General features: G+C 40.8%; 1 protein-coding gene across 1 annotated transcript; it reads left to right on the plus strand.

Moving 5' to 3' along the window:
* The first annotated feature begins 28,459 nt into the window (after positions 1–28,459).
* LOC139393692 (NACHT, LRR and PYD domains-containing protein 12-like) lies at positions 28,460–48,055 on the plus strand. Its single transcript, XM_071142036.1, has 14 exons — positions 28,460–28,669; positions 29,113–29,229; positions 29,605–29,689; positions 29,819–30,041; positions 30,416–32,213; positions 32,500–32,673; positions 36,729–36,902; positions 39,387–39,560; positions 40,370–40,543; positions 43,955–44,128; positions 45,091–45,264; positions 45,475–45,648; positions 45,867–45,913; positions 47,517–48,055. The coding sequence occupies exons 2-14, from the start codon at positions 29,162–29,164 to the stop codon at positions 48,053–48,055; spliced, it is 3,978 nt and encodes a 1,325-aa protein (XP_070998137.1). The 5' UTR covers positions 28,460–28,669; positions 29,113–29,161.
* Positions 48,056–72,089: the final 24,034 nt, after the last annotated feature.

Here is a 72,089-nt window from a genome sequence, read left to right on the forward strand (position 1 = left end):
AGAGCTGGGAGAGATGCAGGTAGAGCTGGGAGAGATGCAGGTAGAGCTGGGAGAGATGCAGATAGAGTTGGGAGAGATGCAGGTAGAGCTGGGAGAGATGCAGGTAGAGCTGGGAGAGATGCAGGTAGAGCTGGGAGAGATGCTGGGAGAGATACAGGTAGAGCTGGGAGAGATGCAGGTAGAGCTGAGAGAGATGCAGGGAGAGATGCAGATAGATATGGGAGAGATACAGTTAGAGCTGGGAGAGATGCAGGTAGAGCTGGGAGAGATGCTGGTAGAGCTGAGAGAGATGCAGGGAGAGATGCAGATATATATGGGAGAGATACAGGTAGAGCTGGGAGAGATGCAGGTAGAGCTGGGAGAGATGCAGGTAGAGCTGGGAGAGATGCAGGTAGAGCTGGGAGAGATACAGGTAGAGCTGGGAGAGATGCAGGTAGAGCTGGGAGAGATGCAGGTAGAGATGGGAGAGATGCAGGTAGAGCTGGGAAAGATGCCGGTAGAGCTGGGAGAGATGCAGGTAGAGATGGGAGAGATGCAGGTAGAGATGCAGGTAGAGATGGGAGAGATGCAGGTAGAGATGCAGGTAGAGCTGGGAGAGATGCAGGTAGAGATGGGAGAGATGCAGGTAGAGATGCAGGTAGAGCTGGGAGAGATGCTGGTAGAGCTGGTAGAGATGCAGGTAGAGCTGGGAGAGATGCAGGTAGAGCTGGGAGAGATGCAAGTAGAGCTGGGAGAGATACAGGTAGAGCTGGGAGAGATGCAGGTAGAGATGGGAGAGATGCTGGTAGAGATGGGAGAGATGCAGGTAGAGCTGGGAGAGATGCAGGTAGAGCTGGGAGAGATGCAGATAGAGTTGGGAGAGATGCAGGTAGAGCTGGGAGAGATGCAGGTAGAGCTGGGAGAGATGCAGGTAGAGCTGGGAGAGATGCAGGTAGAGCTGGGGGAGATGCAGATAGAGCTGGGAGAGATGCAGATAGAGCTGGGAGAGATACAGGTAGCGCTGGGAGAGATGCAGTTAGAGCTGGGAGAGATGCAGGTAGAGCTGGGAGAGATGCTGGGAGAGATACAGGTAGAGCTGGGAGAGATGCAGGTAGAGCTGAGAGAGATGCAGGGAGAGATGCAGATAGAGATGGGAGAGATACAGGTAGAGCTGGGAGAGATGCAGGTAGAGCTGGGAGAGATGCAGGTAGAGCTGGGAGAGATGCAGGTAGAGCTGGGAGAGATACAGGTAGAGCTGGGAGAGATGCAGGTAGAGCTGGGAGAGATGCAGGTAGAGATGGGAGAGATGCAGGTAGAGCTGGGAGAGATGCATTTAAAAATGGAAGAGATGCAGGTAGAGCTGGGAGAGATGCAGGTAGAGCTGGAAGAGATGCAGGTAGAGATGCAGGTAGAGCTGGGAGAGATGCAGGTAGAGCTGGGAGAGATGCTGGTAGAGCTGGGAGAGATGCTGGTAGAGCTGGGAGAGATGCAGGTAGAGATGCTGGTAGAGCTGGGAGAGATGTTGGTAGAGCTGGGAGAGATGCTGGTAGAGCTGGGAGAGATGCTGGTAGAGCTGGGAGAGATTCCGTTAAAGTTAAGAAGACAACAGCTAAATTAATGTCTCAGAACAAACAGGATGTATTGTATAATGTTTAGCAGTGCTTGTGTAGGGTGTCTCAGAACAAACAGGATGTATTGTATGAGGTTTAGCAGTGCTTGTGTAGGGTGAAACAGATGGGGGGGGGGTGTCTCAGAACAAACAGGATGTATTGTAGGAGGTTCCTCTGGGTACCAGCTCATGTGGAATTGTCAATCAGTAAATTGTCAATCAGTAAAGCAGAAGCCAAGGGGTTAATAAGAACAGTGGTTAAAAATAAGTGGCAAGAGATGAAGAGGGAAGACACCTGTATAAGAGTTGTGGAACAGGGAGAATAAGGGAAGACACCTGTATAAGATCCAGGAGAAGGTGGGGGCAGGGAGGTCCTCAGGTCGAGAGAGAAGGGAGGTCCTCAGGCCGAGAGAGAAGGGAGGTCCTCAGGCCGAGAGAGAAGGGAGGGAAGTGTAGTCACACAAGGCTGAGACTGGGACACACAAGGCTGAGACTGGGACACACAAGGCTGAGACTGGGGGAGGTGTGATCAGTGTCAGGAGGAGATGGAGACAGTGGAACATGTTCTATTTCAGTGCCAGAAATATGTGGGAGAAAGGGAGCGATTGTTATTAGATTTGAGGAGTAGTGGGTTAGAAGAGATTAAGTGAACTGCTGGGGACATTATGTAATTAATTTCCTTTGAGACCTTCACTGTCTCTGGTCCACACTCCAGACCAGTTGGTGGTGGTAATGCACCTTAAAGTTTGTTGCCAACCAATAAAGAAGAAGAAGAAGAGATGATTTACAAGTTATATACTTTTTTATTTTACGCCCTTTTTTCATTGTATCCAATTGTTTTTAGTAGCTACTACAACTACAACTCCCGAATGGGCTCGGGAGAGACGAAGGTTGAAAGTCATGCGTCCTCCGATACACAACCCAACCAAACCGTACTGGTTCTTAATTAACACAGCGCGCATCCAACCCGGAAGCCAGCCGCACCAATGTGTCGCGGCCGGTTACGACAGAGCATGGGCGATAGAGACTAAAGGACTATGCTGTGTCCCTCACCAACTGTCCACCTGGCCCATAGAGACTAAATTACTATACACTCTACACCGCATCAGCGGGGATGTTGTTTACGCACCTTTTGTTTATAAAACAGAGGTTACTCGACTTTGTAATTGGTTAATTATCGTTTACCCATTTATTATGCATGTTCCCAGCGTAAAGGCTTCAAACACACCGACAGGGTTTTTTCATCATCTGGATATTTGTGCAACAGAAGTTCAACATTCACCTTCTGCTCCCATTTCTGTCAAGCCGTCCACCCCATACAGTTTGATGCATATGTTCGATAAATCCAATTTATGCACCACACAACGCAATGCTGCAAGGCAAATGTAATTCTAGTGTACCAAAATGCATTAACACTATCGGTGTTCGAAGCGTAAATCTAAATTCCATCGTGGAAACCGGGCCCAGGTTGGTCAGCATGATAAAGAATCATATCTCAGGGTTACTCTGTCTATTGAATGTCTGACTACGACCTAACTTTATAATAGTTAAATGTAGCCAAGACTTACCAGAGTCTGTCCGTCTGTCCTTCAAATCAACACATTTATCCCGCTTCTAATGTTGCCGAGAAATGTGCGCTACGGTTTCAACAGTCATTTTGTAATGGTGCAGACTACACAGTTACTTTCACTTTATATAACAGTAACCAGAGAAATGTGCGCTACGGTTTCAACAGTCATTTTGTAATGGTGCAGACTACACAGTTACTTTCACTTTAAAATGAGGAAATAACAAACCAAATAACACATGTACTTTCTGTTTCAGCTCGTCCTGATCCTAGATCAGCTCATCCTACTCTATATGAATTCTGTCGTCCTCTCCATGTAATCTGATTCATTATGATCTAAAAGTCTAAACTGATCCTAGATCAGCTCATCCTACTCTATATGAATTCTGTCACATGTGACTCCTCAAGATGAGGCTCATGATTTATAAGTTATATTCTTTAAGAATCAATTAGTATCATTCATTGAACTGCTTTGCCATGAACAGATCTGTGAGGTCTTAACCTAAAGGTTCTATATAGACCTTATGGTCATTTTAATGGGGTTGAACATCCATCCCATCAGATTGTGTAAAGGATTTTATAAGTTCAGAAAAATAGTGACTTGGAAGCATCTCTCTGACCTCACTCTGCCGAAACACACTCAAGTAAAGACCACATAGATACAGTTATATGTCTGTCTCTACCAAGCATCTCTCTGACCTCACCCTGCTGAAACACACTCAAGTAAAGACCACATAGATACAGTTACATGCTTGTGTTTTTTTAATCAACTTTTACAGCCTATGTCTGGACTGGTATTCATATGAATCAGTAGAATATACAGACTAGTTAAACATCTCCCAATAAATGGACCCCACACAGAACGTTACATATACAGACTAGTTAACCACCTCCTAGTAGATGGACCCACACAGAACTTTATATATACAGACTAGTTAACCACCTCCCAGTAGATGGACCCCACTCAGAACTTTATATATACAGACTAGTTAACCACCTCCCAGTAGATGGACCCACTCAGAACAATATATATACAGACTAGTTAACCACCTCCCAGTAGATGGACCCACACAGAACTTTATATATACAGACTAGTTAACCACCTCCCAGTAGATGGACCCACACAGAACTTTATAAATACAGACTAGTTAACCACCTCCCAGTAGATGGACCCACACAGAACGTTATATATACAGACTAGTTAACCACCTCCCAGTAGATGGACCCACTCAGAACATTATATATACAGACTAGTTAACCACCTCCCAGTAGATGGACCCACACAGAACTTTATATATACAGACTAGTTAAACATCTCCTAATAGATGGGCCCCACTCAGAACTTTATATATACAGATTAAGTTATTTCCAGATCTACTTCCATATATACTTCCATATATACTTATAGATATACTTACAGATCTACTTAGTTCCTGAATTAAGTTTTGAGATTATGCTGCAGGATTTAGAGGTAATTTGTGTTTTAGTACATTACCCTGCGTGACTGCTTATTGCATTGCTCCACACCACCACAAGGGGGAGGTAGAGCACTGACTATGCTCTTGGGTTCCAAGGTGCTAATTTGTCTAATGTAGCTGACAGGTAATGAATGGGCTGATGTAGCTGACAGTGAATGAATGGGCTGATGTAGCTGACAGTGAATGAATGGACTGATGTAGCTGACAGGGAATGAATGGGCTGATGTAGCTGACAGTGAATGAATGGGCTGATGTAGCTGACAGTGAATGAATGGACTGATGTAGCTGACAGGGAATGAATGGACTGATGTAGCTGACAGGGAATGAATGGGCTGATGTAGCTGACAGTGAATGAATGGGCTGATGTAGCTGACAGTGAATGAATGGGCTGATGTAGCTGACAGTGAATGAATGGGCTGATGTAGCTGACATTGAATGAATGGGCTGATGTAGCTGACAGTGAATGAATGGGCTGATGTAGCTGACAGTGAATCAATGGGCTGATGTAGCTGACAGTGAATGAATGGGCTGATGTAGCTGACAGTGAATGAATGGGCTGATGTAGCTCAGTGAATGAATGGGCTGATGTAGCTGACAATGAATGAATGGGCTGATGTAGCTGACAGTGAATGAATGGGCTGACATAGCTGACAGTGAATGAATGGGCTGATGTAGCTGACAGTGAATGAAAGGGCTGATGTAGCTGACAGTGAATGAATGGGCTGATGTAGCTCAGTGAATGAATGGGCTGATGTAGCTGACAGTGAATGAATGGGCTGAAGTAGCTGACAGTGAATGAATGGGCTGAAGTAGCTGACAGTGAATGAATGGGCTGATGTAGTTGACAGTGAATGAATGGGCTGATGTAGCTGACAGTGAATTAATGGGCTGATGTAGCTGACAGTGAATGAATGGGCTGATGTAGCTGACAGTGAATGAATGGGCTGATGTAGCTGACAGTGAATGAATGGGCTGATGTAGCTGACAGTGAATAATGGGCTGATGTAGCTGACAGTGAATGAATGGGCTGATGTAGTTGACAGTGAATGAATGGGCTGATGTAGCTGACAGTGAATGAATGGGCTGATGTAGCTGACAGTGAATGAATGGGCTGATGTAGCTGACAGTGAATGAATGGGCTGATGTAGCTGACAGTGAATGAATGGGCTGATGTAGCTGACAGTGAATGAATGGGCTGATGTAGCTGACAGTGAATGAATGGGCTGATGTAGCTGACAGTGAATGAATGGGTTGATGTAGCTGACAGCGAATAAATGGGCTGATGTAGCTGACAGTGAATGAATGGGCTGATGTAGCTGACAGTGAATGAATGGGCTGATGTAGCTGACAGTGAATAAATGGGCTAATGTAGCTGACAGTGAATAAATGGGCTGATGTAGCTGACAGTGAATGAATGGGCTGATGTAGCTGACAGTGAATGAATGGGTTGATGTAGCTGACAGCGAATAAATGGGCTGCATAAACCAAACAGAAACTGATAATTGTGCACAACTTCAAAACTGTATTTCAATGAACTGAATGATGAGGATGAAGAAGGTGATTGAATTTAGAACAAGGTAAGAATTGCTATTCCTCTGTCCTGCACTTGTTTGTTCAGGAGAACTGTACCTGTGGGAAATGACAAACTGTTGTTCCACTGAGGTTGTGATTCTAAGAGAAACTAAAATGACCTGGTTGTCATGTATTATAGTCTCTAAAAGGAAACATATTACCACCGTCTCTTATTGTCCTTTCATAATGCATCCTGATTTACAAAGTTATTATTATTATTACATATTCTCACAGAACAGATTTGCACTAATGACAAATGCCCCTTAGATATGAATTCGGAGGGCAGAATGTTATATATTAAAGCATTAGACTAAATCACTAAAGGCGTCAGTCATACAGAAGTTGTTTGCAGCCCAGTCCCTACATCTAGACCACAAACTAGGGAAAGAGGTTGACCAGATGCTTTTCAACTTCATCTGGGAAAATCACACACATTATATAAGGACATCTGTCGTTATGAAAATTTAGTTGATTTTACTATAAATAATACTAATAATAATTTAAAAATAAATTGGGAAAAAAAATTCTTAAAGAATCCAACTTCAATTTGGAATTTCATCCCTCATTATATCTTCTCCCGTTTTGGTGACTTCAATTTTGTGTTACTTTGTAACTATAACACCGATAAGATTCCTACAACAGTATTCTTAACGTGCTCGTTAATATATTAAAAAAGGTATTTCATTTGGAACAATAAGGATATTTTGTATAGAAACAAGTCTTTATTTTTGAAGAACTGGTTTAATAATCATATCCTGCTGGTGAGTCAACTTTTTAATGCAGAAGGATTGTTACTCAATTATGAGGAATTTTTGATCTTGTTACAATATCCCTGTAACACCTAGAGAGTTCTCCATTGTCTCTGATGCTATTCCATCTGGAACTCTCCTGATATTTAGAGGTGTAGTCAGACCTCACCTTGTTGACCTACCCTCCTAGAGAGTTCTCCATAGTCTCTGATGCTGTTCCATCTGGAACTCATGTTATTTAGATGTGTAACCAGACCTCACCTTGTTGACCTACCCTCCTAGAGAGTTCTCCATAGTCTCTGATGCTGTTCCATCTGGAACTCATGTTATTTAGAGGTGTAACCAGACCTCACCTTGTTGACCTGCCCTCCTAGAGAGTTCTCCATAGTCTCTGATGCTGTTCCATCTGGAACTCATGTTATTTAGAGGTGTAACCAGACCTCACCTTCTTGACCTATCTTCGCTTAATCCAGTTGACTCTCCAATAGGGAAACTGTTTCTCTCCTTGCTCCCTCAGAACAACAGATCTATAACTGCTTTATTTCAAAGGGAGATTGTATACATTCCTTATGTCACAACTTACTGGAATACATTTGACAATAATATCTGTTGGAAAAAAGTTTGGTTATTACCATTTAAATACTTTCTGGTTAATTTGATTGCTTTTCTGATTTTCGTGACCAACATGAGCTTTGCATAATGCTATGCTAGGCTATGGATAAACTTACACAAATGCTTGTCTTGCTTTGGCTGTAAAGCATAATTTCAAAATCTGAGATGACAGGGTGATTAACAAAAGGCTAAGCTGTGTTTCAATATATTTCACTTGTGATTTCATGAATATGAATATTTTCTAGTAAGATTTTTTGTCCGTTGCGTTATGCTAATTAGTGTAAGTTGATGACAATTCTCCCGGATCCGGGAGGGGTAGTTCTATTAACAACCCCACCACTAGGAGGTGTCCACATGGTCTGATAAACACTCCTAACAACCCCAACACTAGGAGGTGTCCACATGGTCTGATAAACACTCCTAACAACCAGACCACTAGGAGGTGTCCACATGGTCTGATAAACACTCCTAACAACCAGACCACTAGGAGGTGTCCACATGGTCTAATAAACACTCCTAACAACCAGACCACTAGTAGGTGTCCACATGGTCTGATAAACACTCCTAACAACCCCAACACTAGGAGGTGTCCACATGGTCTGATAAACACTCCTAACAACCCCACCACTAGGAGGTGTCCACATGGTCTGATAAACACTCCTAACAACCCCACCACTAGGAAGTGTCCACATGGTCTGATAAACACTCCTAACAACCAGACCACTAGGAGGTGTCCACATGGTCTGATTAACACTCCTAACAACCCCACCAGTAGGAGGTGTCCACATGGTCTGATAAACACTCCGAACAACCCCACCACTAGGAGGTGTCCACATGGTCTGATAAACACTCCTAACAACCAGACCACTAGGAGATGTCCACATGGTCTGATAAACACTCCTAACAACCAGACCACTAGGAGGTGTCCACATGATATGATAAACACTCCTAACAACCCCACCACTAGGAGGTGTCCACATGGTCTGATTAACACTCCTAACAACCAGACCACTAGGAGGTGTCCACATAGTCTGTGGTATGGTCAGGTAGACTAGTGGTTAGAGTGGTGGTCAGTAACTGGTATGGTCAGATAGACTAGTGGTTAGAGTGGTGGGTCAGTAACTGGTATGGTCAGATAGACTAGTGGTTAGAGTGGTGGGTCAGTAACTGGTATGGTCAGAGAGACTAGTGGTTAGAGTGGTGGGTCAGTAACTGGTATGGTCAGATAGACTAGTGGTTAGAGTGGTGGGTCAGTAACTGGTATGGTCAGATAGACTAGTGGTTAGAGTGTTGGGTCAGTAACTGGTATGGTCAGATAGACTAGTGGTTAGAGTTGTGGTGGTCAGATAGACTAGTGGTTAGAGTGTTGGGTCAGTAACTGGTATGGTCAGATAGACTAGTGGTTAGCGTGTTGGGTCAGATAGACTAGTGGTTAGAGTTATGGTGGTCAGATAGACTAGTGGTTAGAGTGGTGGGTCAGTAACTGGTATGGTCAGGTAGACTAGTGGTTAGAGTGGTGAGTCAGTAACTGGTATGGTCAGATAGACTAGTGGTTAGAGTGGTGGGTCAGTAACTGGTATGGTCAGATAGACTAGTGGTTAGAGTGGTGGGTCAGTAACTGGTATGGTCAGATAGACTAGTGGTTAGAGTGGTGGTCAGTAACTGGTATGGTCAGATAGACCAATGGTTAGAGTGTTGGGTCAGTAACTGGTATGGTCAGATAGACTAGTGGTTAGAGTGGTGGGTCAGTAACTGGTATGGTCAGATAGACTAGTGGTTAGAGTGGTGGGTCAGTAACTGGTATGGTCAGATAGACTAGTGGTTAGAGTGGTGGGTCAGTAACTGGTATGGTCAGATAGACTAGTGGTTAGAGTGGTGGGTCAGTAACTGGTATGGTATGGTCAGATAGACTAGTGGTTAGAGTTGTGGTCAGTAACTGGTATGGTCAGATAGACTAGTGGTTAGAGTGGTGGGTCAGTAACTGGTATGGTCAGATAGACTAGTGGTTAGAGTGGTGGGTCAGTAACTGGTATGGTCAGATAGACTAGTGGTTAGAGTGGTGGGTCAGTAACTGGTATGGTCAGATAGACTAGTGGTTAGAGTGGTGGTCAGTAACTGGTATGGTCAGATAGACTAGTGGTTAGAGTGGTGGGTCAGTAACTGGTATGGTCAGATAGACTAGTGGTTAGAGTGGTGGGTCAGTAACTGGTATGGTCAGATAGACTAGTGGTTAGAGTGGTGGGTCAGTAACTGGTATGGTATGGTCAGATAGACTAGTGGTTAGAGTTGTGGTCAGTAACTGGTATGGTCAGATAGACTAGTGGTTAGAGTGGTGGGTCAGTAACTGGTATGGTCAGATAGACTAGTGGTTAGAGTGGTGGGTCAGTAACTGGTATGGTCAGATAGACTAGTGGTTAGAGTGGTGGGTCAGTAACTGGTATGGTCAGAGAGACTAGTGGTTAGAGTGGTGGGTCAGTAATTGGTATGGTATGGTCAGATAGACTTGTGGTTAGAGTGGTGGGTCAGTAACTGGTATGGTCAGATAGACTAGTGGTTAGAGTGGTGGTCAGTAACTGGTATGGTCAGATAGACTAGTGGTTAGAGTGGTGGGTCAGTAACTGGTATGGTCAGATAGACTAGTGGTTAGAGTGTTGGGTCAGTAACTGGTATGGTCAGATAGACTAGTGGTTAGAGTGGTGGGTCAGTAACTGGTATGGTCAGATAGACTAGTGGTTAGAGTGGTGGGTCAGTAACTGGTATGGTCAGATAGACTAGTGGTTAGAGTGGTGGGTCAGTAACTGGTATGGTCAGACAGACTAGTGGTTAGAGTGGTGGGTCAGTAACTGGTATGGTCAGATAGACTAGTGGTTAGAGTGGTGGTCAGTAACTGGTGTGGTCAGATAGACTAGTGGTTAGAGTGTTGGGTCAGTAACTGGTATGGTCAGGTAACCTAGTGGTTATAGTGGTGGGTCAGTAACTGGTATGGTCAGATAGACTAGTGGTTAGAGTGGTGGGTCAGTAAATAGTATGGTCAGATAGACTAGTGGTTAGAGTGGTGGGTCAGTAACTGGTATGGTCAGATAGACTAGTGGTTAGAGTTGTGGTGGTCAGTTAGACTAGTGGTTAGAGTGGTGGGTCAGTAACTGGTATGGTCAGATAGACTAGTGGTTAGAGTGGTGGGTCAGTAACTGGTATGGTCAGATAGAGTGGTGGGTCAGTAACTGGTATGGTCAGATAGACTAGTGGTTAGAGTGGTGGGTCAGTAACTGGTATGGTCAGATAGACTAGTGGTTAGAGTGGTGGGTCAGTAACTGGTATGGTCAGATAGACTAGTGGTTAGAGTGGTGGGTCAGTAACTGGTATGGTCAGATAGACTAGTGGTTAGAGTGGTGGGTCAGTAACTGGTATGGTCAGATAGACTAGTGGTTAGAGTGGTGGTGGTCAGTAACTGGTATGGTCAGATAGACTAGTGGTTAGAGTGGTGGGTCAGTAACTGGTATGTTCAGATAGACTAGTGGTTAGAGTGTTGGGTCAGTAGCTGGTATGGTCAGGTAACCTAGTGGTTAGAGTGGTGGGTCAGTAACTGGTATGGTCAGACAGACTAGTGGTTAGAGTGGTGGGTCAGTAACTGGTATGGTCAGACAGACTAGTGGTTAGAGTGGTGGGTCAGTAACTGGTATGGTCAGATAGACTAGTGGTTAGAGTGGTGGGTCAGTAACTGGTATGGTCAGATAGACTAGTGGTTAGAGTGGTGGGTCAGTAACTGGTATGGTCAGGTAGACTAGTGGTTAGAGTTGTGGGTCAGTAACTGGTATGGTCAGATAGACTAGTGGTTAGAGTGGTGGGTCAGTAACTGGTATGGTCAGGTAGACTAGTGGTTAGAGTGGTGGGTCAGTAACTGGTATGGTCAGATAGACTAGTGGTTAGAGTGTTGGGTCAGTAACTGGTATGGTCAGGTAACCTAGTGGTTAGAGTGGTGGGTCAGTAACTGGTATGGTCAGATAGACTAGTGGTTAGAGTGGTGGTGGTCAGTAACTGGTATGGTCAGATAGACTGGTGGTTAGAGTGGTGGGTCAGTAACTGGTATGGTCAGATAGACTAGTGGTTAGAGTGGTGGGTCAGTAACTGGTATGGTCAGATAGACTAGTGGTTAGAGTGGTGGGTCAGTAACTGGTATGGTATGGTCAGATAGACTAGTGGTTAGAGTGGTGGGTCAGTAACTGGTATGGTATGGTCAGATAGACTAGTGGTTAGAGTGGTGGGTCAGTAACTGGTATGGTCAGATAGACTAGTGGTTAGAGTGTTGGGTTAGTAACTGGTATGGTCAGATAGACTAGTGGTTAGAGTGGTGGGTCAGTAACTGGTATGGTCAGATAGACTAGTGGTTAGAGTGTTGGGTCAGTAACTGGTATGGTCAGATAGACTAGTGGTTACAGTGGTGGTCAGTAACTGGTATGGTCAGATAGACTAGTGGTTAGAGTGGTGGGTCAGTAACTGGTATGGTCAGATAGACTAGTGGTTAGAGTGGTGGGTCAGTAACTGGTATGGTCAGATAGACTAGTGGTTAGAGTGGTGGGTCAGTAACTGGTATGGTCAGATAGACTAGTGGTTAGAGTGGTGGTCAGTAACTGGTATGGTCAGATAGACTAGTGGTTAGAGTGGTGGTCAGTAACTGGTATGGTCAGATAGACTAGTGGTTAGAGTGGTGGGTCAGTAACTGGTATGGTCAGATAGACTAGTGGTTAGAGTGGTGGTCAGTAACTGGTATGGTCAGATAGACTAGTGGTTAGAGTGGTGGTCAGTAACTGGTATGGTCAGATAGACTAGTGGTTAGAGTGTTGGGTCAGTAACTGGTAAAGTCAGATAGACTAGTGGTTAGAGTGTTGGGTCAGTAACTGGTATGGTCAGATAGACTAGTGGTTAGAGTGTTGGGTCAGTAACTGGTATGGTCAGATAGACTAGTGGTTAGAGTGTTGGGTCAGTAACTGGTATAGTCAGATAGACTAGTGGTTAGAGTTGTGGTGGTCAGATAGACTAGTGGTTAGAGTGTTGGGTCAGTAACTGGTATGGTCAGATAGACTAGTGGTTAGCGTGTTGGGTCAGTAACTGGTATGGTCAGGTAGACTAGTGGTTAGAGTGGTGGGTCAGTAACTGGTATGGTCAGATAGACTAGTGGTTATAGTGTTGGGTCAGTAACTGGTATGGTCAGATAGACTAGTGGTTAGAGTGGTGGTCAGTAACTGGTATGGTCAGGTAGACTAGTGGTTAGAGTGTTGGGTCAGTAACTGGTATGGTCAGGTAGACTAGTGGTTATAGTGGTGGGTCAGTAACTGGTATGGTCAGATAGACTAGTGGTTAGAATGGTGGGTCAGTAACTGGTATCGCTGGTTTGAAAACCTGACCCGTCAAGGTGAAAATCTGTCGATGTGCCCTTGAGCAAGACACTTACATCTAATTTGCTCCACCTATCATACTACTATGACTGACCCTGTACAACAACACCTATCACACTACTACGACCGTGTACAACAACACCTATCATACTACTACGACCCTGTACAACAACACCTATCATACTACTATTACTGACCCTGTACAACAACACCTATCACACTACTACGACCCTGTACAACAACACCTATCACACTACTACGACCCTGTACAACAACACCTATCACACTACTACGACCCTGTACAACAACAACTATCATACTACTACGACCCTGTAAAACAACAACTATCATACTACTATGACTGACCCTGTACAACAACACCTATCATACTACTATGACTGACCCTGTAAACCAACACCTATCATACTACTATGACGGACCCTGTAAAACAACACCTATCATACTACTATGACGGACCCTGTAAAACAACACCTATCATACTACTATGACTGACCCTGTAAAACAACACCTATCATACTACTACGACCCTGTAAAACAACACCTATCATACTACTATGACTGACCCTGTAAAACAACACCTATCATACTACTATGACGGACCCTGTAAAACAACACCTATCATACTACTATGACGGACTCTGTAAAACAACACCTATCATACTACTATGACGGACCCTGTAAAACAACACCTATCATACTACTATGACGGACCCTGTAAAACAACACCTATCATACTACTATGACGGACCCTGTAAAACAACACCTATCATACTACTATGACGGACCCTGTAAAACAACACCTATCATACTACTATGACGGACCCTGTAAAACAACACCTATCATACTACTATGACTGACCCTGTAAAACAACACCTATCATACTACTACGACCCTGTACAACAACACCTATCATACTACTACGACTCTGTACAACAACACCTATCATACTACTATGACCCTGTACAACAACACCTATCACACTACTACGACCCTGTACAACAACACATATCATACTACTACGACCCTGTACAACAACACCTATCATACTACTACGACCCTGTACAACAACACCTATCATACTACTACGACCCTGTACAACAACACCTATCATACTACTACGACCCTGTACAACAACACCTATCATACTACTACGACTCTGTACAACAACACCTATCATACTACTATGACCCTGTACAACAACACCTATCACACAACTATGACCCTGTACAACAACACCTGTCTTACTACTACGACCCTGTACAACAACACCTATCATAGTACTATGTCTGTCCCTGTAAATCAACACCTATCATACTACTATGACTGACCCTGTAAATCAACACCTATCATACTACTATGACTGACCCTGTACAACAACACCTATCACACTACTACGACCCTGTACAACAACACCTATCATAGTACTATGTCTGTCCCTGTAAATCAACACCTATCATACTACTATGACTGACCCTGTAAATCAACACCTATCATACTACTATGACTGACCCTGTAAAACAACACCTATCATACCACTAGGACTGACCCTGTAAAACAACACCTATCATACATACTACTATGACTGACCCTGTAAAACAACACCTATCACACTACAACGACCCTGTACAACAACACCTATCATACTACTACGACCCTGTACAACAACACCTATCATACTACTATGACCCTGTACAACAACAACTATCATACTACTACGACCCTGTACAACAACACCTATCATACTACTATGACCCTGTACAACAACAACTATCATACTACTACGACCCTGTACAACAACACCTATCATACTTCTACGACCCTGTACAACAACACCTATCATACTACTACGACCCTGTAAAACAACACCTATCACACTACTACGACCCTGTACAACAACACCTATCATACTACTACGACCCTGTACAACAACACCTATCATACTACTAAGACCCTGTACAACAGCACCTATCATACTACTACGACCCTGTACAACAGCACCTATACCATACTACTACGACCCTGTAAAACAACACCTATCGTAGTACTATGTCTGACCATGTAAAACAACACCTATCATACTACTATGACGGACCCTGTAAAACAACACCTATCATACTACTATGACGGACCCTGTAAAACAACACCTATCATACTACTATGACGGACCCTGTAAAACAACACCTATCATACTACTATGACTGACCCTGTAAAACAACACCTATCATACTACTATGACTGACCCTGTACAACAACACCTATCATACTACTATGACTGACCCTGTAAAACAACACCTATCATACTACTATGACCCTGTACAACAACACCTATCATACTACTATGACTGACCATGTAAAACAACACCTATCATACTACTATGACTGACCCTGTAAAACAACACCTATCATACTACTATGACGGACCCTGTAAAACAACACCTATCATACTACTATGACTGACCCTGTAAAACAACACCTATCATACTACTACGACCCTGTACAACAACACCTATCATACTACTACGACTCTGTACAACAACACCTATCATACTACTATGACCCTGTACAACAACACCTATCACACTACTACGACCCTGTACAACAACACCTATCATACTACTACGACCCTGTACAACAACACCTATCATACTACTACGACCCTGTACAACAACACCTATCATACTACTACGACCCTGTACAACAACACCTATCATACTACTACGACCCTGTACAACAACACCTATCATACTACTACGACTCTGTACAACAACACCTATCATACTACTATGACCCTGTACAACAACACCTATCACACAACTATGACCCTGTACAACAACACCTGTCTTACTACTACGACCCTGTACAACAACACCTATCATAGTACTATGTCTGTCCCTGTAAATCAACACCTATCATACTACTATGACTGACCCTGTAAATCAACACCTATCATACTACTATGACTGACCCTGTACAACAACACCTATCACACTACTACGACCCTGTACAACAACACCTATCATAGTACTATGTCTGTCCCTGTAAATCAACACCTATCATACTACTATGACTGACCCTGTAAATCAACACCTATCATACTACTATGACTGACCCTGTAAAACAACACCTATCATACCACTAGGACTGACCCTGTAAAACAACACCTATCATACATACTACTATGACTGACCCTGTAAAACAACACCTATCACACTACAACGACCCTGTACAACAACACCTATCATACTACTACGACCCTGTACAACAACACCTATCATACTACTATGACCCTGTACAACAACAACTATCATACTACTACGACCCTGTACAACAACACCTATCATACTACTATGACCCTGTACAACAACAACTATCATACTACTACGACCCTGTACAACAACACCTATCATACTTCTACGACCCTGTACAACAACACCTATCATACTACTACGACCCTGTAAAACAACACCTATCACACTACTACGACCCTGTACAACAACACCTATCATACTACTACGACCCTGTACAACAACACCTATCATACTACTAAGACCCTGTACAACAGCACCTATCATACTACTACGACCCTGTACAACAGCACCTACCATACTACTACGACCCTGTAAAACAACACCTATCGTAGTACTATGTCTGACCATGTAAACCAACACCTATCATACTACTATGACGGACCCTGTAAAACAACACCTATCATACTACTATGACGGACCCTGTAAAACAACACCTATCATACTACTATGACGGACCCTGTAAAACAACACCTATCATACTACTATGACTGACCCTGTAAAACAACACCTATCATACTACTATGACTGACCCTGTACAACAACACCTATCATACTACTATGACTGACCCTGTAAAACAACACCTATCATACTACTATGACCCTGTACAACAACACCTATCATACTACTATGACTGACCATGTAAAACAACACCTATCATACTACTATGACTGACCCTGTAAAACAACACCTATCATACTACTATGACTGACCCTGTAAAACAACACCTATCATACCACTATGACTGACCCTGTAAAACAACACCTATCATACTACTATGACTGACCCTGTACAACAACACATTTCACTGAACCAATCTGATGTCTGTGACAATCAAACACTTTAAAAGCTAACCAACATAAAGAACATGACAGCATAGATTTGATTTATTACAACAGTTAATTTAACAATGCTGTTTATAAATCTAGTTGACATTCATCCCAGGACACCTTGACTTGCATTACACTCTCACTGCAGAACAACATTCTCATGAAATCACATGACTTCTAGTTAGAGAAGAGGATTCCTGTTAACACGGCCTGCTACAAGCAGGAAACTAGTTATGGACCAACCAGAAATGTGACATGTCTGTTTGACAGTTACCCTGAAAGATGCACGTGTGAACTATCTTGTCATCTCTTTGGCTAACCACATTGGAACATTCTAGTCTTGAAGGACATGAACTGGCAGAACAGGTTTCAGCAAAGTATGGAATCATTGTTTTCAGGAAGGTGTAACCATGCCGATGGGAGGGACAGGAGGCAGACTAAGTGCAAGGGAAGCCACCTGAACTACTGTCCTACAAAGACAACCAGCCACCTGAACTACTGTCCGACAGAGACAAACAGCCACCTGAACTACTGTCCTACAGAGACAAACAGCCACCTGAACTACTGTCCTACAAAGACAACCAGCCACCTGAACTACTGTCCTACAGAGACAAACAGCCACCTGAACTACTGTCCTACAAAGACAAACAGCATCTACACAAACAGCCACCTGAACTACTGTCCTACAAAGACAAACAACATCTACACAAACAGCCACCTGAACTACTGTCCTACAGAGACAAAGAAGCCACCTGAACTACTGTCCTACAGAGACAGACAGCCACCTGAACAACTCTCCTACAAATACCAACAGCCACCTGAACTACTGACCTACAGAGACAAACAGCCACCTGAACTATTGTCCTCCAGAGACAAACAGCCACCTGAACTACTGTCCTACAGAGACAAACAGCATCTACACAAACAGCCACCTGAACTACTGTCCTACAAAGACAAACAGAATCTACACAACCAGCCACCTGAACTACTGTCCTACAGAGACAAACAGCCACCTGAACTACTGTCCTACAAAGACAAACAGCATCTACACAAACAACCACCTGAACTACTGTCCTACAGAGACAAACAGCCACCTGAACTACTGTCCTACAAAGACAAACAGAATCTACACAAACAGCCACCTGAACTACTGTCCTACAGAGACAAACAGCCACCTGAACTACTGTCCTACAAAGACAAACAGCATCTACACAAACAACCACCTGAACTACTGTCCTACAGAGACAAACAGCCACCTGAACTACTGTCCTACAAAGACAAACAGAATCTACACAAACAACCACCTGAACTACTGTCCTACAGAGACAAACAGCCACCTGAACTACTGTCCTACAAAGACAAACAGCATCTACACAAACAGCCACCTGAACTACTGTCCTACAAATCCAAACAGCCACCTGAACTACTGTCCTACAGAGACAAACAGCATCTACACAAACAGCCACCTGAACTACTGTCCTACAAAGACAAACAGCATCTACACAAACAGCCACCTGAACTACTGTCCTACAAAGACAAACAGCATCTACACAAACAGCCACCTGAACTACTGTCCTACAAAGACAAACAGCATCTACACAAACAGCCACCTGAACTACTGTCCTACAAAGACAAACAGCCACCTGAACTACTGTCCTACAGAGACAAACAGCCACCTGAACTACTGTCCTACAGAGACAAACAACCACCTGAACTACTGTCCTACAAAGACAAACAGCATCTACACAAACAACCACCTGAACTACTGTCCTACAGAGACAAACAGCCACCTGAACTACTGTCCTACAAAGACAAACAGCCACCTGAACTACTGTCCTACAGAGACAAACAGCATCTACACAAACAGCCACCTGAACTACTGTCCTACAAAGACAAACAGCATCTATACAAACAGCCACCTGAACTACTGTCCTACAAAGACAAACAGCATCTACACAAACAGCCACCTGAACTACTGTCCTACAAAGACAAACAGCATCTACACAAACAGTGAATCTGAGAAAAATGGCTTTAAAGTTTGTTTCCTAGTCCATGCATATCAGCCATGATAACCCTAACCCTAACCCTAACCCTAACCCTGATCTGACCTATGACCCCTAAGTACTGATACTACACTCTGCCTTGGTCTGACCTTAAACAGCTGTCTGGGTAATGAAACAGCAAATTGCAGCATCTAGAAATCTAAATGTGTTGATCCAGATTTATTGTTGTTTTTCTGTTGGACGGAAACACTTTGAGTTCTAACTACATTCCAACTGTATTTAATGGTGTTATGTAGTTGTGTTGTCATGTTGTATTGTAGTAACCCTAAACTGTATTTAATGGTGTTATGTAGTTGTGTTGTCATGTTGTATTGTAGTAACCCTCAACTGTAGTTAATGGTGTTATGTAGTTGTGTTGTCATGTTGTATTGTAGTAACCCTAAACTGTATTTAATGGTGTTATGTAGTTGTGTTGTCATGTTGTATTGTAGTAACCCTCAACTGTAGTTAATGGTGTTATGTAGTTGTGTTGTCATGTTGTATTGTAGTAACCCTAAACTGTATTTAATGGTGTTATGTAGTTGTGTTGTCATGTTGTATTGTAGTAACCCTCAACTGTAGTTAATGGTGTTATGTAGTTGTGTTGTCATGTTGTATTGTAGTAACCCTCAACTGTATTTAATGGTGTTATGTAGTTGTGTTGTCATGTTGTATTGTAGTAACCCTCAACTGTATTTAATGGTGTTATGTAGTTGTGTTGTCATGTTGTATTGTAGTAACCCTCAACTGTATTTAATGGTGTTATGTAGTTGTGTTGTCATGTTGTATTGTAGTAACCCTCAACTGTATTTAATGGTGTTATGTAGTTGTGTTGTCATGTTGTATTGTAGTAACCCTCAACTGTATTTAATGGTGTTATGTAGTTGTGTTGTCATGTTGTCATGTTGTATTGTAGTAACCCTCAACTGTGTTTAATGGTGTTATGTAGTTGTGTTGTCATGTTGTATTGTAGTAACCCTCAACTGTATTTAATGGTGTTATGTAGTTGTGTTGTCATGTTGTATTGTAGTAACCCTCAACTGTAGTTAATGGTGTTATGTAGTTGTGTTGTCATGTTGTATTGTAGTAACCCTCAACTGTATTTAATGGTGTTATGTAGTTGTGTTGTCATGTTGTATTGTAGTAACCCTCAACTGTATTTAATGGTGTTATGTAGTTGTGTTGTCATGTTGTATTGTAGTAACCCTCAACTGTATTTAATGGTGTTATGTAGTTGTGTTGTCATGTTGTATTGTAGTAACCCTCAACTGTAGTTAATGGTGTTGTGTAGTTGTGTTGTCATGTTGTGAATGTTGTATTATAGTATGCCTAACCCTCAACATTTTCTGGTGATAGAGAGAGACACAGACAATACACAGAGACAGCAACATAATAATATGATGGAGAGAGACACCAGACAAGACACAGACACAGCAACAGAATAGGATATGATGGAGAGAGACACCAGACAAGACACAGAGACAGCAACAGACGACACAGAGAAAGTGATGGAGAGAGACAGAAGAATAGAGTTCCAGACAGTTGTAGAATGTATGCCAAGACACATTGTAAGAGCTATAAAGAGAGAGGGAGGGAGAGAGAACAGGCAGAACCTGATATGTAAATGAGCAGAGCAAATGAAAGTAACTTTTGACGACCTGATGATCATTCCAGACTCTGTTTCTATTGAGAGATAAAAGGTAAGACGACGATTGTTATGTGTGTTCATATAGTTGATGATATTGTTATGTGTATTCATATAGTTGATGATATTGTTATGTGTATTCATATAGTTGATGATATTGATATGTGTATTCATATAGTTGATGATATTGTTATGTGTATTCATATAGTTGATGATATTGTTATGTGTATTCATATAGTTGATGATATTGTTATGTGAATTCATATAGTTGATGATATTGTTATGTGTATTCATATAGTTGATGATATTGATATGTGTATTCATATAGTTGATGATATTGTTATGTGTATTCATATAGTTGATGATATTGTTGTATTCATATAGTTGATGATATTGTTATGTGTATTCATATAGTTGATGATATTGTTATGTGTATTCATATAGTTGATGATATTGTTATGTGTATTCATATAGTTGAGTATATTGTTGGTGGACAGTGTTATAATAGGCCCACTCTCCTTAAAATGTTTGATATAAATTAGATGCGTGGGGTGAATTTGTTCTGTGCCCATCTGTGTGCCCCAGGGTGATCGCTCCTACACTATCTAGAATCTAAAAGGGTTCTTTGGCTGTCCCCATAGGATAACACTTTGTAGAACCCTTTTTGGTACTAGGTAGAACCCTTTTGGGTTCCATGAAGAACCCTTTCAACAGAGGGTTCTACATAGAAGCCAGGAGAATTCTACCTGGAACCCAAAAGCGTTCTCCTATGGGGACAGCCAGAGGACCTGTTTGGAACCCTTTAGTCTAAGAGTGTACTGTATCATAGGTCTATAGACCAGGGTGATCTCCTACTGTATCATAGGTCTATAGACCAGGGTGATCTCCTACTGTATCATAGGTCTATAGACCAGGGTGATCTCCTACTGTATCATAGGTCTATAGACCAGGGTGATCTCCTACTGTATCATAGGCCTATAGACCAGGGTGATCTCCTACTGTATCATAGGTCTATAGACCAGGGTGATCTCCTACTGTATCATAGGTCTATAGACCAGGGTGATCTCCTACTGTATCATAGGTCTATAGACCAGGGTGATCTCCTACTGTATCATAGGTCTATAGACCAGGGTGATCTCCTACTGTATCATAGGTCTATAGACCAGGGTGATATCCTACTGTATCATAGGTCTATAGACCAGGATGATCTCCTACTGTATCATAGGTCTATAGACCAGGGTGATCTCCTACTGTATCATAGGTCTATAGACCAGGGTGATCTCCTACTGTATCATAGGTCTATATAGACCAGGGTGATCTCCTACTGTATCATAGGTCTATAGACCAGGGTGATCTCCTACTGTATCATAGGTCTATAGACCAGGGTGATCTCCTACTGTATCATAGGTCTATAGACCAGGGTGATCTCCTACTGTATCATAGGTCTATAGACCAGGGTGATCTCCTACTGTATCATAGGTCTATAGACCAGGGTGATCTCCTACTGTATCATAGGTCTATAGACCAGGGTGATCTCCTACTGTATCATAGGTCTATATAGACCAGGGTGATCTCCTACTGTATCATAGGTCTATAGACCAGGGTGATCTCCTACTGTATCATAGGTCTATAGACCAGGGTGATCTCCTACTGTATCATAGGTCTATAGACCAGGGTGATCTCCTACTGTATCATAGGTCTATAGACCAGGGTGATCTCCTACTGTATCATAGGTCTATAGACCAGGGTGATCTCCTACTGTATCATAGGTCTATAGACCAGGGTGATCTCCTACTGTATCATAGGTCTATATAGACCAGGGTGATCTCCTACTGTATCATAGGTCTATAGACCAGGGTGATCTCCTACTGTATCATAGGTCTATAGACCAGGGTGATCTCCTACTGTATCATAGGTCTATAGACTTGTTTTCTCAAAACAGACTTAAAACACAACAAGCAACAAACAAACATGTTCTCTTTCTAATCTACTGTTCACACTTTTTACTCAGGGAGGTATTTTGTGTGAAACAGAGACTAATAAATATTGTGGAGAGACTAACAACAACTTACACTTCCTCAAACAGGTTGTGTGTATTCATCAGTGCCCACCGTAACAAAACAACAGATACCGTTTAGGTCACATTGTACAGCATTTAGAGAACTGTTTATGTTTTATGCAACATTTTAATACTGTTGGCTGTGGAGAAAACGAATGAATACAACCCATGTTGTTGCCTACAACTCGGCATGTTGATACCTGCCTGATGCTGAAACCTGATTGTAGCCTGGGGGGTAAACTATGATGCAGGCTTGATATACTGGTTTTCTAAAAATAGCCAACTTCAGTTAGCTTCACATTCCAGGCCTCACCCTTAAGAATATACAGAACACAACAGAAAATATCTCAATGACTTGACATGTTCTGGTTGTGAATTCAGGCTACAAGGTGAGAATCCTGCCAGGGATTATTGTAAAGTGTGTAGAGACATTAAATGTCTGGTGTAATGTTAGTATAGTGAATGACAGTATAACACTCCTAACAGTAGAGACATTAAATGTATGGTGTAATGTTAGTATAGTGAATGACAGTATAACACTCCTAACAGTAGATACATTAAATGTCTGGTGTAATGTTAGTATAGTGAATGACAGTATAACACTCCTAACAGTAGATACATTAAATGTATGGTGTAATGTTAGTATAGTGAATGACAGTATAACACTCCTAACAGTAGATACATTAAATGTATGGTGTAATGTTAGTATAGTGAAGTATAACACTCCTAACAGTAGAGACATTAAATGTCTGGTGTAATGTTAGTATAGTGAATGACAGTATAACACTCCTAACAGTAGATACATTAAATGTATGGTGTAATGTTAGTATAGTGAAGTATAACACTCCTAACAGTAGAGACATTAAATGTATGGTGTAATGTTAGTATATTGAATGACAGTATAACACTCCTAACAGTAGAGACATTAAATGTCTGGTGTAATGTTAGTATAGTGAATGACAGTATAACACTCCTAACAGTAGAGACATTAAATGTCTGGTGTAATGTTAGTATAGTGAAGTATAACACTCCTAACAGTAGATACATTAAATGTATGGTGTAATGTTAGTATAGAGAATGACAGTAAAACACTCCTAACAGTAGAGACATTAAATGTCTGGTGTAATGTTAGTATAGTGAATGACAGTATAACACCCCTAACAGTAGAGACATTAAATGTCTGGTGTAATGTTAGTATAGTGAAGTATAACACTCCTAACAGTAGATACATTAAATGTATGGTGTAATGTTAGTATAGTGAATGACAGTATAACACTCCTAACAGTAGATACATTAAATGTATGGTGTAATGTTAGTATAGTGAATGACAGTATAACACTCCTAACAGTAGATACATTAAATGTATGGTGTAATGTTAGTATAGTGAATGACAGTATAACACTCCTAACAGTCTACTTCTACTGAGACAGGTTGGTGTCAGTTTAATCACACAACATGGAGCTGACTGGACGTGGTCAAGTCAAATTCAATATATCAACATTCATATATTATAGTTCTACAATTAACATTTCAGATGATAATGTAATTGTATCATAGTTCCTCTATAGTTCCTCTGTAGTGTAGTGATCCTCTACATTTCATATGATAATGTAATTGTATCATAGTTCCTCTGTAGTGTAGTGATCCTCTACATTTCATATGATAATGTAATTGTATCATAGTTCCTCTATAGTCTAGTGATCCTCTACATTTCATATGGTAATGTATTGTATCATAGTTCCTCTATAGTGTAGTGATCCTCTACATTTCATATGATAATGTAATTGTATCATAGTTCATCTATAGTGTAGTGATCCTCTACATTTCATATGATAATGTAATTGTATCATAGTTCCTCTATAGTGTAGTGATCCTCTACATTTCATATAAGTTTACGTACAACAATATATTGAACTAGGTAGAGTGAGCATAGAGCTAAAGGCTATAACCACGGGGAAGAAACTGTTCAGATTGGGGTCTATAACATCCAATCACAGAGGTTTACAGCAGCTGACAGTTGCAACTTCATTGCTAATAACTCAAACTTCCTTTTTCAGATAAAGACATAATCTCTGTACAGATGTAGGATCTGAATTTGATCACCCTGTTGCAGGAAAACTCAAACTTGCAGTGTATTTGATGTTTTAAAAGGCTTCTGAAGTTTGTCATTTCCACTTTACACTTTAAAATGTTAATTATAATCCACATAATTTTTCTGCTGCAGTAAACTGTCTCAAATTAAGATCCTACATCTGTAGCAAAACACCCGTCTTTCATGTGTATGACTCAGGATATATATATCTTCCATGTATTCCATGTATTCTCCTTTGACCATTTGACATCTTGTATGTACTGTTGTTTAGGCTGGTTGAATGAGTTGTCTATGAAAGCTACTTCATCTGTAAGAAAACAGGCGTCTGCACCAGTGACTGTAAGTTATGTGATTTCCTCATATGAAATTAAAAGGATGTTTGTAGCCCACGCAGTTACAAAATGGCTGTTGAAACTGTGACACATATTTCTCTGTACATTAGAAGTCAGATAAATGTGTTGAGACGTAGGAAAGATGGGCAAACTCTCGTTGGTCTTGGCTTTCTACACACTATTATAAGGTTAGTTGATGTTAGACATTCAATAGTCAGAGTAGATTTGAGCTATGATCACTTATCATGCTGACAAACCTGATGGTCTCTGTGACCTGATCTGAACAGGTTTAGACTGGTCATCTATGATATGTAAGTTATATACAGTACATTCTCTGTCCTGCTACTGGTAGGACTATAACATTATGTGAACTGATCTGAACAGGTTTAGGTTGGTCATCTATGATATGTAGGCTACAGCTGAGGTATAGACCTTGATCTGCATATCACTAACAAACCACTACTATACATTATAACCTAGTCTACTTTACATAATATAACATCTACATATCACTAACAACCCACTATTATACATTATAACCTAGTCTACTTTACATAATATAACATCTACATATCACTAACAAACCACTACTATACATTATAACCTAGTCTACTTTACATAATATAACATCTCCATATCACTAACAACCCACTACTATACATTATAACCTAGTCTACTTTACATAATATAACATCTACATATCACTAACAACCCACTACTATACATTATAACCTAGTCTACTTTACATAATATAACATGTCTTACTTGTTGCAAAAAAACTTTCTGAATGGATCAATCATGTCTGTTTTAGCCCTTCTGTCTACATTCTCAGATACGTTTAGAAAACAACAGATTGAAAGACAATAAATAGCCTCTTTTAAAGAATAAAATTAATTAATTAATTAATTAATAGAAATAAGTGTGAGACATGGCCTTGTGTTGCTGTACTGTCTATAACTACCTTAACAAACTGTGACTTATTATTATTATTGACAGTTACCATGGAGATGAAATGTCACAACTACATGTTCATGTGATGCATTAAATCACCTGACTGTTTCTATGTCTGTTAGTAAATGTTTTATTTCTCAAAGAGATAATGAATACATGAGAACAATTGACAATCAATAATAAGTTGTCACTGTGTTAATCACAACCAACATGTTGGATCTCTGTTTAGTTGTCACTGTGTTAACCACAACCAACATGCTGGATCTCTGTGTAGTTGTCACTGTGTTAATCACAACCAACATGTTGGATCTCTGTTTAGTTGTCACTGTGTTAACCACAACCAACATGCTGGATCTCTGTTTAGTTGTCACTGTGTTAACCACAACCAACATGTTGGATCTCTGTTTAGTTGTCACTGTGTTAACCACAACCAACATGTTGGATCTCTGTTTAGTTGTCACTGTGTTAATCACAACCAACATGTTGGATCTCTGTTTAGTTGTCACTGTGTTAACCACAACCAACATGCTGGATCTCTGTTTAGTTGTCACTGTGTTAACCACAACCAACATGATGGATCTCTGTTTAGTTGTCACTGTGTTAACCACAACCAACATGTTGGATCTCTGTTTAGTTGTCACTGTGTTAACCACAACCAACATGTTGGATCTCTGTTTAGTTGTCACTGTGTTAACCACAACCAACATGTTGGATCTCTGTTTAGTTGTCACTGTGTTAACCACAACCAACATGTTGGATCTCTGTTTAGTTGTCACTGTGTTAACCACAACCAACATGCTGGATCTCTGTTTAGTTGTCACTGTGTTAACCACAACCAACATGCTGGATCTCTGTTTAGGGGTCAGTGCTCTAAAATGAGTCTCTCCGGGAAGAGAGAGGAGGGGGTCCCTGCTTCTAAAATTCATCTCTCTGAGGGACATGACACCAAAGCTAAGAGGTAAGATGATAATTTTATGAATAATTTATCAAGTTTATTTCCAAAATAAATAGCTATCTTAAGATGAATGCACAAACTGTAAATCGTTCTGGATAAGAGCATCTGCTAAATCAGGGGTTCTCAATCCGGGGTCTGTGGAGGTACTGCAGGGGTTCTCAATCCGGGGTCTGTGGAGGTACTGCAGGGGTTCTCAATCCGGGGTCTGTGGAGGTACTGCAGAGGTTCTCAATCCGGGTCTGTGGAGGGACTGCAGGGGTTCTCAATCCGGGGTCTGTGGAGGTACTGCAGGGTTCTCAATCCGGGGTCTGTGGAGGTACTGCAGGGTTCTCAATCCGGGTTCTGTGGAGGTACTGCAGGGGTTCTCAATCCGGGTTCTGTGGAGGTACTGCAGGGTTCTCAATCCGGGGTCTGTGGAGGTACTGCAGGGGTTCTCAATCCGGGGTCTGTGGAGGTACTGCAGGGGTTCTCAATCCGGGGTCTGTGGAGGTACTGCAGGGGTTCTCAATCCGGGGTCTGTGGAGGTATTGCAGGGGTTCTCAATCCGGGGTCTGTGGAGGTACTGCAGGGGTTCCACGGCACCCTGACTGTACTCGTTGCAATGTTAGACATTTGATAGAATTTTCACATGACACGACCACTTTGCCTACTCTCTAACCCTAACCCTACTCTTAATTATAATATAATGTAATGCATTTTTATTAATTTTTTTACCAATTTTGATGGTTGTACAAGCAGAATATTGATAATATTACCATCATGTTGCCTACAACATTGCATACAATGTTCATTTTCATCGAACACATATTACGCCCTAGACGCCTTCAATTGCCCAATTTATAGCCATGCACAATTTAGGATTATTTTTTAACAACATGATGTTGTGCTCCAAAGGGAGAACTTGAAATAACATGATGTAGATAATTAAATATGGAATGTTTATTAAAATCTGGAATTGTTATAAAAAAACAGAATGTTTGTTTTACATAATGATAAAAAATGAATATTACCAATGTAACCCACTGTAAAGACTGGGTTTAGTTGATTGTGTTGCACTGCTCATGTCCGCCTTCTGGAACTGTCCGCGTCCCCGTACAGAACTGTCCGCGTCCCCGTACAGAACTGTCCGCGTCCCCGTACAGAACTGTCCGCGTCCCCGTACAGAACTGTCCGCGTCCCCGTACAGAACAGTCTGCGTCCACGTTCGGTGTGGCGCCAAGGATATTGTCCGGTTACGCGCAGAGTGGACTGAGGTGATCTTGGGGAATAACGACGGAGTTTGTTACAGTGTTGAGACACCGAAGATCAGTGTTCAATTTGCTTTTTTCTTTACGGTCGGGGACAGTGTGAGTGTAGCCAGATCCTTTTCACTCTCTATCCTTGTTTCATTTTGTGATTCACCGGATTCGTCATCATCATGGAGACGAGGGACAGACGAACGACCTGCTAACTAACCAAGCTACTCGGTACAGCTCGGTAAGCTAGCTAGCTACTCTACCAGCAGCATCCTAGTTATCCTAGCTAGTCGGTACAGCTCGGTAATCTAGCTAGCTACTCTACCAGCAGCATCCTAGTTATCCTAGCTAGTCGGTACAGCTCGGTAATCTAGCTAGCTACTCTACCAGCAGCATCCTAGTTATCCTAGCTATTCGGTACAGCTCGGTAATCTCCCGGTTAGTAAATTTATCGCAACATGCCCCCGGAGAAGGCAGAGTAACGACACCAGCCTTTTAGCGGGGCTGACAGACTGACTACAACGCTCGCGACGCTAAATTAATATCGTTATTAATAATGACACACTGCTCGCGCGCTGCAACGAGCGTCTAGAAGTCAGTTCTATTTGTGAAACTCTTCTTCTGTTTCCCCATCTGAGCTCAGAGTAGATGAGAGATGTAATGTTTGTCTCTGTTGTGTTGAAGTCCAATCAAGCAGGAGAGACCAGCCACCCCTGTTCCCAGCTGTGTGTCCATGAAGAGTGACCGGTCTATGGATAAACCTATATACTTTAGAGAGGGAGACTTTTCTACTGAACAAAGGTAAGAAGAACTCATGGGTCTTGGTCAGTGAGTTAAACAACACTGTCTCTAGTCATTTCTCCTCTCCCATTTTCCCATTTATTGTTGTTGTTTTCATAATCCATAGGCTAATCATTTTGTCCATTTGCATAGTCCTAAAACAATATTAAACAAACACAACATTCCCCCCGTGTGTGTGTGTGTGTGTGTGTGTGTGTCAGTGTGTGTCAGTGTGTGTCAGTGTGTGTGTGTGTGTGTGTGTTTGTGTGTGTGTGTGTGTGTGTGTGTGTGTGTGTGTGTGTGTGTGTGTGTGTGTGTGTGTGTGTGTGTGTGTGTGTGTGTGTGTGTGTGTGTACTCCCTGGATGAGGAGATGTAATCTCATGTTTTGTCCACAGAAACCAACAGGAGAGATCAGAGTCAGAGATTCTCAGTGGTCAGTCTTCCCAGAGTCATCAAACGGACCTGGCCTCCATATTCAGTGTATGTGGTCCTGTTATGTACATTTGTTTTTGTTTACCTCAAGTAAAGTTGATCTGTCAATCATTCATTAATGTGTTAATGAGAAAGCATTTATTATCTTGCTTAACTTATTTACTTGATTTATTTCAGTTGCTTGAAGAGAAAATTATGACATTTGTGAAGAACGAGCTGAAGATGTTCAAGAGGATTCTTAGTCCAGAACTCCCAGAAGGCTTTGAGAGTCAGAAGCAGGAAGTGGTGGATGCTGAAGATGAGAAGCAGGAGAGCACTGCCAGAGAGGGGGCTCTGAAGATCACACTGCACATCCTGAGGAAAATGAACCAGAAGGAGCTTGCTGACACACTGGAGAAATGTAAGATCTGTCTGCCTCATGATGAATGATGTTTTATAACATTTAAAAGCTGTAGCTAAAGTACAGCTAAAGTAGCTGTGTAACTCAATGATATTGTAGCAGCCTTAACACAACACCTAGTGACCTAATCAAGTAGCAGCAGGGATGTGTTGTGGTGATTCATTTAGAGAGAGAGACAACATTAATAATACCATCAATAATACCAATAATAATATAATCAGTCACACCAGTCTGTAATGCATTATGAAAACATTTACACATTTATACAGTCAGTTAAAAGAGTACATTATTATAATGTAAAACTTTATAACAGTCCTACAATATTCTAGACATTAAAACAGACGTAATATTAATACCCTCTGTGTTATTTCTTCATTCAGATGAGCTCGCTGTGATTTGCCAACGTGAACTCAAATCTAATCTAAAGAAGAAGTTTCAATGTGTATTTGAGGGGATCGCTAAACAAGGAAACCCAACACTTCTCAATAAGATCTACACAGAGCTCTACATCACAGAGGGTGGAACAGGAGAGGTCAACAATGAACATGAGCTGAGACAGATTGAGACAACAACCAGGAAACAAGCAAGACCAGAGACTGCAATCAAATGTAACGACATCTTCAAACCCTTAACTGGACAAGACAAACCTATCAGAACTGTGCTGACAAAGGGAGTCGCTGGCATTGGAAAAACAGTCTCTGTGCAGAAGTTCATTCTGGACTGGGCTGAAGGAAAAGCAAATCAGGATGTCCAATTTGTATTTTCATTCCCTTTTCGGGAGCTGAATTTGATGAAAGAGGACAAACACACTTTTATTGAACTTCTCAATCACTTCTCAATGGAAACCAAACAATCAGGAATCTCCATCTACAACAAGTACAAAGTTCTGTTCATCTTTGATGGTCTGGATGAGTGCCGACTGCCCCTAGACTTCCAGAAGAACAAGATCTGTTGTGACGTCACAGAGTCAACCTCAGTGGATGTTCTGCTGACAAATCTCATCAAGGGAAATCTCCTTCCCTCTGCTCTCCTCTGGATAACTACCCGACCTGCAGCAGCCAATAAGATCCCTTCAGGGTGTGTTGACCAGGTGACAGAGGTACGAGGGTTCAATGACCCACAGAAGGAGGAATACTTCAGGAAGAGATTCAGTGATGAGGACCTGGCCAGCAGAATCATCTCACACATAAAGACATCAAGGAGCCTCCACATCATGTGCCACATTCCAGTCTTCTGTTGGATTTCTGCAACAGTCCTTGAACACATGCTGAAACATAAGAGAGAAGAGATGCCCAAGACTCTGACTGAGATGTACACACACCTTGTGGAGTTTCATACCAAACAGAAGAATGAAAAGTATCTTGGGAAAGAAGAGACAGATCCACACTGGAATAAAGAGAGCATTCTGTCACTGGGAAAACTGGCTTTTCAACAGCTTGTGAAGGGCAATCTGATTTTCTATGAAGGAGACCTGAAGGAGGCTGGCATTGATGTTAATGAAGCCTCAGTGTACTCAGGATTGTGCACACAGCTCTTTAAAGAGGAATGTGTGCTGTACCAGGACAAGGTGTACTGCTTCGTACATCTGAGCATTCAGGAGTTTCTGGCTGCTGTATATGTGTTCCTCTCATTCATCAACAACAATGAGAATGTAATGGCCAAACCTCAATCAACGTCCAGGAACCTTTCTGTGAGGATCAGACAAAGGCGTAAAGTTGCTTTCTACAAGAGTGCTGTGGATAAAGCCTTACAAAGTGAGACAGGAAACCTGGACCTTTTCCTCCGCTTCCTTCTGGGCCTCTCACTGGAGTCCAATCAGAAGCACTTACGAGGTCTACTGACAAAGACAAGAAGCAGCTCACAGAGCCATGAAGAAACAGTCAAGTACATCAAGGAGAAGATCAGGGAGAATCCCTCTCCAGAGAGGAGCATCAATCTGTTCCACTGTCTGAATGAACTGAATGACTATTCTCTAGTGGAGGAGATCCAAAGATACCTGAGCTCAGGAAGTCTCTCAAAACCCAACCTGTCACCTGCACAGTGGTCAGCTCTGGTCTTTGTGTTGCTGACTTCAGAAAAGGAGCTGGATGTGTTTGACCTGAAGAAATACTCCAGATCAGAGGAAGGTCTTCTGAGGCTGCTGCCAGTGGTCAAAGCCTCCAGAGCTGCTCTGTGAGTAAATAAAATGACATTTAAGAACTAATCATCAGGACGAAATATTCAGTTTGGAGAAAAATATGTATTATAATATGTATATAATATTATATTGAAAAACATATTGAATAAATTAATTGATGTTCACATTAGTATAACATTATGACCATACAATTCTAGGAGACGGAAGATTAATCTATATGTTGTTTGAGAGAATAAACCAAATACATCTGCCATTGTCCTTCTACACTACTGGTGTTAAATGAACAGTGTGTTTGTTAAGTCATGATGATCTCTTTGTCAGGCTGTCAGGCTGCGGAGTCACAGAGGAAGGCTGTGCTTCTCTGGTCTCAGCTCTGAAGTCAAACCCCTCACACCTGAGAGAGCTGGATCTGAGTAACAATGACCTGAAGGATTCAGGAGTGAAGCTGCTCTCTGCTGGACTGGGGAATCCCCACTGTAAACTGGAGACTCTGAGGTCAGTATTATCAGATATGAAAGCACTTTATGTATGTAGTTCTCCCATTTGAAAAGTCGTAATTATTTGGTTATATTCACTTATAGTGTATTAAAGTAGTCATAAGTTTAGTATTTGGTCCCATATTCCATGCCTGCAGTGATTACATGAAGCTTGTGATTCTACTAACTTGTTGAATTCATTTGCAGTTTGTCTTGGTTGTGTTTTAGATGTTTTCCTAATAGAAACTGAATGGTGAATAATGTCCTGTCATTTTGGAGTCACTTCACTTGTATTGTCAGTAAGAATAGAAGATGTTTCTGAACACTTCTACATTCATGTGGATGCTACCATGATTATGAATAATCAGGAATGAATAGAGGATGATGATGAATGAGAAAGTTACAGAAGAACAAAGATCAGACCCCCTCTGTTATTGTTAATGATGAGAGGTTAGTATGTTTTGTTGTAGTCTCTGTTATTGGTAATGGTGAGAGGTTAGCATGTTTTGTTGTAGTCTCTGTTATTGGTAATGGTGAGAGGTTAGCATGTTTTGTTGTAGTCTCTGTTATTGGTAATGGTGAGAGGTTAGCATGTTTTGTTGTAGTCTCTGTTATTGGTAATGGTGAGAGTTAGCATGTTTTGTTGCAGCCTCTGTTATTGGTAATGGTGAGAGGTTAGCATGTTTTGTTGCAGCCTCTGTTATTGGTAATGGTGAGAGGTTAGCATGTTTTGTTGTAGTCTCTGTTATTGGTAATGATGAGAGGTTAGCATGTTTTGTTGTAGTCTCTGTTATTGGTAATGGTGAGAGGTTAGCATGTTTTGTTGTAGTCTCTGTTATTGGTAATGGTGAGAGGTTAGCATGTTTTGTTGTAGTCTCTGTTATTGGTAATGGTGAGAGGTTAGCATGTTTTGTTGTAGTCTCTGTTATTGGTAATGGTGAGAGGTTAGCATGTTTTGTTGTAGTCTCTGTTATTGGTAATGATGAGAGGTTAGCATGTTTTGTTGTAGTCTCTGGTATTGGTAATGGTGAGAGGTTAGTATGTTTGGTTGTATCCTCTGTTATTGGTATTGGTGAGAGGTTAGCATGTTTTGTTGTAGTCTCTGTTATTGGTAATGGTGAGAGGTTAGCATGTTTTGTTGTAGTCTCTGTTATTGGTAATGGTGAGAGGTTAGCATGTTTTGTTGTAGTCTCTGTTATTGGTAATGGTGAGAGGTTAGCATGTTTTGTTGTAGTCTCTGTTATTGGTAATGGTGAGAGGTTAACATGTTTTGTTGTAGCCTCTGTTATTGGTAATGGTGAGATGTTAACATGTTTTGTTGTAGTCTCTGTTATTGGTAATGGTGAGAGGTTAACATGTTTTGTTGTAGCCTCTGTTATTGGTAATGGTGAGAGGTTAACATGTTTTGTTGTAGTCTCTGTTATTGGTAATGGTGAGAGGTTAACATGTTTTGTTGTAGCCTCTGTTATTGGTAATGGTGAGAGGTTAGCATGTTTTGTTGTAGTCTCTGTTATTGGTAATGGTGAGAGGTTAGCATGTTTTGTTGTAGTCTCTGTTATTGGTAATGGTGAGAGGTTAGCATGTTTTGTTGTAGTCTCTGTTATTGGTAATGGTGAGAGGTTAGCATGTTTTGTTGTAGTCTCTGTTATTGGTAATGGTGAGAGGTTAACATGTTTTGTTGTAGTCTCTGTTATTGGTAATGGTGAGAGGTTAACATGTTTTGTTGTAGCCTCTGTTATTGGTAATGGTGAGAGGTTAACATGTTTTGTTGTAGTCTCTGTTATTGGTAATGGTGAGAGGTTAACATGTTTTGTTGTAGCCTGTTATTGGTAATGGTGAGAGGTTAGCATGTTTTGTTGTAGTCTCTGTTATTGGTAATGGTGAGAGGTTAGCATGTTTTGTTGTAGTCTCTGTTATTGGTAATGGTGAGAGGTTAGCATGTTTTGTTGTAGCCTCTGTTAATGGTAATGGTGAGAGGTTAGTATGTTTTGTTGTAGTCTCTGTTATTGGTAATGGTGAGAGGTTAGCATGTTTTGTTGTAGTCTCTGTTATTGGTAATGGTGAGAGGTTAGCATGTTTTGTTGTATCCTCTGTTATTGGTAATGGTGAGAGGTTAGCATGTTTTGTTGTAGCCTCTGTTATTGGTAATGGTGAGAGGTTAGCATGTTTTGTTGTATCCTCTGTTATTGGTAATGGTGAGAGGTTAGTATGTTTTGTTGTAGTCTTTGTTATTGGTAATGGTGAGAGGTTAGTATGTTTTGTTGTAGCCTCTGTTATTGGTAATGGTGAGAGGTTAGCATGTTTTGTTGTAGCCTCTGTTATTTGTAATGGTGAGAGGTTAGCATGTTTTGTTGTAGCCTCTGTAATTGGTAATGGTGAGAGGTTAGCATGTTTTGTTGTAGCCTCTGTTATTGGTAATGGTGAGAGGTTAACATGTTTTGTTGTAGCCTCTGTTATTGGTAATGGTGAGAGGTTAGCATGTTTTGTTGTATCCTCTGTTATTGGTAATGGTGAGAGGTTAGCATGTTTTGTTGTAGCCTCTGTTATTGGTAATGGTGAGAGGTTAGCATGTTTTGTTGTAGCCTCTGTTATTGGTAATGGTGAGAGGTTAACCTGTTTTGTTGTATCCTCTGTTATTGGTAATGGTGAGAGGTTAACCTGTTTTGTTGTATCCTCTGTTATTGGTAATGGTGAGAGGTTAGCATGTTTTGTTGTAGCCTCTGTAATTGGTAATGGTGAGAGGTTAGCATGTTTTGTTGTAGCCTCTGTAATTGGTAATGGTGAGAGGTTAGCATGTTTTGTTGTAGCCTCTGTTATTGGTAATGGTGAGAGGTTAACCTGTTTTGTTGTATCCTCTGTTATTGGTAATGGTGAGAGTTTAGCATGTTTTGTTGGAGCGTCTGTTATTGGTAATGGTGAGAGGTTAGCATGTTTTGTTGTAGCCTCTGTTATTGGTAATGGTGAGAGGTTAGCATGTTTTGTTGTAGATACTTCACTGTCTAAATAGATATGGTGTGGACTGTATACTCAATACAATCTAAATCTGATACCTCACTGTCTAAATAGATATGGTGTGGACTGTATACTCAATACAATCTAAATCTGATACCTCACTGTCTAAATAGATATGATGTGGACTGTATACTCAATACAATCTAAATCTGATACCTCACTGTCTAAATAGATATGATGTGGACTGTATACTCAATACAATCTAAATCTGATACCTCACTGTCTAAATAGATATGGTGTGGACTGTATACTCAATACAATCTAAATCTGATATCTCACTGTCTAAATAGATATGGTGTGGACTGTATACTCAATACAATCTAAATCTGATACCTCACTGTCTAAATAGATATGGTGTGGACTGTATACTCAATACAATCTAAATCTGATACCTCACTGTCTAAATAGATATGGTGTGGACTGTATACTCAATACAATCTAAATCTGATACCTCACTGTCTAAATAGATATGGTGTGGACTGTATACCCAATACAATCTAAATCTGATTCCTCACTGTCTAAATAGATATGGTGTGGACTGTATACTCAATACAATCTAAATCTGATTCCTCTCTGTCTAAATAGATATGGTGTGGACTGTATACTCAATACAATCTAAATCTGATACCTCACTGTCTAAATAGATATGGTGTGGACTGTATACTCAATACAATCTAAATCTGATACCTCACTGTCTAAATAGATATGGTGTGGACTGTATACTCAATACAATCTAAATCTGATTCCTCACTGTCTAAATAGATATGGTGTGGACTGTATACTCAATACAATCTAAATCTGATACCTCACTGTCTGTCTTCTGACTGATACTGCATTTTAAACTGGTCTGGTCAGTCTACTATAATATTTGTACAATACATGTTTCTATCTGCAGGCAATACTTTGATCATTTGTCATTTTTTATGATTATACACTATTTTACAAATAGATATGGAAGGTTTCAGGACACTGATATATCTGAATATGTACAAAAATATGCTGCCACTATTTTCACCACCAAAGAATATCAGTGTGATTTTAATATGATTTGACTCTTTGCAGGCTGTCAGGCTGTCTAGTCACAGAGGAAGGCTGTGCTTCTCTGGTCTCAGCTCTGAGGTCAAACCCCTCACACCTGAGAGAGCTGGACCTGAGTAACAATGACCTGAAGGATTCAGGAGTGAAGCTACTCTCTGATGGACTGGGGAATCCCCACTGTAAACTGGAGACTCTGAGGTCAGTACTCCTGTAGTTGGTCAACAAGTGATAACTATTCACCAGATCCACATGTGTTTACCAGACACACATAGTCCTCACCATATGTGTTCGGACAGTAAAGCTTACAGTTTTAAATGTGGTGCTCCAGCATTTTGGATTTGAGATACAATGTTTCATATTAGGAGACAGTACAAAATGTCACCTTTTATTTGAGGTTAAAGGTGAGGGGTTAGTATGTTTTGTTGTAATCTCTGTTATTGGTAATGGTGAGAGGTTAGTATGTTTTGTTGTAGCCTCTGTTATTGGTAATGTTGAGAGGTTAGCATGTTTTGTTGTAGCCTCTGTTATTGGTAATGGTGAGAGGTTAGCATGTTTTGTTGTAGCCTCTGTTATTGGTAAGGGTGAGAGGTTAGCATGTTTTGTTGTAGCCTCTGTTATTGGTAATGTTGAGAGGTTAGCATGTTTTGTTGTAGTCTCTGTTATTGGTAATGGTGAGAGGTTAGCATGTTCTGTTGTAGTCTCTGTTATTGGTAATGGTGAGAGGTTAGCATGTTTTGTTGTAGCCTCTGTTATTGGTAATGGTGAGAGGTTAGCATGTTTTGTTGTAGACTCTGTTATTGGTAATGGTGAGAGGTTAGCATGTTTTGTTGTAGCCTCTGTTATTGGTAATGGTGAGAGGTTAGCATGTTTTGTTGTAGTCTCTGTTATTGGTAATGGTGAGAGGTTAGCATGTTTTGTTGTAGCCTCTGTTATTGGTAATGTTGAGAGGTTAGCATGTTTTGTTGTAGTCTCTGTTATTGGTAATGGTGAGAGGTTAGCATGTTTTGTTGTAGCCTCTGTTATTGGTAATGGTGAGAGGTTAGCATGTTTTTTTGTAGCCTCTGTTATTGGTAATGGTGAGAGGTTAGCATGCTTTGTTGTAGCCTCTGTAACTTTCTCACTCATTATTATTCATGATTCTTTCATGATTTTTCTTAATCATGGCATCATCAGGATTAATTTATTATTGTTTAGAAACATGTTATCTACTCTCTTAGACAGAAAAGTACTCCACTCATCATCCACCATTTTATTATTGGGCAAAACACAACCAAAACAAACTGCAAATGCAACCAACGAGTTTACGACAAAAATATAAATTTTTGACTATTTTAATTCACAATGATTGAATTGTTCAGAATACTTAAGACTTCTTCAAATGGGGAGACTGGAAACATAAATTATTTTCATTTTTAATAGTGAAACACATGTCTTAAAATATCCTCAAATTAAAGGTGACATTATAAACTGTCACCTCATATGAAACATTTGACCTCAAATCCAAAATGTTGGAGAATAGAGCCACATTTAAAATGTTAGCTTCACTGTCTAAATAGATATGGTGTGGACTGTATACTCAATACAATCTAAATCTGATACCTCACTGTCTAAATAGATATGGTGTGGACTGTATACTCAATACAATCTAAATCTGATACCTCACTGTCTAAATAGATATGGTGTGGACTGTATACTCAATACAATCTAAATCTGATACCTCACTGTCTAAATAGATATGGTGTGGACTGTATACTCAATACAATCTAAATCTGATTCCTCACTGTCTAAATAGATGTGGTGTGGACTGTATACTCAATACAATCTACATCTGATACCTCACTGTCTAAATAGATATGGTGTGGACTGTATACTCAATACAATCTAAATCTGATACCTCACTGTCTAAATAGATATGGTGTGGACTGTATACTCAATACAATCTAAATCTGATACCTCACTGTCAAAATAGAAATGGTGTGGACTGTATACTCAATACAATCTAAATCTGATACCTCACTGTCTAAATAGATATGGTGTGGACTGTATACTCAATACAATCTAAATCTGATACCTCACTGTCTAAATAGATATGGTGTGGACTGTATACTCAATACAATCTAAATCTGATTCCTCACTGTCTAAATAGATATGGTGTGGACTGTATACTCAATACAATCTAAATCTGATTCCTCACTGTCTAAATAGATATGGTGTGGACTGTTTACTCAATACAATCTAAATCTGATACCTCACTGTCTAAATAGATATGGTGTGGACTGTATACTCAATACAATCTAAATCTGATACCTCACTGTCTAAATAGATATGGTGTGGACTGTATACTCAATACAATCTAAATCTGATACCTCACTGTCTAAATAGATATGGTGTGGACTGTATACTCAATACAATCTAAATCTGATTCCTCACTGTCTGTCTTCTGACTGATACTGATTTTTAAACTGGTCTGGTCAGTCTACTCAAATATTTGTACTATAGATGTTTCTATCTGCAGGCAATACTTTGATAATTTGTCATTTCAAATAATGATACATTAGTTTATGAATAGATATGGCAGGTTTCAGGACACTGATATATCTGAATATGTACAAAAATATGCTGCCACTATTTTCACCACCAAAGAATATCAGTGTGATTTTAAAATGATTTGACTCTTTGCAGGCTGTCAGGCTGTCTAGTCACAGAGGAAGGCTGTGCTTCTCTGGTCTCAGCTCTGAGGTCAAACCCCTCACACCTGAGAGAGCTGGACCTGAGTAACAATGACCTGAAGGATTCAGGAGTGAAGCTGCTCTCTACTGGACTGGGGAATCACCACTGTAAACTGGAGACTCTGAGGTCAGTATTCCTGTAGTTGGTCAACAAGTGATAACTGTTCACCAGATCCACATGTGTTTACCAGACACACATAGTCCACACCATATATGTTTGGACAGTAAAGATTACAGTTTTACATTTTTCATTTAAAATGTCAGCTTCACTATCTAAATAGATGTGGTGTGGACTGTATACTCAATACAATCTAAATCTGATACCTCACTGTCTAAATAGATATGGTGTGGACTGTATACTCAATACAATCTAAATCTGATACCTCACTGTCTAAATAGATATGGTGTGGACTGTATACTCAATACAATCTAAATCTGATTCCTCACTGTCTAAATAGATATGGTGTGGACTGTATACTCAATACAATCTAAATCTGATACCTCACTGTCTAAATAGATATGGTGTGTACTGTATACTCAATACAATCTAAATCTGATACCTCACTGTCTAAATAGATATGGTGTGGACTGTATACTCAATACAATCTAAATCTGATTCCTCACTGTCTAAATAGATATGGTGTGGACTGTATACTCAATACAATCTAAATCTGATACCTCACTGTCTGTCTTCTGACTGATACTGCTTTTTAAACTGGTCTGGTCAGTCTACTATAATATTTGTACTATACATGTTTCTATCTGCAGGCAATACTTTGATCATTTGTCATTTTTTATGATGATACACTATTTTACAAATAGATATGGAAGGTTTCAGGACACTGATATATCTGAATATGTTGAAAAAATATACTGCCACTATTTTCACCACCAAAGAATATCAGTGTGGTTTTAAATTGATTTGACTCTTTGCAGGCTGTCAGGCTGTCTAGTCACAGAGGAAGGCTGTGCTTCTCTGGTCTCAGCTCTGAAGTCAAACCCCTCACACCTGAGAGAGCTGGACCTGAGCTGCAATCACCCAGGAGACTCAGGAGTCAGACTGCTCTCTGCTGGACTGGGGAATCCACACTGCAAACTGGAGACTCTGAGGTCAGTATTATCAGATATGAAAACACTTTATGTATGTAGTTCTCCCATTTGAAAAGTCGTAATTATTTGGTTATATTCACTTATAGTGTATTAAAGTAGTCATACGTTTAGTATTTGGTCCCATATTCCATGCCTGCAGTGATTACATCAAGCTTGTGATTCTACTAACTTGTTGAATTAATTAGCAGTTTGTCTTGGTTGTGTTTTGGATGTTTTTCCTAATAGAAACTGAATGGTGAATAATATCCTGTCATTTTGGAGTCACTTCACTTGTATTGTCAGTAAGAATAGAAGATGTTTCTGAACACTTCTACATTCATGTGGATGCTACTATGATGATGAATAATCAGGAATGAATCGATGATAATGATGAATGAGAAAGTTACAGAGGCACAAAGATCAGACCCCCTCTGTTATTGGTAATGGTGAGAGGTTAGCATGTTTTGTTGTAGTCTCTGTTATTGGTAATGGTGAGAGGTTAGCATGTTTTGTTGTAGCCTCTGTTATTGGTAATGGTGAGAGGTTAGCATGTTTTGTTGTAGTCTCTGTTATTGGTAATGGTGAGAGGTTAGCATGTTTTGTTGTAGCCTCTGTTATTGGTAATGGTGAGAGGTTAGCATGTTTTGTTGTAGTCTCTGTTATTGGTAATGATGAGAGGTTAGCATGTTTTGTTGTAGCCTCTGTTATTGGTAATGGTGAGAGGTTAGCATGTTTTGTTGTAGTCTCTGTTATTGGTAATGGTGAGAGGTTAGCATGTTTTGTTGTAGCCTCTGTTATTGGTAATGGTGAGAGGTTAGCATGTTTTGTTGTAGTCTCTGTTATTGGTAATGGTGAGAGGTTAGGATGTTTTGTTGTAGCCTCTGTTATTGGTAATGGTGAGAGGTTAGCATGTTTTGTTGTAGCCTCTGTTATTGGTAATGGTGAGAGGTTAGCATGTTTTGTTGTAGCCTCTGTTATTGGTAATGGTGAGAGGTTAGCATGTTTTGTAGTAGCCTCTGTTATTGGTAATGGTGAGAGGTTAGCATGTTTTGTTGTAGTCTCTGTTATTGGTAATGGTGAGAGGTTAGCATGTTTTGTTGTAGTCTCTGTTATTGGTAATGATGAGAGGTTAGTATGTTTTGTTGTAGCCTCTGTTACTGGTAATGGTGAGTGGTTAGCATGTTTTGTTGTAGCCTCTGTTACTGGTAATGGTGAGAGGTTAGCATGTTTTGTTGTAGTCTCTGTTATTGGTAATGGTGAGAGGTTAGTATGTTTTGTTGTAGCCTCTGTTATTGGTAATGGTGAGTGGTTAGTATGTTTTGTTGTAGTCTGTTATTGGTAATGGTGAGAGGTTAGTATGTTTTGTTGTAATCTCTGTTATTGGTAATGGTGAGAGGTTAATATGTTTTGTTGTAGTCTGTTATTGGTAATGGTGAGAGGTTAGTATGTTTTGTTGTAATCTCTGTTATTGGTAATGGTGAGAGGTTAATATGTTTTGTTGTAGTCTGTTATTGGTAATGGTGAGAGGTTAGCATGTTTTGTTGTAGCCTCTGTTATTGGTAATGGTGAGGGGTTAGTATGTTTTGTTGTAGCCTCTGTTATTGGTAATGGTGAGAGGTTAGTATGTTTTGTTGTAGTCTCTGTTATTGGTAATGGTGAGAGGTTAGCATGTTTTGTTGTAGCCTCTGTTATTGGTAATGGTGAGAGGTTAGCATGTTTTGTTGTATCCTCTGTTATTGGTAATGGTGAGAGGTTAGCATGTTTTGTTGTATCCTCTGTTATTGGTAATGGTGAGAGGTTAGCATGTTTTGTTGTAGTCTCTGTTATTGGTAATGGTGAGAGGTTAGCATGTTTTGTTGTATCCTCTGTTATTGGTAATGGTGAGAGGTTAGCATGTTTTGTTGTAGCCTCTGTTACTGGTAATGGTGAGAGGTTAGCATGTTTTGTTGTAGCCTCTGTTATTGGTAATGGTGAGAGGTTAGCATGTTTTGTTGTAGCCTCTGTTATTGGTAATGGTGAGAGGTTAGCATGTTTTGTTGTAGTCTCTGTTATTGGTAATGGTGAAAGGTTAGCATGCTTTGTTGTAGCCTCTGTAACTCTCTCACTCATTATTATTCATGATTCTTTCATGATTTTTCTTAATCATGGCATCATCAGGATTAATTTATTATTGTTTAGAAACATGTTATCTACTCTCTTAGACAGAAAAGTACTCCACTCATCATCCACCATTTTATTATTGGGCAAAACACAACCAAAACAAACTGCAAATGCAACCAACGAGTTTACGACAAAATACTGCATTTTGGACTATTTTAATACAATATGAGTGAATTGTTCAGAATACTTAAGACTTCTTCTAATGGGGAGACTGGAAACATAAATTGTTTTCATTTTTAATAGTGAAACACAAATGTATTAAAATATCCTCAAATAAAAGGTGACATTATAAACTGTCACCTCATATGAAACATTTGATCTGAAATCCAAAATGCTGGAGTATAGAGACACATTTAAAATGTTAGCTTCACTGTCAAAATAGATATGGTGTGGACTGTATACTCAATACAATCTAAATCTGATACCTCACTGTCTAAATAGATATGGTGTGTACTGTATACTCAATACAATCTAAATCTGATACCTCACTGTCTAAATAGATATGGTGTGGACTGTATACTCAATACAATCTAAATCTGATTCCTCACTGTCTAAATAGATATGGTGTGGACTGTATACTCAATACAATCTAAATCTGATACCTCACTGTCTAAATAGATATGGTGTGGACTGTATACTCAATACAATCTAAATCTGATTCTTCACTGTCTAAATAGATATGGTGTGGACTGTATACTCAATACAATCTAAATCTGATACCTCACTGTCTAAATAGATATGGTGTGGACTGTATACTCAATACAATCTAAATCTGATTCCTCACTGTCTAAATAGATATGGTGTGGACTGTATACTCAATACAATCTAAATCTGATTCTTCACTGTCTAAATAGATATGGTGTGGACTGTATACTCAATACAATCTAAATCTGATACCTCACTGTCTAAATAGATATGGTGTGGACTGTATACTCAATACAATCTAAATCTGATACCTCACTGTCTAAATAGATATGGTGTGGACTGTTTACTCAATACAATCTAAATCTGATACCTCACTGTCTGTCTTCTGACTGATACTGATTTTTAAACTGGTCTGGTCAGTCTACTATAATATTTGTACTATAGATGTTTCTATCTGCAGGCAATACTTTGATAATTTGTAATTTCAAATAATGATACATTAGTTTATGAATAGATATGGCAGGTTTCAGGACACTGATATATCTGAATATGTACAAAAATATGCTGCCACTATTTTCACCACCAAAGAATATCAGTGTGATTTTAAAATTATTTGACTCTTTGCAGGCTGTCAGGCTGTCTAGTCACAGAGGAAGGCTATGCTTCTCTGGTCTCAGCTCTGAGGTCAAACCCCTCACACCTGAGAGAGCTGGACCTGAGTAACAATGACCTGAAGGATTCAGGAGTGAAGCTGCTCTCTGCTGGACTGAAGAATCCCCACTGTAAACTGGAGACTCTGAGGTCAGTATTCCTGTAGTTGGTCAACAAGTGATAACTGTTCACCAGATCCACATGTGTTTACCAGACACACATAGTCCACACCATATGTGTTTGGACAGTAAAGATTACAGTTTTACATTTTTCATTTAAAATGTTAGCTTCACTGTCTAAATAGATGTGGTGTGGACTGTATACTCAATACAATCTAAATCTGATACCTCACTGTCTAAATAGATATGGTGTGGACTGTTTACTCAATACAATCTAAATCTGATTCCTCACTGTCTAAATAGATATGGTGTGGACTGTATACTCAATACAATCTAAATCTGATTCCTCACTGTCTAAATAGATATGATGTGGACTGTATACTCAATACAATCTAAATCTGATACCTCACTGTCTGTCTTCTGACTGATACTGCTTTTAAACTGGTCTGGTCAGTCTACTATAATATTTGTACAATACATGTTTCTATCTGCAGGCAATACTTTGATCATTTGTCATTTTTTATGATTATACACTATTTTACGAATAGATATGGAAGGTTTCAGGACACTGATATATCTGAATATGTTGAAAAAATATACTGCCACTATTTTCACCACCAAAGAATATCAGTGTGATTTTAATATGATGTGACTCTTTGCAGGCTGTCAGGCTGTCTAGTCACAGAGGAAGGCTGTGCTTCTCTGGTCTCAGCTCTGAAGTCAAACCCCTCACACCTGAGAGAGCTGGACCTGAGCTACAATCACCCAGGAGACTCAGGAGTCAGACTGCTCTCTGCTGGACTGGAGGATCCGCACTGCAGACTGGAGAAACTCAAGTATGTAGAGGGTTTATGTCAATGTTCATATCAGACATTTTTGACTTATCAGGCTGGTTAAGACAAACATTCTATTGAAATGCATCTGCCATTGTCCTTCTACAATACTCATTAAATTAACAGTGTGTTTGTAAAGTCATGATGATATCTTTGTCAGGCTGTCAGACTGTGGAGTCACAGAGGAAGGCTGTACTTCTCTGGTCTCAGCTCTGGAGTCAAACCCCTCACACCTGAGAGAGATGGATCTGAGTAACAATGACCTGAAGGATTCAGGAGTGAAGCTGCTCTCTGCTGGACTGGGGAATCCCCACTGTAAACTGAAGACTCTGAGGTCAGTATTCCTGTAGTTGGTCAACAAGTGATAACTGTTCACCAGATCCACATGTGTTTACCAGACACACATAGTCCTCACCATATGTGTTCGGACAGTAAAGCTTACAGTTTTAAATGTGGTGCTCCAGCATTTTGGATTTGAGATACAATGTTTCATAGAAGACCAAAGAATATCAGTGTGATTTTAATATGATTTGACTCTTTGCAGGCTGTCACGCTGTCTAGTCACAGAGGAAGGCTGTGCTTCTCTGGCCTCAGCTCTGAGGTCAAACCCCTCACACCTGAGAGAGCTGGACCTGAGCTACAATCACCCAGGAGACTCAGGAGTCAGACTGCTCTCTGCTGGACTGGAGGATCCACACTGCAGACTGGAGAAACTCAAGTATGTAGAGGGTTTATGTCAATGTTCATATCAGACATGTTTGACTTATCGGGCTAGTTAAGACAAACATTCTTACCACCACTTGGACAAGGTTATATGCTGTCTGTGTGTGTGTGTGTTTCTGTGTCCAGTGTGTGTGTGTGTGTGTGTGTGTGTGTGTGTGTGAGAGTTCAGGTGTATCACTCAATGACTGTCTGTTCTTCTGCTTACCGCTACAGTGTGGAACATGGTGGAGAGTACACAATGAAACCTGGGCTTAGAAAATGTGAGTGTTGACTGCTGTGAAGAATATGACTAAGAATAAATCTTAATTCAAGTTAAGTCAAAGTCAAAGACCACCATCATTACTTACTTGGTCATATTAAATATCAGCTGTGGTTCTACAGAAGCAGAAATCAGGGACACCAAAGTTTACAAAGAGTTGCTTTGACAATGTGTGTGTGTGTGTGTGTGTGTGTGTGTGTGTGTGTGTAATTAATGTGACTAAGCGTGTTTTATATTACCATACAATATATCATGATAATTTCACAAGTCTCAAGTTACCTTAACTTCTCCTTTTGATACCTAGAAACATCTACATTAAATTAATCAGTGAAAAGTGAGTTAATTTCTGAACCACCCATCCCGGATCCGTGATAATTGTCAACAGAAACGCTGACTAGCCTAGCCTAGCGCCACAGGTATATAATATAGTTGAGTGCAATATTGCAAAACACAGTTTAGCCTTTTGTTAATCCATCTGTCGTCTCAGATTTTGAAATTATACGGCGAAAGCAATACAAGCGTTTGTGTAAGTTTATCGATCGCTCGACAAAACAATAAGTAATAACAATTAACAACCAATAAGTACACTTAGCATCAGGTAACTTGGTCACGAAAATCAGAAAAGCAATCAAATTAATCGTTTACCTTTGATGATCTTCGGGATGTTTTCACTCACGAGACTCCCAGTTAGACAATAAATGTTCCTTTTGTTCCATAAAGATATTTTTATATCCAAATACCTCCGTTAGTTTGGTGCGTTATGCCCAGGAATCCACCGGAAAGAACTGTCGCGACAACGCCGACAAAAATTCAAAATTATATCCATAATGTCCACAGAAACATGTCAAACGTTTTTCAAATATCTATTCGATAATATATCATCCGGGACAGTTGGCTAGGACCGGGAGTAACAATGGCTGCCTTTCTCTTTTGCGCACAAGTCACTCTGAGATCCCCCACCTATCCACTTACGCAATGTGGTCGTTCACGCTCATTCTTCAAAATAAAAGCCTGAAACTATTTATTTACCTTTATTTAACGAGGCAAGTCAGTTAAGAACAAATTCTTATTTTCAATGACGGCCTAGGAACAGTGGGTTAACTGCCTGTTCAGGGGAAGAACGACAGATTTGTACCTCGTCAGCTCGGGGTTTTGAACTTGCAACCTTCCGGTTACTAGTCCAATGCTCTAACCAATAGGCTAAACTATGTCTAAAGGCTGTTGACACCTTAGAAAGCCATAGAAAAATAAGTATGGTTGATATCCCTTTATATAGGGAACAGAGAGGTTTCAAGAACAGGGGCACTTCCTGATTGGATTTTCCTCAGGTTTTAGTCTGCAATATCAGTTCTGTTTAACTCACAGACGAAAAATGTACAGTTTTGGAAACTTCAGAGTGTTTTCTATCCTAATCTGACAATTACATGCATATTCTAGTTTCGGGGGCTGAGAAATAGGCAGTTTCAAACGGGTACGTGTTTTTAGCCAAAAACGAAAGTATCGCCCCCTACTCGCAAAAGGTGAAAAAAAAAACTTCTTAAGAAGGTAACATTCTAATGTGAATGATGATGATTTCTAATATTGTGTCTGGTTTCATCCATCAGATGTCTGTGATCTCACACTGGACCCAAACACAGTAAACAGACTCCTCTCTCTGTCTGAGGAGAACAGAAAGGTAACATGTAGGAGAGAGGAGCAGCCGTATCCTGATCACCCAGAGAGATTTAAGGACTGTGGACAGGTGCTGTGTAGAGAGGGACTGACTGGGCGCTGTTACTGGGAGGTAGAGTGGAGTGGGGGAGGGGCTGTTATAGGAGTGACATATAAAGGAATCAGCAGGAGAGGAGGGGTTGAGGACTGTTGGCTTGGATACAATGACAAGTCGTGGAGTCTGGACTGCATTGAAAACAGTTACTCTGCCTGTCACAATAATAATCACACTACCATAGACGTCCCCTCCTCCAGCTCCCACAGAGTAGGAGTGTATCTGGACTGGCCAACCGGCACTCTGTCCTTCTATAGAGCCTCCTCTGACACACTGACCCACCTGATCACATTCACCTCCACATTCACTGAGCCCCTCTTTCCAGGGTTTAGACTTTTGTGGGTTGACTCCTCAGTGTCTCTTTGTCAGACAAACTGATACACACACTGACACAAACACTTACACACACACACACACACACACACACACACACACACACACACACACACACTGACACACACACACACACACACACACACACACACACACACACACAGGACACACACACTGGACACACACACACTGTGCACACAAACAGACACAGAATACACATTGTATGCATCATGAACACAAACACACATTTATTCAGTAACACACCACACACACACAGACAGACACATTGTCAAATCAACTCTTTGTAATCTTTGGTGTCCCTGATTTCTGCTTCTGTAGAACTACAGCTGATATGTAATATGACCAAGTAAGTAATGATGGTGGTCTTTGACTTTGACTTAACTTGAATTAAGACTTATTCTTAGTCATATTCTTCACAGACAGTCAACACTCACATTTTCTAGGCCCAGGTTTCATTCTGTTCTCTCCAACATGTTCCACACTGTAGCGGTAAGCAGAAGAACTGTCTCTAGAGAGTTGAAAACAGCAGGTCTGGGACAGGTAGCACGTCTGGTGAACAGGTCAGGGTTCCATAGGCCGCAGGCAGAACAGTTGAAACTGGAGCAGCAGCACGGCCAGGTGGACTGGGGACAGCAAGGAGTCATCATGCCAGGTAGTCCTGAGGCATGGTCCTAGGGCTCAGGTCCTCCGAGAGAGAGAAAGAAAGAGAGAAAGAGAGAATTAGAGAGAGCATACTTAAATTCACACAGGACACCGGATAGGACAGGAGAAGTACTCCAGATATAACAAACTGACCCTAGCCCCCCGACACATAAACTACTGCAGCATAAATACTGGAGGCTGAGACAGGAGGGGTCAGGAGACACTGACACACACACACGCACACTGGACATGGGTACACACACACACGCTGGACACACACACACACAGACACACACACAAACACAGACACACACAAAGACTGGACACACACACACATACTTGGCCATCACACACACTGGACACACACTAGACACACACATCCACTGGACTAACACACACACACACATACACACTGGACACACACACTGGACACAAATACTACACACAGACACCGAACACACACTCACACAAACTGGCACACACACACACACACACACACACACACACCCTGGACAAACACACACTAGACACACACACACTGACACACACACCTCATGTTTCAGCATGATAATGAACGGCCCGATGTCACAAGGATCTGGACACAATTCCTGGATGCTGAAAATGTCCCAGTCCTCCATGAACTGAGTACTCACGAGACATGTCACCCATTGAGCATGTTTGGGATGCTCTGGATAGACATGTACTACAGCATGTTCCAATTCTCACGAATATCCAGCAACTTAGCACAGCCATTGAAGAGGACTGGGACAACATTCCACAGGCCACAATCAACAGCCTGATCAACTCTATGTGAAGGAGATGTGTTGTACTGCATGAGGCAAATGGTCACGCCAGATACTGACTGGTTTTCTGATCCACACTCCTACTGTTTTATTAAGGTGTCTGACAAACAGATGCATATCTGTGTTCCCAGTCATGTGAAATCCGTAGATTAGGGCCTAATGAATTTAGTATTTCAACTGACTGATGTCCTTATATGAACTGTAACTCAGTAAAATCTTTGTAATTGTTGCATGTTGGGTTTATATTTTTGTTCAGTATAATAAAAAGATCCGTTGTACATGTTTTATGTTTGATATGATGTTAGTAACACTCTGAAGTCATTCCATCCTTTCACTAAATGGTAGTAACACTCTGAAGTCATTCCATCCTTTCACTAAATGGTAGTAACACTCTGAAGTCATTCCATCCTTTCACTAAATGGTAGTAACAATCTGAAGTCATTCCATCCTTTCACTAAATGGTAGTAACACTCTGAAGTCATTCCATCCTTTCACTAAATGGTAGTAACACTCTGAAGTCATTCCATCCTTTCACTAAATGGTAGTAACACTAAGTCATTCCATCCTTTCACTAAATGGTAGTAACACTAAGTCATTCCATCCTTTCACTAAATGGTAGTAACACTAAGTCATTCCATCCTTTCACTAAATGGTAGTAACACTAAGTCATTCCATCCTTTCACTAAATGGTAGTAACACTCTGAAGTAATTCCAATCATTAGATGCACCTGGCATCAATCTTTAATTATTTTATTTATTTTTACCTTTATTTAACTTATTCAACATCACCGGTTTACTAACCACCGGTCCTGGAATCAATCATTACACGCACCTGGCATCAATCATTAGACACACCTGGCATCAATCATTACACGCACCTGTCATCAATCATTAGATGCACCTGGCATCAATCATTACGCGCACCTGGCATCAATCATTAGACGCACCTGGCATCAATCATTACACGCACCTGGCATCAATCATTACGTGCACCTGGCATCCATCATTACGTGCACCTGGCATCCATCATTACACTCACCTGGCATCCATCATTAGACGCACCTGGCATCAATCATTACACGCACCTGGCATCAATCATTACATGCACCTGGCATCAATAATTAGAAACACCTGGCATCCATCATTACACGCACCTGGCATCAATCATTAGACACACCTGGCATCAATCATTACACGCACCTGGCATCCATCATTAGACACACCTGGCGTCAATCATTACACGCACCTGGCATCAATCATTACACGCACCTGGCATTAATCATTAGACACACCTGGCATCCATCATTACACGCACCTGGCATCAATCATTAGAAACAACTGGCATCAATCATTACACGCACCTGGCATCAATCATTAGACACACCTGGCATCAATCATTACACGCACCTGGCATCAATCATTATACACACTTGGCATCAATCATTACACGCACCTGGCATCAATCATTAGACACACCTGTCATCAATCATTACACGCACCTGGCATCAATCATTATACGCACCTGGCATCAATCATTACACGCACCTGGCATCCATCATTACATGCACCTGGCATCAATCATTACACGCACCTGGCATCAATCATTAGACACACCTGGCATCCATCATTACACGCACCTGGCATCCATCATTAGATGCACCTGGCATCCATCATTACATGCACCTGGCATCAATCATTACACGCACCTGGCATGAATCATTACACGCACCTGGCATCCATCATTACACGCACCTGGCATCAATCATTACACGCACCTGGCATCAATCATTAGACACACCTGGCATCCATCATTACACACACCTGGCATCAATCATTAGACACACCTGGCATCCATCATTACGTGCACATGGCATCCATCATTAGACGCACCTAGTAAAACTCATCATGAGGCATACCTGGACTCCATTACCTCACTCATTACCTCCCCTTTATCTGGCACTCCCTTAGGTTCGTTACCCAGGCAGTATTAACAATGTTTCATGTCCGTAGGTTACTCTTGTTTCCTGTATTGGTCCATATTCCGTTTATTATTAAACTCACCACTTGGGGGGTTAAGAAATAATGTATAGAGCAATGCCTTATTTGTTCTTGCCAAACAGATTGATGTCAACATCTACAGATCTCAGTGGGGAAATGATTTGTGTCTCTCTCATGGTTCTGAACTCTCTGCTGGAGTCACCACTCTAATGAATCAGTTCAATGGAAGTATTTTACACTCAGACTGGGACCCTATTGGTCAATTCCTGTGTCTTGTCATCAACTGTAACATCATCATCATATTTACTGTCACATTCTGACCTCTATTTCCTTTGTTTTGCCTTTATTTAGTATGGTCAGGGCGTGAGTTGGGGTGGGCAGTCTGTTTGTTCTTCTATGATTTTGGGATTTCTATGTTTCGGCCTAGTACGGTTCTCAATCAGAGGCAGGTGCCATTAGTTGTCTCTGATTGAGAATCATACTTAGGTAGCCTGGGTTGCACTGTGTGTTTGTGGGTGTTTGTTTCCGTGTCTGTGTTTTTCACCACACGGTACTGTTTCGGTTTTCGTTCATTTCACGTTTATTCTCTTTGTATCAGTTGTGTTCATGTTGAGTATTTCTCATTAAAAGAACCATGGACGCATATTGGTCCTCCGATCCTTCTCCCCTCTCCTCTTCGGACGAAGAGGAGAAAAACCTTTACAATTACCAACATTTATTGGTTCAATTCCAAACTTGAAAATGATCAGTGACTTGAATCTTTGGAAAAACGTATTCTAACCAATTTCCCTAAAGCTTTACTTATAGTAGGCTAACCAAGTTCCCTAATGCTTTACTTATAGTAGGCTAACCAAGTTCACTAATGCTTTACTTATAGTAGGCTAACCAAGTTCCCTAATGCTTTACTTATAGTAGGCTAACCAAGTTCCCTAATGCTTTACTTATAGTAGGCTAACCAAGTTCCCTAATGCTTTACTTATAGTAGGCTAACCAAGTTCCCTAATGCTTTACTTATAGTAGGCTAACCAAGTTCCCTAATGCTTTACTTATAGTAGGCTAACCAAGTTCCCTAATGCTTTACTTATAGTAGGCTAACCAAGTTCCCTAATGCTTTACTTATAGTAGGCTAACCAAGTTCCCTAATGCTTTACTTATAGTAGGCTAACCAAGTTCCCTAATGCTTTACTTATAGTAGGCTAACCAAGTTCCCTAATGCTTTACTTATAGTAGGCTAACCAAGTTCCCTAATGCTTTACTATAGTAGGCTAACCAAGTTCCCTAATGCTTTACTTATAGTAGGCTAACCAAGTTCCCTAATGCTTTGCTTATAGTAGGCTAACCAAGTTCCCTAATGCTTTACTTATAGTAGGCTAACCAAGTTCCCTAATGCTTTACTTATAGTAGGCTAACCAAGTTCCCTAATGCTTTACTTATAGTAGGCTAACCAAGTTCCCCAATGCTTTACTTATAGTAGGCTAACCAAGTTCCCTAAAGCTTTACTTATAGTAGGCTAACCAAGTTCCCTAATACTTGACTTATAGTAGGCTAACCAAGTTCCCTAATGCTTTACTTATAGTAGGCTAACCAAGTTCCCTAAAGCTTTACTTATAGTAGGCTAACCAAGTTCCCTAATGCTTTACTTATAGTAGGCTAACCAAGTTCCCTAATGCTTTACTTATAGTAGGCTAACCAAGTTCCCTAATGCTTTACTTATAGTAGGCTAACCAAGTTCCCTAATGCTTTACTTATAGTAGGCTAACCAAGTTCCCTAATGCTTTACTTATAGTAGGCTAACCAAGTTCCCTAATGCTTTACTTATAGTAGGCTAACCAAGTTCCCTAATGCTTTACTTATAGTAGGCTAACCATGTTCCCTAACGCTTTACTTATAGTAGGTGGGGATTTTAATATTTCTCAGAATCATTTAAATGAAAGATGGCCTCCAGGACAGTTCATTTCTATGAATATTAGTTTGGCCTCCAGGACAGTTCATTTCTATGAATATTAGTTTGGCCTCCAGGACAGTTCATTTCTATGAATATTAGTTTGGCCTCCAGGACAGTTCATTTCTATGAATATTAGTTTGGCCTCCAGGACAGTTCATTTCTATGAATATTAGTTTGGCCTCCAGGACAGTTCATTTCTATGAATATTAGTTTGGCCTCCAGGACAGTTCATTTCTATGAATATTAGTTTGGCCTCCAGGACAGTTCATTTCTATGAATATTAGTTTGGCCTCCAGGACAGTTCATTTCTATGAATATTAGTTTGAGCCAGTTGATGGAAAGGTTTGATATTGTATATATTTGGAGAGTAAAGTTTCCTAATGACGAGTCTTTCACTTGGAGTAATAAGACCCACTCCAGACAATCACCACAGATCTTTGGTTGGTGTCTAAATGATTTGATTAACAGGATATTTCTGTTAACATCCTGGTCACTCACCTTACTGATCATAGAGCTGTTTATATTGACATTACACTGTTTATCTCTGATAATGGCCCTTACTGATCATAGAGCTGTTTATCTCTGATAATGGCCCTTACTGGTCATAGAGCTGTTTATCTCTGATAATGGCCCTTACTGACCATAGAGCTGTTTATACTGACATTACACTGTTTATCTCTGATAAAGGCCCTTACTGATCATAGAGCTGTTTATATTGACATTACACTGTTTATCTCTGTTAATGGCCCTTACTGACCATAGAGCTGTTTATAATGACATTACACTGTTTATCTCTGATAACGGCCCTTACTGATCATAGAGCTGTTTATCTCTGATAATGGCCCTTACTGATCATAGAGCTGTTTATCTCTGATAACGGCCCTTACTGATCATAGAGCTGTTTATAATGACATTACACTGTTTATCTCTGATAATGGCCCTTACTGATCATAGAGCTGTTTATAATGACATTACACTGTTTATCTCTGATAATGGCCCTTACTGATCATAGAGCTGTTTATAATGCCATTACACTGTTTATCTCTGATAATGGCCCTTACTGATCATAGAGCTGTTTATAATGACATTACACTGTTTATCTCTGATAATGGCCCTTACTGATCATAGAGCTGTTTATATTGACATTACACTGTTTATCTCTGATAATGGCCCTTACTGATCATAGAGCTGTTTATAATGACATTACACTGTTTATCTCTGATAATGGCCCTTACTGATCATAGAGCTGTTTATAATGACATTACACTGTTTATCTCTGATAATGGCCCTTACTGATCATAGAGCTGTTTATATTGGCATTACACTGTTTTTCTCTGATAATGGCCCTTACTGATCATAGAGCTGTGTATCTCTGATAATGGCCCTTACTGATCATAGAGCTGTTTATATTGACATTACACTGTTGATCTCTGATAATGGCCCTTACTGATCATAGAGCTGTGTATCTCTGATAATGGCCCTTACTGATCATAGAGCTGTTTATATTGGCATTACACTGTTTATCTCTGATAATGGCCCTTACTGATCATAGAGCTGTTTATATTGACATTACACTGTTTATCTCTGATAATGGCCCTAACTGATCATAGAGCTGTTTATCTCTGATAATGGCCCTTACTGATCATAGAGCTGTTTATCTCTGATAATGGCCCTTACTGATCATAGAGCTGTTTATATTGGCATTACACTGTTTATCTCTGATAATGGCCCTTACTGATCATAGAGCTGTTTATCTCTGATAATGGCCCTTACTGATCATAGAGATGTTTATATTGACATTACACTGTTGATCTCTGATAATGGCCCTTACTGATCATAGAGCTGTTTATCTCTGATAATGGCCCTTACTGATCATAGAGCTGTTTATATTGACATTACACTGTTTATCTCTGATAATGGCCCTTACTGATCATAGAGCTGTTTATATTGACATTACACTGTTTATCTCTGATAATGGCCCTTACTGATCATAGAGCTGTTTATATTGACATTACACTGTTTATCTCTGATAATGGCCCTTACTGATCATAGAGCTGTTTATACTGACATTACACTGTTGATCTCTGATAATGGCCCTTACTGATCATAGAGCTGTTTATCTCTGATAATGGTCCTTACTGATCATAGAGCTGTTTATACTGACATTACACTGTTTATGTCTGATAATGGCCCTGGCAGAGCATCCTATTGGAAGCTTAATAGCTCTATATTAAAACATGAGTTGGTCCAGATTAAATATGACTGGTCTCGTCACATATACCACATTAATCTACATCTTTAGTTGCAACTTCTACATTATTGTAACAGTTTTCTTCATCTGAAGGAGATGCGGACCAAAAGGCAGCGTGGTGGTTATTATACTGTATATGTTTTAATTTATAATGAAGAAAACTATACGTGAATAAACTAAGAAAACCTAAAACAGTCCTATCTGGTGCAAAACACAGAGACAGGAACAATCACCCACCAACACACAGGGAAACCCAGGCTACCTAAATATGGTTCCCAATCAGAGACAATGACTAACACCTGCCTCTGATTGAGAACCATATCAGGCTAGACATAGAAATAGACAAACAAGACATCCAACATAGAATGCCCACTCAGATCACACCCTGACCAACCAAAACATAGAAACATACAAAGCAAACTATGGTCAGGGTGTGACAAGTATTGTGAGGTGTCCTCATCTTCTACAGTATTGTGAGGTGTCCTCATCTTCTACAGTATTGTGAGGTGTCCTTATCTTCTACAGTATTGTGAGGTGTCCTCATCTTCTACAGTATTGTGAGGTGTCCTCATCTTCTACAGTATTGTGAGGTGTCCTCATCTTCTACAGTATTGTGAGGTGTCCTCATCTTCTACAGTATTGTGAGGTGTCCTCATCTTCTACAGTATTGTGTGAGGTGTCCTCATCTTCTACAGTATTGTGAGGTGTCCTCATCTTCTACAGTATTGTGAGGTGTCCTCATCTTCTACAGTATTGTGAGGTGTCCTCATCTTCTACAGTATTGTGAGGTGTCCTCATCTTCTACAGTATTGTGAGGTGTCCTCATCTTCTACAGTATTGTGAGGTGTCCTCATCTTCTACAGTATTGTGAGGTGTCCTCATCTTCTACAGTATTGTGAGGTGTCCTCATCTTCTATAGTATTGTGAGGTGTCCTCATCTTCTACAGTATTGTGAGGTGTCCTCATCTTCTACAGTATTGTGAGGTGTCCTCATCTTCTACAGTATTGTGAGGTGTCCTCATCTTCTACAGTATTGTGAGGTGTCCTCATCTTCTACAGTATTGTGAGGTGTCCTCATCTTCTACAGTATTGTGAGGTGTCCTCATCTTCTACAGTATTGTGAGGTGTCCTCATCTTCTACAGTATTGTGAGGTGTCCTCATCTTCTACAGTATTGTGAGGTGTCCTCATCTTCTACAGTATTGTGAGGTGTCCTCATCTTCTACAGTATTGTGAGGTGTCCTCATCTTCTACAGTATTGTGAGGTGTCCTCATCTTCTACAGTATTGTGAGGTGTCCTCATCTTCTACAGTATTGTGAGGTGTCCTCATCTTCTACAGTATTGTGAGGTGTCCTCATCATCTACAGTATTGTGAGGTGTCCTCATCTTCTACAGTATTGTGAGGTGTCCTCATCTTCTACAGTATTGTGAGGTGTCCTCAACTCTTTGTTTTGATTGTCTGGGGGATGTGAAATCAGTTGGTGAGGCTGACAGGGAACAGTGTGAAAACCCTATTATAGTTGAACACATCATTTATTCTATTGAACAACTTAAAAATAATAAGTCTCCTGGGACTGATGGTGTATCTGCTGAGTTTTACACAACTGTTTACAGAACAGTTAGTCCCTTTTCTGTTGGTCTTTTCTGAATGCATTGTAAATAATGCTCTCCCTCCCAGTTTGACTCCAGGTCTGATTACATTGTAAATAATGCTCTCCCTCCCAGTTTGAATCAAGCTCTGATTACATTGTAAATAATGCTCTCCCTCCCAGTCTGACTCCAGGTCTGATTACATTGTAAATAATGCTCTCCCTCCCAGTTTGACTCCAGGTCTGATTACATTGTAAATAATGCTCTCCCTCCCAGGTTGACTCCAGGTCTGATTACATTGTAAATAATGCTCTCCCTCCCAGTTTGACTCCAGGTCTGATTACATTGTAAATAATGCTCTCCCTCCCAGTCTGACTACAGGTCTGGTTACATTGTAAATAATGCTCTCCCTCCCAGTTTGACTCCAGGTCTGATTACATTGTAAATAATGCTCTCCCTCCCAGTCTGACTCCAGGTCTGATTACATTGTAAATAATGCTCTCCCTCCCAGTCTGACTCCAGGTCTGATTACATTGTAAATAATGCTCTCCCTCCCAGTCTGACTCCAGGTCTGATTACATTGTAAATAATGCTCTCCCTCCCAGTTTGACTCCAGGTCTGATTACATTGTAAATAATGCTCTCCCTCCCAGTTTGACTCCAGGTCTGATTACATTGTAAATAATGCTCTCCCTCTCAGTTTGACTCCAGGTCTGATTACATTGTAAATAATGCTCTCCCTCCCAGTCTGACTCCAGGTCTGATTACATTGTAAATAATGCTCTCCCTCCCAGTTTGACTCCAGGTCTGATTACATTGTAAATAATGTTCTCCCTCCCAGTTTGACTCCAGGTCTGATTACATTGTAAATAATGTTCTCCCTCCCAGTTTGACTCCAGGTCTGATTACATTGTAAATAATGTTCTCCCTCCCAGTTTGTCTCCAGGTCTGATTACATTGTAAATAATGTTCTCCCTCCCAGTTTGACTCCAGGTCTGATTACATTGTAAATAATGCTCTCCCTCCCAGTCTGACTCCAGGTCTGATTACATTGTAAATAATGCTCTCCCTCCCAGTCTGACTCCAGGTCTGATTACATTGTAAATAATGTTCTCCCTCCCAGTTTGACTCCAGGTCTGATTACATTGTAAATAATGTTCTCCCTCCCAGTTTGACTCCAGGTCTGATTACATTGTAAATAATGCTCTCCCTCCCAGTCTGACTCCAGGTCTGATTACATTGTAAATAATGCTCTCCCTCCCAGTTTGACTCCAGGTCTGATTACATTGTAAATAATGCTCTCTCTCCCAGTCTGACTCCAGGTCTGATTACATTGTAAATAATGCTCTCCCTCCCAGTCTGACTCCAGGTCTGATTACATTGTAAATAATGCTCTCCCTCCCAGTTTGACTCCAGGTCTGATTACATTGTAAATAATGTTCTCCCTCCCAGTTTGACTCCAGGTCTGATTACATTGTAAATAATGTTCTCCCTCCCAGTTTGACTCCAGGTCTGATTACATTGTAAATAATGTTCTCCCTCCCAGTTTGTCTCCAGGTCTGATTACATTGTAAATAATGTTCTCCCTCCCAGTTTGACTCCAGGTCTGATTACATTGTAAATAATGCTCTCCCTCCCAGTTTGACTCCAGCTCTGATTACATTGTAAATAATGCTCTCCCTCCCAGTTTGACTCCAGGTCTGATTACATTGTAAATAATGCTCTCCCTCCCAGTCTGACTCCAGGTCTGATTACATTGTAAATAATGCTCTCCCTCCCAGTCTGACTCCAGGTCTGATTACATTGTAAATAATGCTCTCCCTCCCAGTCTGACTCCAGGTCTGATTACATTGTAAATAATGCTCTCCCTCCCAGTCTGACTCCAGGTCTGATTACATTGTAAATAATGCTCTCCCTCCCAGTCTGACTCCAGGTCTGATTACATTGTAAATAATGCTCTCCCTCCCAGTCTGACTCCAGGTCTGATTACATTGTAAATAATGCTCCCCCTCCCAGTCTGACTCCAGGTCTGATTACATTGTAAATAATGCTCTCCCTCCCAATCTGACTCCAGGTCTGATTACATTGTATGTGTGTGATAGACATATGTTACAGACTGTGTGAATCCCTCTATCTGCAATATTCCACTTAAGGAAAATGTAACATACCTTGGGATTACCATATCTAAGGATCAACTGAAAATAGGCTCATTCAATGTGTGTACTTATTATTGAAGAAAATAAACGAAAAGAAGTTGAACCAATGGTTACAGAGGAATTTATCCTTGAAAGGTTGAGTGTTGCTTTCTAAAGATGAAGTTATTTCCAGATCTACTTCCAGATCTACTTCCAGATCTACTTCCAGATCTATTTCCAGATCTATTTCCAGATATATTTCCAGATCTACTTAGTTTTGAGAGTATGCTGCAGGATTTAGAGGTAATTTGTAGTTTAGTACATTACTCTGCTTGACTGCTTATTGTATTGCTCCACACCACCACAAGGGGGAGTTAGAGCACTGACTATGCTCCTGGGTTCCAAGGCGCTAATTTGTCTAATATAGCTGACAGTGAATGAATGGGCTGATGTAGCTGACAGTGAATGAATGGGCTGATGTAGCTGACAGTGAATGAATGGGCTGATGTAGCTGACAGTGAATGAATGGGCTGATGTAGCTGACAGTGAATGAATGAATGGGCTAATGTAGCTGACAGTGAATGAATGGGCTGATGTAGCTGACAGTGAATGAATGGGCTGATGTAGCTGACAGTGAATGAATGGGCTGATGTAGCTGACAGTGAATGAATGGGCTGATGTAGCTGACAGTGAATGGATGGGCTGCATAAACCAAACAGAAACTGCTAATTGTGCACAATTTCAAAACTGTATTTCAATGAACTGAATGATGAGGATGAAGAAGGTGATTGAATTTAGAACAAGGTAAGGATTGCTATTCCTCTGTCCTGCACTTGTTTGTTCAGGAGAACTGTACCTGTGGGAAATGACAAACTGTTGTTACACTGAGGTTGTGATTCTAAGAGAAACTAAAATGACCTGGTTGTCATGTATTATAGTCTCTAAAAGGAAACATATTACCACCGTCTCTTATTGTCCTTTCATAATGCATCCTGATTTACAAAGTTATTATTATTATTACATATTCTCACAGAACAGATTTGCACTAATGAAAAATGCCCCTTAGATATGAATTCGGAGGGCAGAATGTTATATATTAAAGCATTAGACTAAATCACTAAAGGCGTCAGTCATACAGAAGTTGTTTGCAGCCCAGTCCCTACATCTTGACCACAAAATAGGGAAAGAGGTTGACCAGATGCTTTTCAACTTCATCTGGGAAAATCACACACATTATATAAGGACATCTGTCGTTATGAACATTTAGTTGATTTTACTATAAATAATACTAATAATACTTTAAAGATAAATTGGGAAAAACATTTTTTAAAGAATCCAACTTCAATTTGGAATTTCATCCCTCATTATATCTTCTCCCGTTTTGGTGACTTCAATTTTGTGTTACTTTGTAACTATAACACCGATAAGATTCCTACAACAGTATTCTTAGCGTGCTCGTTAATATATTAAAAAAGGTATTTCATTTGGAACAATAAGGATATTTTGTATAGAAACAAGTTTTTATTTTTGAATAACTGGTTTAATAATCATATCCTGCTGGTAAGTCAACTTTTTAATGCAGAAGGATTGTTACTCAATTATGAGGCATTTTTTTATCTTGTTACAATACCCCTGTAACCCCTAGATATTTAGAGGTGCAGCCAGACCTCACCTTGTTGACCTGCCCTCCTAGAGAGTTCTCCATAGTCTCTGATGCTGTTCCATCTGGAACTCTCATGTTATTTAGAGGTTTAACCAGACCTCACCTTGTTGACCTGCCCTCCTAGAGAGTTCTCCATAGTCTCTGATGCTATTCCATCTGGAACTCTCATGTTATTTAGAGGTTAACCAGACCTCACCTTCTTGACATACAGTGCCTTGCGAAAGTATTCGGCCCCCTTGAACTTTGCGACCTTTTGCCACATTTCAGGCTTCAAACATAAAGATATAAAACTGTATTTTTTTGTGAAGAATCAACAACAAGTGGGACACAATCATGAAGTGGAACGACATTTATTGGATATTTCAAACTTTTTTAACAAATCAAAAACTGAAAAATTGGGCGTGCAAAATTATTGATGACAATTGTCCCGGATCCGGGATGGGTAGTTCAATTAACAACCCCACCACTAGGAGGTGTCCACATGGTCTGATAAACACTCCTAACAACCCCACCACTAGGAGGTGTCCACATGTTCTGGTAAACACTCCTAACAACCAGACCACTAGGAGGTGTCCACATGGTCTGATAAACACTCCTAACAACCCCACCACTAGGAGGTGTCCACATGGTCTGATAAACACTCCTAACAACCCCACCACTAGGAGGTGTCCACATGGTCTGATAAACACTCCTAACAACCCCACCACTAGGAGGTGTCCACATGGTCTGATAAACACTCCTAACAACCCCACCACTAGGAGGTGTCCACATGGTCTGATAAACACTCCTAACAACCCACCACTAGGAGGTGTCCACATGGTCTGATAAACACTCCTAACAACCCCACCACTAGGAGGTGTCCACATGGTCTGATAAACACTCCTAACAACCAGACCACTAGGAGGTGTCCACATGGTCTGATAAACACTCCTAACAACCCCACCACTAGGAGATGTCCACATGGTCTGATAAACACTCCTAACAACCCCACTACTAGGAGATGTCCACATGGTCTGATAAACACTCCTAACAACCCCACCACTAGGAGATGTCCACATGGTCTGATAAACACTCCTAACAACCCCACCACTAGGAGGTGTCCACATGGTCTGATAAACACTCCTAACAACCCCACTACTAGGAGGTGTCCACATGGTCTAATAAACACTCCTAACAACCAGACCACTAGGAGGTGTCCACATGGTCTGATAAACACTCCTAACAACCAGACCACTAGGAGGTGTCCACATGGTCTGATAAACACTCCTAACAACCCACCACTAGGAGGTGTCCACATGGTCTGATAAACACTCCTAACAACCCCACCACTAGGAGATGTCCACATGGTCTGATAAACACTCCTAACAACCCCACCACTAGGAGATGTCCACATGGTCTGATAAACACTCCTAACAACCCCACCACTAGGAGGTGTCCACATGGTCTGATAAACACTCCTAACAACCCCACCACTAGGAGGTGTCCACATGGTCTGATAAACACTCCTAACAACCAGACCACTAGGAGGTGTCCACATGGTCTGATAAACACTCCTAACAACCCCACCACTAGGAGGTGTCCACATGGTCTGATGAACACTCCTAACAACCCCACCACTAGGAGATGTCCACATGGTCTGATAAACACTCCTAACAACCAGACCACTAGGAGGTGTCCACATGGTCTGATGAACACTCCTAACAACCCCACCACTAGGAGATGTCCACATGGTCTGATAAACACTCCTAACAACCCCACCACTAGGAGGTGTCCACATGGTCTGATGAACACTCCTAACAACCCCACCACTAGGAGATGTCCACATGGTCTGATAAACACTCCTAACAACCAGACCACTAGGAGGTGTCCACATGGTCTGATAAACACTCCTAACAACCAGACCACTAGGAGGTGTCCACATGGTCTGATTAACACTCCTAACAACCAGACCACTAGGAGGTGTCCACATGGTCTGATTAACACTAATAACAACCAGACCACTAGGAGGTGTCCACATGGTCTGATAAACACTCCTAACAACCCACCACTAGGAGGTGTCCACATGGTCTGATAAACACTCCTAACAACCAGACCACTAGGAGGTGTCCACATGGTCTGATTAACACTCCTAACAACCCCACCACTAGGAGGTGTCCACATGGTCTGATAAACACTCCTAACAACCAGACCACTAGGAGGTGTCCACATGGTCTGATTAACACTCCTAACAACCCCACCACTAGGAGGTGTCCACATGGTCTGATGAACACTCCTAACAACCAGACCACTAGGAGGTGTCCACATGGTCTGATGAACACTCCTAACAACCCCACCACTAGGAGGTGTCCACATGGTCTGATAAAAACTCCTAACAACCCCACCACTAGGAGGTGTCCACATGGTCTGATAAACACTCCTAACAACCCCACCACTAGGAGGTGTCCACATGGTCTGATAAACACTCCTAACAACCAGACCACTAGGAGGTGTCCACATGGTCTGATGAACACTCCTAACAACCCCACCACTAGGAGGTGTCCACATGGTCTGATAAAAACTCCTAACAACCTCACCACTAGGAGGTGTCCACATGGTCTGATAAACACTCCTAACAACCAGACCACTAGGAGGTGTCAACATGGTCTGATAAACACTCCTAACAACCCCACCACTAGGAGGTGTCCACATGGTCTGATAAACACTCCTAACAACCAGACCACTAGGAGGTGTCCAAATGGTCTGATTAACACTCCTAACAACCCCACCACTAGGAGGTGTCCAAATGGTCTGATAAACACTCCTAACAACCCCACCACTAGGAGGTGTCCACATGGTCTGATAAACACTCCTAACAACCCACCACTAGGAGGTGTCCACATGGTCTGATAAACACTCCTAACAACCCCACCACTAGGAGGTGCCCACATGGTCTGATAAACACTCCTAACAACCCCACCACTAGGAGGTGTCCACATGGTCTGATAAACACTCCTAACAACTAGACCACTAGGAGGTGTCCACATGGTCTGATAAACACTCCTAACAACCAGACCACTAGGAGGTGTCCACATGGTCTTATAAACACTCCTAACGACCAGACCACTAGGAGGTGTCCAAATGGTCTGATAAACACTCCTAACAACCCCACCACTAGGAGGTGTCCAAATGGTCTGATAAACACTCCTAACAACCCACCACTAGGAGGTGTCCACATGGTCTGATAAACACTCCTAACAACCCACCACTAGGAGGTGTCCACATGGTCTGATAAACACTCCTAACAACCCCACCACTAGGAGGTGTCCACATGGTCTGATAAACACTCCTAACAACCAGACCACTAGGAGGTGTCCACATGGTCTGATTAAACCTCCTAACAACCAGACCACTAGGAGATGTCCACATGGTCTGATAAACACTCCTAACAACCCCACCACTAGGAGGTGTCCACATGGTCTGATAAACACTCCTAACAACCCCACCACTAAGAGGTGTCCACATGGTCTGATAAACACTCCTAACAACCAGACCACTAGGAGGTGTCCACATGGTCTGATAAACACTCCTAACAACCCCACCACTAGGAGGTGTCCACATGGTCTGAAAAACACTACTAACAACCCCACCACTAGGAGGTATCCACATGGTCTGATAAAAACTACTAACAACCCCATCACTAGGAGGTGTCCACATGGTCTGATAAACACTCCTAACAACCCCACCACTAGGAGGTTTCCACATGGTCTGATGAAGACTCCTAACAACCAGACCACTAGGAGGTGTCCACATGGTCTGATAAACACTCCTAACAACCCCACCACTAGGAGGTGTCCACATGGTCTGATAAACACTCCTAACAACCCCACCACTAGGAGGTGTCCACATGGTCTGATAAACACTCCTAACAACCAGACCACTAGGAGGTGTCCACATGGTCTGATAAACACTCCTAACGACCAGACCACTAGGAGGTGTCCACATGGTCAGTGGTATGGTCAGATAGACTAGTGGTTAGAGTGGTGGGTCAGTAACTGGTATGGTCAGATAGACTAGTGGTTAGAGTGGTGGGTCAGTAACTGGTATGGTCAGATAGACTAGTGGTTAGAGTGGTGGGTCAGTAACTGGTATGGTCAGATAGACTAGTGGTTAGAGTGGTGGGTCAGTAACTGGTGTGGTCAGGTAGACTAGTGGTTAGAGTGGTGGGTCAGTAACCGGTATGGTCAGATAGACTAGTGGTTAGAGTGTTGGGTCAGTAACTGGTATGGTCAGATAGACTAGTGGTTAGAGTGGTGGGTCAGTAACTGGTATGGTCAGATAGACCAATGGTTAGAGTGTTGGGTCAGTAACTGGTATGGTCAGATAGACTAGTGGTTAGAGTGGTGGTCAGTAACTGGTTAGGTCAGATAGACTAGTGGTTAGAGTGGTGGTCAGTAACTGGTATCGCTGGTTTTAAAACCTGACCTGTCAAGGTGAAAATCTGTCGATGTGCCCTTAAGCAAGACACTTACATCTAATTTGCTCCATGGTCACCAGACTACTACGACCCTGTACAACAACACCTATCATACTACTACGACCCTGTACAACAACACCTATCAAACTACTACAACCCTGTACAACAACACCTATCATACTACTACGACCCTGTACAACAACACCTATCATACTACTACGACCCTGTACAACAACACCTATCATACTACTACGACCCTGTACAACAACACCTATCAAACTACTACAACCCTGTACAACAACACCTGTCATACTACTACGACCCTGTAAAACAACACCTACCATACTACTATGACTGACCCTGTACAACAACACCTATCACACTACTATGACTGGCCCTGTACAACAACACCTATCATACTTCTACGACCCTGTACAACAACACCTATCATACTACTATGACTGGCCCTGTACAACAACACCTATCACACTACTACGACCCTGTACAACAACACCTATCATACTACTACGGCTGACCCTGTACAACAACACCTATCATACTACTATGACTGACCCTGTAAAACAACACCTATCATACTACTATGACTGACCCTGTACAACAACACCTATCATACTACTACGACCCTGTACAACAACACCTACCATACTACTACGACCCTGTACAACAACACCTATCATACTACTACGACCCTGTACAACAACACCTACCATACTACTACGACCCTGTACAACAACACCTATCATACTACTACGACCCTGTACAACACCACCTATCATACTACTATGACTGACCCTGTAAAACAACACCTATCATACTACTATGACTGACCCTGTACAACAACACCTATCATACTACTATGGCTGACCCTGTACAACAACACCTATCATACTACTATGACTGACCCTGTACAACAACACCTATCATACTACTATGACCCTGTAAAACAACACCTATCATACTACTATGACCCTATAAAACAACACCTATCATACTACTATGACGGACCCTGTAAAACAACACCTATCATACTACTATGACCCTGTAAAACAACACCTATCATACTACTATGACCCTATAAAACAACACCTATCATACTACTATGACTGACCCTGTACAACAACACCTATCATACTACTATGACTGACCCTGTAAAACAACACCTATCATACTACTATGACTGACCCTGTAAAACAACACCTATCATACTACTATGACTGATCCTGTAAAACAACACCTATCATTCTACTATGACTGACCCTGTAAAACAACACCTATCATACTACTATGACTGCCCCTGTAAAACAACACCTATCATACTACTATGACTGACCCTGTAAAACAACACCTATCATACTACTATGACTGACCCTGTACAACAACACCTATCATACTACTATTTCTGACACTGTAAAACAACACCTATCATACTACTATGACTGACCCTGTACAACAACACCTATCATACTACTATGACTGACCCTGTAAAACAACACCTATCATACTACTATGGCTGACCCTGTACAACAACACCTATCATACTACTACGACCCTGTACAACAACACCTACCATACTCCTACGACCCTGTACAACAACACCTATCATACTACTATGACTGACCCTGTACAACAACACCTATCATACTACTATGACCCTGTAAAACAACACCTATCATACTACTATGACCCTATAAAACAACACCTATCATACTACTATGACTGACCCTGTAAAACAACACCTATCATACTACTATGACTGACCCTGTACAACAACACCTATCATACTACTATGACCCTTTAAAACAACAACTATCATACTACTATGACTGACCCTGTACAACAACACCTATCATACTACTATGACCCTATAAAACAACACCTATCATACTACTATGACGGACCCTGTACAACAACACCTATCATACTACTATGACCCTTTAAAACAACACCTATCATACTACTATGACCCTATAAAACAACACCTATCATACTACTATGACTGACCCTATAAAACAACACCTATCATACTACTATGACCCTGTACAACAACACCTATCATTCTTAGAGAAGAGGATTCCTGTTAACACGGCCTGCTACAAGCAGGAAACAAGTTATGGACGAAACAGAAATGTGACATGTCTGTTTTACAGTAACCCTGGATGAGGAATGTGTCAACTATCTTGTCATCTCATTGGCTAACCACATTGGAACATTCTAGTCTTTAAGGACATGAACTGGCAGAACAGGTTTCAGCAAAGTATGGAGTCATTGTTTTCAGGAAGGTGTAACCATGCCGATGGGAAGGACAGGAGGCAGACTAAGTGCAAAGACCTGAACTACTGTCCTACAAATACAAACAGCCACCTGAACTACTGTCCTACAAATACAAACAGCCACCTGAACTACTGTCCTACAAATACAAACAGCCACCTGAACTACTGTCCTACAAAGACAAACAGCATCTACACAAACAGCCACCTGAACTACTGTCCTACAAAGACAAACAGCCACCTGAACTACTGTCCTACAAAGACAAACAGCATCTACACAAACAGCCACCTGAACTACTGTCCTACAAAGACAAACAGCATCTACACAAACAGCCACCTAAACTACTGTCCTACAAAGACAAACAGCATCTACACAAACAGCCACCTGAACTACTGTCCTACAAAGACAAACAGCCACCTGAACTACTGTCCTACAAAGACAAACAGCCACCTGAACTACTGTCCTACAGAGACAAACAGCATCTACACAAACAGCCACCTGAACTACTGTCCTACAAAGACAAACAGCATCTACACAAACAGCCACCTGAACTACTGTCCTACAGAGACAAAGAGCATCTACACAAACAGCCACCTGAACTACTGTCCTACAAAGACAAACAGTCACCTGAACTACTGTCCTACAGAGACAAACAGCCACCTGAACTACTGTCCTACAAAGACAAACAGTCACCTGAACTACTGTCCTACAAAGACAAACAGCATCTACACAAACAGCCACCTGAACTACTGTCCTACAGAGACAAACAGCCACCTGAACTACTGTCCTACAAAGACAAACAGCATCTACACAAACAGTGAATCTGAGAAAAATGGCTTTAAAGTTCGTTTCCTAGTCCATGCATATCAGCCATGACCACTGATCTGACCTATGACCCCTAAGTACTGATACTACACTCTGCCTTGGTCTGACCTTAAACAGCTGTCTGGGTAATGAAACAGCAAAGTGCAGCATCTAGAAATCTAAATGTGTTGATCCAGATTTATTGTTGTTTTTCTGTTTGACGGAAACAGTTTGAGTTCTAACTACATTCCAACTGTATTTAATGGTGTTATGTAGTTGTGTTGTCGTGTTGTCATGTTATATTGTAGTAACCCTCAACTGTATTTAATGGTGTTATGTAGTTGTGTTGTCATGTTGTATTGTAGTAACCCTCAACTGTATTTAATGGTGTTATGTAGTTGTGTTGTCATGTTGTATTGTATTAACCCTCAACTGTATTTAATGGTGTTATGTAGTTGTGTTGTCATGTTGTGTTGTCATGTTGTATTGTAGTAACCCTCAACTGTAATTAATGGTGTTATGTAGTTGTGTTGTCATGTTGTCATGTTGTATTGTAGTAAACCATCAACTGTATTTAATGGTGTTGTGTAGTTGTGTTGTCATGTTGTGAATGTTGTATTATAGTATGCCTAACCCTCAACATTTTCTGGTGATGGAGTGAGACACAGACAAGACACAGACACAGCAACAGAATAGGATATGATGGAGAGAGACACCAGACAAGACACAGACACAGGAACAGAATAGGATATGATGGAGAGAGACACCAGACAAGACACAGAGACAGCAACAGACGACACAGAGAAAGTGATGGAGAGAGACACCAGACAAGACACAGACACAGCAACAGAATAGGATATGATGGAGAGAGACACCAGACAGGACACAGAGACAGCAACAAAATAGGATATGACGGAGAGAGACACCAGAAAAGACACAGAGACAGCAACAGAAGAATAGGATTTGATGGAGAGAGACACCAGACAAGACACAGACACAGCAACAGAAGAATAGGATTTGATGGAGAGAGACACCAGACAAGACACAGACACAGCAACAGAAGAATAGGATGTGATGGAGAGAGACACCAGACAAGACACAGAGACAGCAACAGAGGAATATGATATGATGGAGAGAGACACCAAACAAGACACAGAGACAGCAACAGAATAGGATATGACGGAGAGAGACACCAGACAAGACACTCAGACAGCAACAGAAGAATAGGATATGATGGAGAGAGACACCAGACAAGACACAGAGACAGAAGAATAGGATGTGATGGAGAGAGACACCAGACACAGAGACAGCAACAGACGACTCAGAGAAAGTGATGGAGAGAGACAGAAGAATAGAGTTCCAGACAGTTGTAGAATGTTGTAAGAGGTATAAAGAGAGAGGGAGAGAGAACAGGCAGAACCTGATATGTAAATGAGCAGAGCAAATGAAAGTAACTTTTGACAACCTGATGATCATTCAGACTCTGTTTCTATTGAGAGATAAAAGGTAAGACGACGATTGTTATGTGTATTCATATAGTTGATGATATTGTTATGTGTATTCATATAGTTAATGATATTGTTATGTGTATTCATATAGTTGATGATATTGTTATGTGTATTCATATAGGTGATGATATTGTTGTGTGTATTCATATAGTTAATGATATTGTTGTGTGTATTCATATAGTTAATGATATTGTTATGTGTATTCATATAGTTGATCATATTGTTATGTGTATTCATATAGTTGATGATATTGTTATGTGTATTCATATAGTTAATGATATTGTTATATAGTTGATGATATTGTTATGTGTATTCATATAGTTGATGATATTGTTATGTGTATTCATATAGTTAATGATATTGTTATGTGTATTCATATAGTTGATCATATTGTTATGTGTATTCATATAGTTGATGATATTGTTATGTGTATTCATATAGTTAATGATATTGTTATATAGTTGATGATATTGTTATGTGTATTCATATAGTTGATGATATTGTTATGTGTATTCATATAGTTGATCATATTGTTGTGTGTATTCATATAGTTGATGATATTGTTATGTGTATTCATATAGTTGATGATATTGTTATGTGTATTCATATAGTTGGTGATATTGTTATGTGTATTCATATAGTTGATGATATTGTTATGTGTATTCATATAGTTAATGATATTGTTATGTGTATTCATATAGTTGACGATATTGTTATGTGTATTCATATAGTTGATGATATTGTTATGTGTTTTCATATAGTTGATGATATTGTTATGTGTATTCATATAGTTGATGATATTGTTGTGTATATTCATATAGTTGATGATATTGTTATGTGTATTCATATAGTTGATGATATTTCTGGTGGACAGTGTTATAATAGTCCTACTCTCCTTAAAATGTTTTTGATATAAATTAGATGCGTGGGGTGAATTGGTTCTGTGCCCATCTGTGTGCCCCAGGGTGATCGCTCCTACACTATCTAGAATCTAAAAGGGTTCTTTGGCTGTCCCCATAGGAGAACCCTTTGTAGAACCCTTTTTGGTTCCATGAAGAACCCTTTCAACAGAGGGTTCTACATAGAAGCCAGGAGAATTCTACCTGGAACCCAAAAGCATTCTCTTATGGGGACAGCCAGAGGACCTGTTTGGAACCCTTTATTCTAAGAGTGTACTGTATCATAGGTCTATAGACCAGGGTGATCTCCTACTGTATCATAGGTCTATAGACCAGGGTGATCTCCTACTGTATCATAGGTCTATGGACCAGGGTGATCTCCTACTGTATCATAGGTTTATAGACCAGGGTGATCTCCTACTGTATCATAGGTCTATAGACCAGGGTGATATTCTACTGTATCATAGGTCTATAGACCAGGGTGATCTCCTACTGTATCATAGGTCTATAGACCAGGGTGATCTCCTACTGTATCATAGGTCTATAGACCAGGGTGATCTCCTACTGTATCATAGGTCTATAGACCAGGGTGATCTCCTACTGTATCATAGGTCTATAGACCAGGGTGATCTCCTACTGTATCATAGGTCTATAGACCAGGGTGATCTCCTACTGTATCATAGGTCTATAGACCAGGGTGATCTCCTACTGTATCATAGGTCTATAGACCAGGGTGATCTCCTACTGTATCATAGGTCTATAGACCAGGGTGATCTCCTACTGTATCATAGGTCTATAGACCAGGGTGATCTCCTACTGTATCATAGGTCTATAGACCAGGGTGATCTCCTACTGTATCATAGGTCTATAGACTTGTCTTCTCAAAACAGGCTTAAAACACAGCAAGCAACAAACAAACATTTTCTCTTTCTAATCTACTGTTAACGCTTTTTACTCAGGGAGGTATTTTGTGTGAAAGAGACAAATAAATATTGTGGAAAGACTATCAACAACTTACACTTCCTCAAAACAGGTTGTGTGTATTCATTAGTGCCATTTAAAACTGTTGACTGTGTAGT

Source organism: Oncorhynchus clarkii, unplaced genomic scaffold (genome assembly GCF_045791955.1).
Source record: "Oncorhynchus clarkii lewisi isolate Uvic-CL-2024 unplaced genomic scaffold, UVic_Ocla_1.0 unplaced_contig_11072_pilon_pilon, whole genome shotgun sequence".
NCBI lineage: Eukaryota > Metazoa > Chordata > Actinopteri > Salmoniformes > Salmonidae > Oncorhynchus > Oncorhynchus clarkii.

Bases quoted from the DNA above. Each gene is read 5' to 3' on its own strand.
- LOC139393692 (XM_071142036.1), top strand. From the start codon at position 29,162: ATGAAGAGTGACCGGTCTATGGATAAACCTATATACTTTAGAGAGGGA. The intron at 30,042-30,415 runs GTAAGATCTGTC...TGTTATTTCTTC, and splicing joins TGCTGACACACTGGAGAAAT to ATTCAGATGAGCTCGCTGTG. The intron at 45,265-45,474 runs GTCAGTATTCCT...GACTCTTTGCAG, and splicing joins TGTAAACTGAAGACTCTGAG to GCTGTCACGCTGTCTAGTCA.